General features: G+C 33.6%; 2 protein-coding genes, 2 long non-coding RNA genes and 1 pseudogene across 4 annotated transcripts; 3 read left to right on the top strand and 2 right to left on the bottom strand.

Moving 5' to 3' along the window:
- The first annotated feature begins 14,075 nt into the window (after nt 1–14,075).
- LOC146949132 (uncharacterized) lies at nt 14,076–16,689 on the top strand. Its single transcript, XM_085745220.1, has 5 exons — nt 14,076–14,291; nt 14,382–15,261; nt 15,306–15,733; nt 15,814–15,960; nt 16,281–16,689. The coding sequence occupies exons 2-5, from the start codon at nt 14,388–14,390 to the stop codon at nt 16,608–16,610; spliced, it is 1,779 nt and encodes a 592-aa protein (XP_085601346.1). The 5' UTR covers nt 14,076–14,291; nt 14,382–14,387; the 3' UTR covers nt 16,611–16,689.
- Nucleotides 16,690–18,967: 2,278 nt separating this feature from the next.
- Nucleotides 18,968–20,766, bottom strand: LOC146949133 (uncharacterized). Its single transcript, XR_015025382.1, has 2 exons — nt 19,950–20,766; nt 18,968–19,232 (listed from the first exon to the last, which is right to left on the bottom strand). It is a non-coding gene; the product is annotated as an uncharacterized LOC146949133 (long non-coding RNA).
- Nucleotides 20,767–32,761: 11,995 nt separating this feature from the next.
- LOC146949134 (uncharacterized) lies at nt 32,762–35,424 on the bottom strand. Its single transcript, XM_085741501.1, has 4 exons — nt 35,291–35,424; nt 33,817–35,175; nt 33,591–33,737; nt 32,762–33,316 (listed from the first exon to the last, which is right to left on the bottom strand). Exons 2-4 carry the CDS (start codon nt 35,149–35,151, stop codon nt 32,990–32,992), a joined length of 1,809 nt encoding a protein of 602 aa, XP_085597627.1. The 5' UTR covers nt 35,152–35,175; nt 35,291–35,424; the 3' UTR covers nt 32,762–32,989.
- Nucleotides 35,425–38,455: 3,031 nt separating this feature from the next.
- On the top strand, nt 38,456–39,298 carry LOC146949135 (uncharacterized). The gene is made up of 2 exons (XR_015025383.1): nt 38,456–38,622; nt 38,764–39,298. It is a non-coding gene; the product is annotated as an uncharacterized LOC146949135 (long non-coding RNA).
- A 23,366-nt stretch (nt 39,299–62,664) lies between these two features.
- Nucleotides 62,665–70,128, top strand: LOC146949136 (NAC domain-containing protein 21/22-like; annotated as a pseudogene).
- The last annotated feature ends 1,961 nt before the right edge of the window (nt 70,129–72,089 follow it).

A 72,089-nucleotide genomic window follows, 5' to 3' on the forward strand; every position in this document is an offset into this window, starting at 1 on the left:
TTGGGTTTCAAAGTTGTTTCCTTCATGCATCAAAACAAGTTGCTTCCTATTCACAAAAAAGTAAAAATAAAAACAAAGTTGTTTCCTTCGTCAGCTTTTAGTATCGTACCTCAGGATTATTAGCAAAAGTTTATCTAAAGATTAAAATAAAACTGTCTGTCACCTATATAAAAGTAATGTTTTCATTTTTCTTTTACAAAAAATTTCATTTGCTATATCATGCACCTATTATAATTTTAAGGAAATGTTAAAAGTGTCACATAGACATTTGTTAAAGAATTATTAAAAAAAGATTATTTTAAAAATTTTATATTCTACTTTTTAAAAGTTGAAAAAAAATTAAATGTCAATTTTGTTTTTTCTTTTTATTTATAATTTCTTAACTGGTGTTCAAATGACACTAGTTATCATGACTCTAATTTTAATTATAATAATATAATGATAAAATGTTAGAGTGTGCGTTGAAGTACACAATTTCTCGTTTCTAAAAAAATGACGTAGGCAAATTGGTGGTGTGTATCGAAGATGAAGTGGCGCGTAAGAAATGATCGCTTGGAATAGTGCAGATTTGGCATCCGATGTAGGATTGACTCGAATTTCACCTTTTTGAAAAGAAAAAAAAAACTCAAAGCTCACGAGCATAACTCATAGCTTTGCAATGAAGTAGGGGTGAATTTAGCTGTTAGAAGTCATCTGAAGGCCTAAAACCATATTTTTATTATTTCAGCAAATTTATTATTTTTTTCTGTTTTATTTTAGTTTGTTATTTTTCGTCTCATTAAGGTTTGTTATTTCCGTAGTATATAAACAAAAATTTCATAGCCTAAGAGACAGTTTTTCATTTAATAAAATTATCGAGAACTTTTTTCAATACTTGTGGATTTCATAAACCATTATTTGACTCTTGCAACTTTTCTATTTATCTCTTAGGTTTAGTGCTTGTTAATCTTTACTTCCGTTCTGCGTTAAAAAAACAAATCGGACGGGGGTAAACATCGAACAAGTTTGAGTGTAAGACAATGGCGGAAGAGTTGTTAGCAAAGAACAATATTGGAAGAAAGATGGTTTTGATTGACAATGGCTTCTAACTACAACAACAACAACAAGGTGGTGGATTTCTTGTCATTTGAAAAATGAGATGAGATAGAGTAGCTGAGTAGGACGGGTAGCTCATTAACTTGTAACCCACGATTAATTGAATTGTATCCTAATTTTAATTTATTTACGGCTTCAAAGAAACTCTTAAAAATTTCTGTTTATGAGATTAAACATGTTTGATGTTAAAATCGTGACCATGGTGAGCGAAATATATCTGAATTATATCATCCAAATCAAATTTGATTGAAGATAAGCATAACACAACCTGGCTCCAATATGCACAGACCGGACCATGTTGGAATATTTGATTTTTTTATTTTAATAAAACGCACTTTTGTAAAAAGAAACATACGCTCAAAAGTCCCCTTTTTAGGTTTGCAATTACAGTCTCAAACACCAAAAATCCATTGTGCTATTTTTGTTTTTTGTATTATTAATGAAAAGAAAAAGAATGTTTGTCTGCATGTGAAAGGTGGGCCAGCATCAAATCGTGGTAATAATGACATGCAGACGCAGCCGCATGCGCCGCGTAGCGAAACAGAAAAAAGCATTTGGTGGTGGAAGAGAAAATATTCGTGTCTCGGAACCATTAAATAGATGAGAGTGACTTACCATACCATTCACCATTCACCATTTACCGGTAGTTATGGGTAAACTTTCCACAATCTCTTGTCATATGTGTCTCCATGTCTTTCAATTTAAGCTATAATAGATACAGTTAAAACTCTATAAATTAATAATGTTAGGACCGGAGAAATTTATTAATTTAAAGAGTTATTAATTTATCGATAAATTAATAATTATTAATTTAAAGAGTTTTTAAGTAATTATATTGTACATACCAAACAAAAAGACAAATTAGTCTATGCCTCTTAGAATTACGTTGCAGCGAACCTTGGGACTAAACGTAAATTAGTAACTACTGTGTTCATATGCATTGGAAATCAATAATGACTTTTGAAGTACAGTAAATGTAAACAAGAGGAACAAATGTGTTCAATGTATTCTTAATATATTTTTTTTTTCAGTTTCCATGAATTATTAATTTATGATTTTCTTGGGACCGAAAATTATAAAAGGATATCCCGAAAAATTATTATCTTATTATTTTATCGAGTTTTTCAATTTTTTACATTGGTCCAAGTCGGGACCGGACAAATTTATTATTTTAGAGAGTTTATTAATTTACCGAGTATTAAATTAAAGAGTTTCTACTGTATATGGAAAATGTTAACTGGTGCCCCGGAGCACCGGTTAAGGAATCAAATGTAAAAGTTTTTGCATTGAAAATTGTGTAATCAAAACTTCAAAAGTCAAAAAAGTATTTTTTTTATTTAATATTTCCTTTTTTAGATGCCTTAACCAGTGCCCCGGGGGCACCGGTTAACACAACCCTAGATATATATAGTTGATAAATTAGTTTATAAATGATGACTTGTAAACAAGTTTATAGTGGACAAATTAACTTATTAAATTTGTAATATTTGATAAAATTTACTATTCAACTATCTTATAAATGTTATATGACATTAAAAAATGTGCATTTAAGTTTTAATTTATAAACTATTTGAATTATCTTATCATAAACTGTTATAAACTCGTGTGAAAATGACAATTGTCAAACAATTTTTTTTTAATCATATGACTATGAGTTGATTAACTATAAGCCACAGTCACGGATCCATGTATAGCATATTGGGGGCAACAACCCCAGTCCCCCACAACTGTTCCGGTTATATTTGTTAAGTTTTTGATATCATTATTATTATTGTGTCCTCTTAAAATAATATACTGACCCCATTAAATTGAAATTCATACCAAAAAAAAAAGTTCCGCTCATGAATTTTATAAAATCAAACGTGTATATGCATTTAAGATGAAATTTTGAATAATTTCTACCATATTTTTTAAATATAAAGACACGTAAAGAACAATTGTAATTTATAAATCTAAACAAGTCTTTAATTTTCTAATATATAATAAAATAGTGTTTATAATCTCAAGTCTTTTGCTCAATGTTAATGATGTTATTATTATATCGCTTTTTCATTGCTAAAAAAATTCTATAAATATTTATCATATAAAATATTGCCTCCGAAAGCTAACATTTCGGGAACCATCACTGATAAGCCATAAACTCAAATCTTTGTCGTGTCAAATGGACTCTTAGTAAGTTGTGTTTTTTAGCAAAAAAAAGTTAAGGTGGACCAATTTCACAAACAATTATTTCCAAAAAAAAAATAACTTTTTTTTAGTAAAGATCTTCTCCATTTATCAAAATAAATGGAAGATGCAATTTGAAAAGAGATAGAGACATAAAATAGGGAGTGAGTCCCACCATTAAGTGGGTTCCACCATCATTTATTACTTTTTACTTCTTTTTTGTGTTTTATCTCTGCAAATGATAGAAATGAAGAGAATGGTAAATGAAGAGGATTTTAACTCGTTTTTTATAAAATAAAATAAAAGTCACCCTTTCTAACTAGCACTTGTGAAAGCCTAAAAATCACCAATTGGAGATTTTTCATTTTTCATTTTTTTTTGACAAAAGTAAACGATATTCATTCATTCAAATTGATAGAGTATATCGATACAATACAAATCCAAATTCGCTAAAAACAAGAAGGATGAATCTGTGAACAAACTCACATCATCCATGTTAATAGCATAAAACGGCAAAATATCTATGCCTACAAATATGACTAATATGACTATATTCAAGTCTCCAGAATATTCATGTCTCCGGATCTGCAACGTTGACGACGCCAAAGTCATTGTCATTGATCGAATCAGCACTTTAACAAAGCTAATCTTTCAACCTGAATCAAATAAACACCGCACTAAGACGGGAAATCAAAAACACACCGCACAAAGACGGGAAATCAAAACAAACAGAGTCGTTTAGAGACGACGAAATCACAAAAACAAACGAAAAAAATCAGAAAATATGTGAAATCACTTATTCAATTAAGATAAAAGGAAAAACAACTCAGATGGGTGATTTTTGGGTCAAAATTGACCCTAAATCACCCCTCTGACAAGAAGGTTTTCATTTTTCATTTTAAAATTAAAATAAATAATAAAACGAACTTTTTGTGAAAAGAAACATACACTCAAGAGTCCGCTTTTTAGGCTTACAATTAGTCAAACATCAAAAATTTTGTTTTTTGTGTTATTAATGAAAAGAAAAAGAATACTCCATTTGTATATGGTTTGTCTGCATGTGAAGAGGTGGGGAAGCATCAAATTGTGATAACAATGACATGCAGACGCAGCAGCAGGCACTGCGTAGCAAGAAAATATTCGTGTCAGACGCACACAGCAGTTTGTCTGGAGTACCATTTACCGGTAGTACCGGGTAAAAATGACGATCCACAAGCTCATGTGTCTTTCAATTTAATCTATGTTTGGGAAAAATAGGAGATAACTAGTTGATAAATTAGTTTATTGTGGATAAGTTTATAAATGAAGACTTATAAACAAGTTTGTAATTGTTATCGGATAAACTAAATGATTGTTTTCGTAATATTTGAAAGACTTTGCGATTAAACTAGTTTGTAAATATGAAATGATATTAAAAATATGTGCATTTAATTTAATTATTTTAATTCCTTTGTCTTGGATGTGGACTTACTAGATGTTACCCCTTTTGGTCGAAAGTTTACATGGCACCACCCTAATGGCCTTGCTATGAGCCGTATTGATAGGGCCCTCATTTCGGAAGGGTGGAATAGATGTTGGGGGAGTACCTCTCTTTGGGTGCTTCCGAGAACAATATCGGATCATTGTCCCTTGGTGATTAAAAGTGGGAACACGGATTGGGGGCCAAACCCTTTCCACTTTAACAATTATTGGTTAGAGAACAAAAAATTCAAGAAGGTGGTGGAGGATGTATGGAGGAATCATAGGGCGGAGGGGTGGATGGGAGTGATCTTGAAAACAAAGTTAAAGGCGCTAAAAGAGGCAATTAGAGCTTGGAGTAAAATAGAGTATGGGGATTTGGACTCCAAGGTGAGTTTGTTGGTGGAGGATATTGCAAACCTTGATAAGGGGAGCTAGGGGTGTTGACCACGGACGAAGTGGAGGTGAGAAAGGTAAAGTTTGAGGAGATGTGGAGACTACTCAAATATAGAGAAGCTAGTGCTTTCCAAAGATCTAAGTCTAAATGGCTTAAAGAGGGAGATGAAAATTCAAAGTATTTTCATAGATGTGTGAAAGCAAAAGCCGCTAAAAACTCGTTAAAGGTCATCAAAGTGGATGGGGAGTGGGTTGAAACACCAACGGAGGTTAGAAAGGCGGTGGTAGATTTTTTCAAAAGTCATGTTGCGGATATTCAATGGGAGAGGCCTACGTTGGATGGTGTGAATTTCTCTAGGCTCTCCGAGGAAGAGAATGGGCAATTGATAACACCGTTTTCAACATTGGATATTGAGTTGGTGGTGAAGGAGAGTGACGGTAATAAGAGTCCGGGTCCCGACGGGTTCAATTTTGCCTTCTTCAAAGAGTTTTGGTATCTTTTGAAACATGAAGTCCGTATTATGTTTGATCAATTCTATGCCAACGAAAAGCTTCTGAAGAGTTTTCTTTCTTATTTTGTGACCTTGATCCCAAAGGTTAAAAATCCTACATCGTTGAAGGAATATCGCCCTATTTCCCTCCTTGGATGCCTCTATAAAATCCTCTCCAAGGTGTTGGCGGCTAGACTTTCAAAGGTAATGAACTCTATCATTTCCGTTTCTCAATCGACTTTCTTGAAAGGGAGACATTTGGTGGATGGTGTGTTAGTGGTCAATGAGGTGGTGGATTTGGCTAGGCGGTCGAAAAGGGAGTGTTTGATCCTCAAAGTGGACTTTGAAAAGGCATGTGACTCGGTGGATTGGTTTTTTTTTTTTAGAGTATATGATGAGAAGGGTGGGTTTGTCCGAAAAATGGGTTAGATGGATGAAGGCGTCTGTCTTTGGTGGAAATATGTCAATTCTAGTAAATGGGAGTCCGACGGAGGAGATTAATGTTCAAAGAGGTTTGAAACAAGGAGACCCACTAGCGCCTTTCTTGTTTCTTTTGGTGGCGGAAGGTTTTAGTGGTTTGATGTCTAATGCGGTGAACCAAAATTTATTTCAAGGTTTTGAAGTTAAAAGTGGTGGAACGGTTTTATCGCATCTACAATATGCCGATGATACTCTTTGAATCGGGGTTCCAACGGTGGAGAATCTTTGGACTTTGAAGGCTATATTGAGAGGGTTTGAAATGGCATCCGGGTTGAAGGTGAATTTCCATAAAAGCTCGTTGATAGGTGTGAATGTCCCTAGAGACTTTATGGAGGCGGCTTGTGGCTTCTTGCATTGTAGAGAAGGAAGTATTCCGTTTAAATACTTGGGATTGCCGGTTGGAGCAAATCCTAAAAAAGTGTCAACTTGGGAGCCAATGTTGGAGCAATTGAGAAATAGACTTAACTCTTAGGGAAGTAAATATGCGAGTCTTGGAGGTCGTATTACCCTTCTTAATTCCGTTTTGAATGCTATTCTAATCTTCTATTTGTCTTTTATGAAGATGCCGGTGAAAGTGATGAAAATGGTTATCCGTATCCAAAGAGAGTTCATTTGGGGAGGGGTTGGAGGGGGGTGGAAGATTTGTTGGGTTAGTTGGAGGAAAATTTGTCTTCCTAGAGCTAAAGGTGGTTTAGGGGTGAAGGATGTCAAGGTTGTGAATTTAAGTCTTTTGGCTAAGTGGAAATGGCGCATTCTTCAAGAGGATTTGCCCTTTGGAAAGTGGTGTTGAAAGAGAAGTATGGGGACAATATTAGTGGGGATCCGCCGGGTAGTGGGGCTAGATGGCCGCGGTTTACCTCGGTGTGGTGGAAAGATTTAATGTCTTTGGAAAGAGGGGTAGGTGTTAATTGGTTTACGGATAGGGTGGTCCGGGATGTGGTAAATGGGAGAAATTCTAGCTTTTGGAATGATAGATGGATAGGGGACCAATCCCTTGCGGCTATGTTTCCACGGATTTACTCTATTTCATCTCAAAAGGAGGCTAACATAAGGGATGTTTGGAGAGTGCAAGATGGAGAGACTCATTGGCACCTCGTTTGGCGAAGACAACCTTTCCAATGGGAAAGAATGTTAATTCTTGACCTATTAGCTCTCATTCAAGGAGTTATTTTAGGGGAGGAGGAGGATAGGTGGGTGTGGCTTGCGGAGGAAGGGGGTGTTCTCGGTTCGATCCGCATATAGAGTATTAGAAGAGATGTTAATTGATAGATGATGGATTGACCGATTTTCAAGAGGAGGTGTTTGTGAATCTTTGGAAGAGCCCGACGCCGTCAAAAGTTGTGGCCTTTTCTTGGTCGGCCCTTTTGGATCATCCCGACGCGTTCCAACCTTGCATTTCGCGGTGTCCTTGCAACCGGGGAGTCTCGGAGTTGTGTGTTTTGTGGTCAAGGGGAGGAGACAACGACTCACTTGTTCTTGCATTGTGAGGTTGTTTCTTTGATTTGGCGCAAGGTCTTGGATTGGTTAGGTATTAATTTTATCACTCCTCAAAATTTGTTTGTGCATTTTGCGTGTTGGAGTGGGGAGGTATACTCAAAACGTTTAAGGAAAGGATTTTGGTTAATTTGGCATGCTTCGATTTGGATGTTGTGGAAGGAAGGAAATGCTAGGATTTTTAATAACCAATTTAGGAGCTATGATGAGGTGTAGGGGTGTGCAAATGGGTTATCCAAACTGATCCATATTAGATTTATGGATACAGTTTGGATCAAAAATCTACTTTCACAAACAATTTGGATTTTTTTTAAACCGGTTCGATACAGTTCAGTCCGGTTCAGTACTGGTTCATGCTAATTGAACCGGATTTTGTCCTGAACCAGTATTCACTTTTTTTTTTGTTTTTTTTTTTAGAAAATCATTATCCCCAGATCCATAAATCCAATCTCCATTTTTGCAACTAATTTCACTGTTCGATCACTCACTTTCTTCTTCTTCTTCTTCTTCTTCTCAACAAAGACCCTTCCTTTATAATCATCAATTAATATATCAAAGCCATTAATGGATGATTATCATTCTTTTATGGAACCTGAAGAAACTGTGAACCAAAATTGGAATCATCGGAAGAGGAAGAAGGTGAGCGGGAGTGAGAAGGTGTGGGTATTGATTCAACGAAGCCGTTTTTGCAATCGCCGCAGATGAGGTCGTGGAGATTCGTGACGGAGACGCGTTTTTCGAAGTGGTAGCACCAGTATGGAGGTAGTGTTTCGGTGGTGGTGATGGTAAGTGGTGGCTGAGACGGTGTTTCTGAAATGGTGCGGCGGAGAGAGTGGTGGTTGATTTGTGGCTTCGATTGATTTTTTGTCATACAAGAAGCTGAAGCGCGTGCAATGTAATGAGATTCAGTTCAATTCGGTTTTTTATGGTTTTTTAAAACAGGTACAGATTGTCTGGACTTGATGAAATTGGGTTGGATCAGTTCTTATGTCAAATGGATTGGGTTTTTCAGTTCGGTCCACTGGATTTTACAAAGCAGTTCAGTAGATCCAGTTTTTTTGCACACCCCTAATGAGGTGGTCGATGACATTAAGGCGGTTTCTTGGTGTTGGTCATTGAGCCGGCTACGGTTTGCATCTTGCCTCTTTTATGAGTGGTGTTGGAACCCAAGAGATTGTTTAAGAAGGAAGTGAAGATGTCGGTAGCGGTTGGCCGGATTTCGACTTCTTTGGGGTATCGGTTTTTTGGTTTTAGGGAGCTGTTATTGTCTGTATAGTTTCTGTGCAGCTGAGTTTTTTCTGTTAATGCAGTTTTTTCGATGCTGTCAGTTATGGGGGGAGGCCTGCGTTTTGTGCTTGTCCCCTTTGTTTTGGCTTTCTGTAACATTTCCTTGTCTTTTGCACTACTTGTGCAAGACTTTTTAATGGAATATATGCTGTTATCAAAAAAAAAAAAATTAATATTTATGTTTTCAATTAAGATTGTAGCGGTAAAATTGATATAGAAAATGATAAATTATAAGTTTTAAGTTATTAACTATTTGAATTAGCTTATCATAAACCGCTATAAATTCGTGTGAAAATGACAATTGTCAATCGAATCTATTTTAATCATATGAGGTGATAAACTATAAGGCATAAACCCAAATCGTTGACATATCACAAACAATTATTTCCACAAAAAAAAAAAAAAAAACCCTTTGTAGTAAGCTCTAGTGAAAGACTAAAAATCACCCTTTTTAGTTTTTAAAAAAAACCTCCACAAACAATTATTTTTCTTTATTTTACAATATCTCATAAATAGAGTTAGTAATGATTGTTAAATTAACATAGTTTTTAATGATTTTTTTCCACAAATTTTGACGACGTTATAAAAAATTTCTTTACAAAAATAATAATAAAAAAAATTAAGTAGTCAAAAGAGATAACATATTAACGAACGATGATCCCTTAATCAACATAAGGTGTGCCACCAAAAAAATAATACAACAATGAAGAGTATCAAAACATGAACGGGATTACATCTATTTATGAAATAACACAAATAAACAGAAATATTAGACCATCAAGAAATAAATTTGAAAAAAGCATTAGGTTTAAAAGCTTTCAACCACCACCATGAGTGAAGCTTGATCGGAATCAAAACCATGAACGAGATTGCATCTAGTTATGAAATAACACAAACAAACAGACATATTAGACCATCAAGAAATAAAGTCGAAAAAATCATTTGGTTTATGTATCATTGTGGCCGATTAGCCAGCGAGACGTTTCATGGTTTTCCAAAGAGATGATTGGGATTTGATAGATAGAGCACACAAATTTTTTTATCTCATTCTCTCCTAAAAGACTAGGGGAAGAAGAAACGCCCTATTAATTTGTTTGTTTTTATATTATTCGGTCATACTTTTATCTCTTTTGACGCATTCAATACATTTGTGATCGTTAGATCTAAGATCAGACGATCTAAATTTTTATATAAGTTTACCATTCAATCTTGAACGATAAAAAATGTGTCCATTTTGTAAATACACGAAATTGTGATTGTGGGCAAATGTGGTTAATCTTTTTTTCCTTTCTTTATTTATCGGGTCAATATTAACTTTATTTAAGCCATTCAACGTTAACTTAGAACTCTGAATTCCAATTCTTTAAAGTTAAGGTATAATTTTAGTTTTTTAAGTTAAGGTATAATTTTAGTTTGCAATTGCAATGTGAAGCAAACAGGTGAGAGATTCCCACATGTTGTTGCTACCTAGAGATGGCAAAACGGTTTGGCCCATCCCGTTTAAGCCTGCAAAAACGGAACGAGACGGGTCGAGTCAATTTAGGTGACAGAGTCTAAAATTCTACCCTGTTTTGCTTAATGATGGGTTGACAAGTTGACGGGCCGGTCTGTCAAACGAAAAAATATATAATTTTTAATGCATTCTTTTAACAATTTTAATGTTATAAAAAAATATGTTGTTATACAAAAAATAAATGATGTCATAAAAAAATATGTTGTTATTTAAAAAATAAAATTGGAAGCAAATAAATTTGTGGTAAAACACAAACTTAATAGACAAATTTGACTTATAGCGAGTAATTTGGTCGCTTCACTTTAAATCATATCTACCCTATTGATAACAAAAATAAAATAAAAATAAAAAAAAAAGCAGGTTTTCACTACAATGCTTATGAATTTGCATTCCTTTTTCTGGACATGATCTGCAAGCACCATGACATTCTCAGGAGTCTCGTTATAGATAGAGACCATATATTTATTACCATTCTTCTATCGAGAATCATCCATTGGTCGAACCAATGGCCATTTTAGACACAAAGAAAATTCATCCATTGTCCCACGGACTAAGGCTTTGTTTGAGAGTTTGGAGGGAAGAGGAAGGAAATGCTTAGAAGGATGAAAAATATGTGAAAAAATTGAGAAATCTTTCAAACTTTTTAAAAGAGTAGTTTTTTTAGAGAATGATAAAATAATACATATGATTACTATATTTTTAATTTTAAAAATATAATAACAACATAGATTAAATTTGAAGAATTCATATAAACCCTCTAAAATTCCCTAAAACTCTCATCTAATACAATTTTTTAGTTTCCTCAAATGATGAAGGTTTTGTATTATGAAGAAAAGTTAACCTTCCAAAACCCCCCTCTCCCATTTTCCTCTCTTTCTTTTACTTGCTCATTCATTTTTTCCCAAACCTTCCCCTCCATTCCCCTTCAAACTTGCAAACAAAACCTAAGAGTGTGTTTGCATGGAGGGTTTATGAGGGGAAAGGAGGGGAGGGTTTAATTTTCTTTTTTAAATTACGGACATTATAGAATGGTTTTTAGAAAATTGAATTAACAACATGATAAATGATCATATAATACTTAAAAAACACTTAATTTATTTTAAAAAAACATTTTAAATTGTTCGTAATTTAAAAAATAAAAGTAAGCCCCCCTCCTTTCCTCTCCTAAACCCTCAATTCAAACACACCCTAAGAGTCTAAGATGATGCTTATGCAATGGTTGGATCTACCCCGAGAGGAGGCAAGTTGGTAAAATTAGGATAGTTTGAACTCTATTTATCACCTTGAGAACAAGGTGACTCTTCCTGGGAGAGGTATTGATAGCAACATGCACATAGACCATGAGCATATGGGTCTTGGCAAGAAGACCTCGTATAAGCCTATTTAAATGTCGTTTTAATAAATAAATCGCATCTTATTTTAATTTTTTCTCCCTACATTTTTTTTAAATGTCGTTTTAGCATAAATTTTTGGTTCTATTTGACTCTTGTTTTAATATTTTTTTTTAAACAAGGTTTTGGTTTGTTATGTGCAAATTTAAACTTCGATGAAAGTTAATTTCATTCCCTATAATATTGGTTCCATGATAAGATCAATTTAAGAGTTGAAATTCTATAGAGAGGACCAATAACATTGTTAAAAATTTCATGTACAAAATAGAAAAACAATGGTGATAGAAAAAACACAAGACTGGATAAATGTTAAGAAAATAATAATATGTAAAGACTCGTTGGAATAGAGTTCAATTTTGATTAATGTGAAATTGAAATATATTTTATTTTGTGCTGCGATTTGTATAGTGTCAATTGTTCGGAGATGGTCCATCAATTTTATTGAAGAGATAGCATTGGGCGTTTTTACCACCCGGCTAGCCCGGGCACACGCCCGAGCTCAACCCACACCTTCTTTGTATCGCCAAAAGAAATTTACAAGAAATTTAACTTATAGTGACAGCCATAATCCGTCACTATAGGGCAAATTTCCGTAGCTAAATCTATCTGTCAGTGCTAAATAGTTGTCCTTGCATGTTTTTCACTTTTACCTACGGACAAAACATTGTTAATTCTAAGGAGACCATTTTAAAAACATTATGGACTTCTACCTACGGTTTCTGCTGTCACTAAAACTTATCATTGTTTTATTTATTTTTATTATATTTTCTATTCTACTATAAATTCTAAAAATGAATAATTCATAAAATTACGACTAAAATTAGTTTAATCAATATAATAAAATATTATAATCAATATCATTGGAATTTGAAATTGATTACTATAATCAATTTTTAGAATAAATTATTGAAGTGACTTAACTAAAATAATTCTCCTTAACTATGAACTATAATACCATTCACCCAAGCCAATACTCGATACTCACAAAAATTCTTAATACTCACATAAATTAAAATCTATATATACTCCATTGCTCATTTAATTTATGGTAACAAAATTTATGGCAAAAGTGGGAAGTCCACCAGTTATCAACCCCTGTCAATGAGCTAGTAAAATAATCTCATAAGCCCGTGAGAAATAATTGTTTTCAACAAGATCAACGACGTGTGGTTCAATGACTTGATGATATGTTACACCGAGCGGGAGATATTCAAGTCACATGTTGATATTCTTCGAACATTCACCGCAAAGAGGTTTCGGAAAGGACATTTACCTCCTAATTTTATTTAGCACACTATTGATAGGAATTTATATATTATGTCACATGTGAATTTGCGGTCAAAATTTTGCCCAGGCTCGATAAAATTCCTGGCTTCGCCACTGAGAGATAGTGTGCATGAAAAAAAAATAGAAATTTATTTGAAGAGCGTTGCTATTTGGTACCGATGAGAAACAACGAAAAAAACGACATGAGGAAGAAATAAGTTGTTACAGTTTTTTACTTAATATTAAGGATAATTTAATTTTGGATTGTAGTAGCAATCATGGGTAGATTGTAGTGTTATTCGTCAATTTCTGTTGATTTCTTTAGTACTAAATAATATTTCCCTTATTTGAAAGAGAGTGTGTATCAACTGTTTGACAAGAGAGTCCTCGTGAGCATAGCTCAGTTGATAAGGACAATACATAAAATATGCAATGTCCGAGGTTCAAATCCCGGCCACCACAAAAAAAAAATTATTTGTCAAGAGAGAAAATATGACGCATCAAATTTATTTTAAAAAACTTAAAAAACTCTAAAAAAAAAAATAGACAAATTTATTTTAAAAAACTTAAAAAACTCTAAAAAAAAAAAATAGACACAATCGGGGAGTATAATTCTAAAAAGACATATAAATTTTAGTGTAGTAATCAGACCTGAATTTCAACATGAAAGTTCAATGCTTACTTCACAAAAAAAAATATTTTTTTTTGAAGGAAACAAATATTTTATTTTGTTTTGCAATATGTAATTGATATTGACAATTTTTTTTATATTTTTTTATTTTTTTGGATATTGACAATTGTTTGTTAGAGAGGAAGAACCCGTCAATTCTGTGGAGAGACCGTGTGTATGCAGAAAAAGAAAAAAATATATTGAAAAGATTGTGTTTCACAATTGTTTGTTATAGAAAAAAAATATTTAAACCGAACTATTACACGTAGTAACAAATATGTTATTCAGTTTGATTGTTCAAATAAAATCTTTGTCGATCTTATTGCTACACATGCTTTTTGACTAAATCTTGTAACATGAGTATAAGATAAGATTTTGTCGATATACGTTGTTATATATAAAAAATAAATATATTCTATGATCTAATATAAAAGTAGACCCTTCTCTTGTAACTAAGGTTGTTACTATTTCTCTGAAAAAACTAGGTTGTTCCTCTTGAATCTATCGTTGTCTACGAAGGGAGACTCAAAAGAATAATTTCTGATAAGGGTTCTCGAAGAGCTTAGCATCATCCACGAATTAAGGTATGTATTTTTTTTTTAGTTTAGATTAAACTTTGCCGTGTGATATTAAAATTTATTCATGAGAAGTAATTCATATGTTTTCATATTTAGGTGACAATGAATAGGAGTGAAAAGGTGAAGAGAGAGTGTTTTGAGCATACTAAGAAGGAGTTACCTGATTGTGTCATGTCTTATATATTTTCAAAGTTAAGTATGAAGGATTTGGTGAAAACAAGCATATTGTCTAAAACATGGATTCATGAATGGAGATCAACGAAGGACCTCAACTTCGATATACATAACATGTTTGGTCGTAGTAATCGTTATTATTTTGATTTAGAAAAAGAAAGCTCTCCGTGTTTTAGAGCAGTAATCAGACCTGTATTTGTTAAAAGAGTGAATAAGTTCATGTTGAATTATGAAGGTGCCAATATTCATTCCTTAAAAGTGAATTTTCCATTAGGTGATGATCATGGTTATGTAATTGACCGATTGATTTCCCAAGGAATTTCTAAAGGTGCACAAAGGATTGAACTTCTTTTAGCACACAAATCTAATGATTGGATGTTGGACCTAAAGCCATACAAATTTCCCTCCTTACCAGAGAATGATTGTTTGAAGTATCTACACCTACAAAACTGTCTTCTATCACCACCTATGGACTTTTCTAGACTAAGAAAATTGACAACTCTTGTGTTGTATCTAGTTGTTATAGAGAAACATATGCTTTTGGGTCTATTTTCTAACTCTATCAATCTTGTAGACCTCACACTTAACAACTGCGAATTTGATTCTGACTTAAACATAACTAGTCCAACACTCTGTCATTTGAACATAGTTGATCATAGCCACCGTCGTCTGTGTAGGCCTCCTCCACCTAGGCATTGGAAGATAGATATATTTGCATTAAAGCTCTTATGCTTTGAATATAGTAGTAGAGACGGTACATTTACATTTAATAGTATCAGGGCTCCGAAGTTATCAAAGTTACGTTTTACTGGAATGATTTACCAATGCAACCTGGTACAATATTAGGCATTCAGAAAAAAAAACTAATGCCACCTGATGTGTTTTGTGGAAAAGAAAACTTGACAAAAATTGCGTTGGTTGAAGTTCTTGTGCCAAAAGATTTTCTGCCTAGTTTGTTTTCTAATTGTCGTCAACTTGAGGAACTAACCTTATGGGGATGCACATTCGAGTCTTCCATCCATATTATCAGTCCAACGTTGCGTCGTTTGAATATAATTGACTTTGACAATGTTTCTTGGAACTTAGACATTGATGCATTGAATCTAACTTCCTTAGACTGTCGAGGTCAGATGAAGATATGTTCTATTAAAGCTCCTCAATTATTGAATCTTTTTTGGAACGTAACTAGGAATGAAGAAATCCCACATGCCTTTGATATCATTGCAAGTTTACACCAGCTTCAGAATTTATCTATCAATTTGAGTCATTCACAGGTGAGTTTTAGAATTTTTCTTTTAGAGGAGACATTCTTTGTATTGAGGTTAATTAATTGTTACTTCTTTTGGTGTGACAGATAACCATTCTTCCAAAGAGTTTGGGTCCATTTCAATATCTTAGAAAATTGGAGTTGTTTATCGGTGATGAAACGCCTAACCATGATTTCTTCAGGATTTTAGATATTGTTATGGCTTCACCGCGTCTCCAAGAACTCTGTGTCACAGTGAGTTATTCATTCTAGTCTTTTTATGTATTTCTTCTGATTTTATAAATTGAACTTGTTTACGAACTTTTTAGTCGGTTACAAGGGCATAAAATCAAATTTTACTTTCATTTTTGGAGCACCAAAGTGATTTGTATATGTACTATGTCATAAACAACTAATTGAAGTTTTACTTCTGTGTTTAAAAATAAGCTTTTACTTTTGAACAAAAAGTAAAACCAACATTTTATGATTTACAAAAAAACTTTATCTCAGTGAAAAAATCTCGAATAAATTATGTAGTGCAATATGTATTCTCATTGCTGTCCTTCCTTTTTCAGATTAAAGATTTACATTTGGTCTCGGATCATAAGCACATGAAAGAACCTGAAAGATTTTCTCATAACGAGTTGAAATATGTTGAGTTTCGTGGTTGTGAATGCAAGGCATTTCAAAATCTGTTAGATAAACACCTTTGGGGAAATATGAATTCTTCTCCTAAGAAAATTGCTTTCAAGCCTTGTGGTAAATTCTATGTTGGTGCTGGAATATGGATTAAGGGTTATAGAAATGACCATTGGCTTCGAAGATCAGGAGTTAATTTCAAATGTAATATAGATAGAGACAGATTAGTTAACAAAGTCTACTTATCTTTTTGTAGTATTAATTAATTTATTCTTTGACATAGACTAGTATTATTATTTTACTTTAGGTGTATGACATTGAATAAAAGATTAGATATCCTTCAAATTCGAGTTATTTTGATTTTTGTTTTCATCAGAAGATGAATTGTTAAACACCATTTGAAAACTCACACAGACATAGAAGAGAGATCCTAGGTTTGAACCCGGAAAAGTAGACCTTACGAACACTTATTTTGAATTTATCTCATGATATTAACAACACTTATTTTGAATTTATCTCATGATATTAACAATTCTATTAGTTTCTGTATATTACCTTGTATATTTCAGAGTGTTCTCAGCTTGTGGCCTTGTATAACTCACATAGTTTTTAGGCTGGCGCTGATTGAAGTATGCTACATCCCATTAATGTAACCTAAGTCAATAACTACTTTGTTTTTGCTAGAACTAATTAACTATTCTTAGGTATATCTCTAAAAAAAATAAAAAAACTATTCTTAAGTATTATCTCAAAATTAAATAGTTTTTAAACCTTTTTTATTTTATTTTTAATTTACCCATTTTAGATAAACAAAAAAAAAAAAACAATAACCACTTAAAAACTCACACGTAACTGGAGGAGTTGAAGTTTGAATTCGATTACGTTGTACGTCGTAGAAATTTCAACATTTAATCAGTTAAATTATCACTACCGAATTTTGTTGATTAAGTGGTCGAATGGTTTGACTAAACTAGGGTTCAAACATCTCATATCAATGTCTATGAAACCAACAACCGAGCTACACTTACGAAACACCGACTTTTGGACATTTTTTAATCGTAACTTAACAAGAAAGCATGTAATATTTTCTGATGGTAATGGTGCTAAAAGAAAATCCCATCGAAATAATAATATAGAGTAAATAAATAAATAAAATAGAAATATACTCCTTCTGTTTCTAGTTATAATCACATTTTACTTTTTAGGTTCGTTCAATTAATCAATAAATGTGTACCTCTTAGGCTAGATAAGTTCTGCTTATATAATGAAAGAAATAACAAACCCGTGGGCCAAAATAAAATAAAACAAAATAATAATAGAAAGTTCTAGAAAATTACTAAGATTTGGCTAAATAATAAATACTACTAAATTACTAATAAAACCCTCCTGCATCAGTCTCTTCCACCTCTGAAGAACTCGACCCAGAGTTCTCGTTCTAATAAAGAGCTCTACACATTTAGTAGTATTTGTAAATTTACACATTTTTTATTATGTTTTTCTGATTCATTCAGAGACCATCCTCTCTCTCTCTCTCTCTCTCTCTCTCTCTCTCTCTCTCTCTCTCTCAAACTTCACTCATCAGTCACCGCCTTTCATCTCAAATCATCCGCTGCAATTCCATCTCCGGCAATCCTGTTCGTTTTCCGGCGGTATCTTTGTTTTCTCCTATCCATAATCAAGAAGGAAAAGATCATTGCTTAAACATCCATAGCGAAGTATTAAAGGGTCGTCTTCCTTGATTGCTTTCTCAGCCACAACCTATGGCAAAGATTCAATCCCTTAGCAAAGAAAAATCGAAAGAATAGTTGTTCCTAAAAAGTAGAATTTGACGCGTGAATGTGTGTGTGTCTGGAAGAGGAGTCATGAAGGAAAGAGTATGAAATAACATGCCTTCACCCACATCTTTGTGCTACTGGTTTCTTGTTCCTGAACAATTCCAGCATCGGGTAATGAACCGTTGTGATAAGTCGTTTTCCACATCGGGCAGAAATCCACAGATTTGATATGTGATTATTAAATACTAAAGAAGAGTTTTTCACATTGGCTGTACTATTGTAACTGATGTCAAATAAGTATAATTCACATCAGCTGTAAGATTCACCGATGTGAATTTAAGTTCCATATATTATTCAAATTCATATTTCACATCAGCTAACATTCCCACCGATGTGAAAAATACTGATATAATATTATCAATATTGAGTAGCTTACTGCAGTAGCAAATCTGCAACAAGTCAGAACCCATAGCAGATAAATCATTAGGAAACATGTTTCATGCTTTGTAGACAAGTGGTTGTACAAATATTATTTCTCATCTACAAATGCTTCGTCAGCCTAAGGCTTCAGCAACTTCCCACACCAATGAAGAGAATATTAGAAGAACAAGACTGCATATACTAAGGTTACAAGATTGACATAACTATAATAGATTGTGTCCTATCAGAGAACTAATTGTCTAATTCAACAAGCAATATTCAACATTCACTTAAATGTTGGAAATAAATGAATCCGGGCATCCAGGTTGTCTGTGTGCGCAACAGGACATGTAAACTATACACATTATCCCAAACATGTGATTAATTAATTAACGTGATAATTGAATCATAAAATAAAACCAAAATCTAAAAATAAGATCTGCAACAGATTTATCATTTTCATAATAGGACCACTTTCACATATTGCAGTCTCTGCATAGTACATACCAGAATCTATCACATCTCTATTAAAATTCTACCCTTTTACATAGGCTGTTTAAGTCGATTGAATACTTACAATTTTATTCACAGTACTTAAAATTCTACCCTTTCACATAGATTTTTGCCATGCCAGCCTTATCCACTTCTCATGGCGTTTTGGTGGAGATTTGACAATATCTAGTTACAAGAATGCTATAAAAATGAAAACACAATCACTAACTAGCTTATTTATATCAAAATGAAAAAAAAATACTAATTAGCTTAATATAGCAACAACATGCAGCAAAAATAAAACAATTACTATCTAGCTTATTAAAAGCTTCTTAGCTTAATTCAAAATTTCTCCAATTTCGCCACCAAATAAATATAACAATTAGTAAGTATCTTATTAAAAACTTACTATAGCTTGTGAAGAGAGAAATTAGTGAGAGAGTGTTTAAGAAGAGAGAAATAGATGAGAAATATAGTAGATTTGATGATGTGTTTGATATAAGAGAAAGAAGGCGAAACACTTGGGTGACATAAAATTGGTGACATTGACCAATCACAATGTCACAATCCTTGTGAGAGAGAGAGAGAGAGAGAGAGAGAGAGAGAGAGAGAGAGAGAGAGAGAGAGAGAGAGAGAGAGAGAGACAAAAGCCACATGTGACATTGTGGTTGGCCAATGTCACCAATTCTATGTCACCTAAGTGTTACAAAGAAATTAGTTTGCTCAACAAAGAAAAAAAAAAGTGTGATTATTTTTGAATAGACAAAAGTTAACAAAAAAATTAGTTTGCCCAAAGATCTCAATTTAACATAAAATTTTGTGACTAAATCAGAACAAACAAGAACATAAAATAAAATAAAAACGCAAAAGGGTTTAAGAGAGAAATTATAATTTGAAAAGAGGAATTGAGAAACGTACATATCAGACGATTGAGACAAGATCGATGATTTGGGGATTTCGAGAGAGCCAGAGGAGGAGGAGGAATAGTCATGATAAGCTGAAATTACTGAAATCACTGAAGCGACTGTCTTTGTTGTTGATGATGGCTTCTTCTTAGAAGAACTGAACTGGTCGGCGATGAAGAATTACAGATCTTGGGTTTTTCGACGAAAGGAAGGAAACTGAATCGATTGAGGTTTAAAAAACCCCAATTGATGGATATTGTGGTGAAGAAGATAGAATAAAACTCTGTTGAAGGATATTGATGGTGGTGGGTGATGGAACAGATTTGGGAATTTAGGGTTTGGTGGGTGAAGAAGATCTATCGTCTAGAATGAAAGAAAAGAACGAAGAATGAAAAACGCGAGAGCCACTTTGGGATTTGTTTATTTTCGATTTGTTTATTTTTTTTTATAATTTTTTTTCACCCTCAGGTAAATGTATCCACCGATGTGAAAATCTTTAGATGGAAAGTTTGCTGATATTACGGAATTGCCACCACGTTTATCTTTCCCCTCACGCATTAGTTTCACTGATGGAAAAACTCTTCAACATCTATTTTTCCCCTCATTCATTTTTTCAGCTGATGTGAAAACCTTCTTCATGTATCTTTCCCCTCAGGTATTTCCTCTGCTGGTGTGAAAATTAAAAACCCCATGTTGTTAAATGTATATTTTCTAGTAGTGCCTGCTGACATAGCCCATCCAAGAGATGAAGCATCTACTTCTTGGCCACCAAAAGGAGAAACTTGCATAATTTTTTTTTATATGTCCTTTTTTTGTTGTTGTTGATGATATTGTTTTTTTTTTGGTGTGGAGAAGAGGTGCCACGGCTGGTGAAGGAAGGAGGCACCAATGTTGGTGGAGGTGACGGCAGGATATGACTTTTATTAGTTCCGGCACCGGCTTCGGTGCATTTAATGTTTTTCTATCTTGACTCATAATTTTTGTATTAACCAATCAAAATAGGTCATGACCCATTTCATAAGTGCATGTGGCATTTTCACATTCTACATCTCATTTAATGCTTTCTTATCATCCAATCAAATTGAGGGCACAAGTTAACATTTGCCTAAAAAAAATATAGCATGAAAGTGAATGACATCCAATAACTAAAGTTTAAGATAAAAAATAAATAAACAGTTGACAATTGAAAACTAACAAAATAAATTATGATGGTGTCGATAATACAGACAAACTATTTGGAGGTGTTTCTGTGGTTTTGGGTGGTGATTTCAGACAAAATCAAACCAACATATCAAAATTGATAAAAATATAATATAAAGTCTTGAGAGGAACAAAATCATACTCCAACGTCTCAAATCAACACCAACAAACAAACCCAAAAAGGTTCAAGTGATTTTCCATAAGGAATAAATTTTTAATTAGTTTTTTTATCCACATTCAACATGAATGTTTATATGTTTAGAAGGACAACAAATATATTAGAAATATATTGAATTATCCTTTTAATGATTGTCTGATTTATACATCATTATTTAATAAATTCCAAATTATTTGTTACGATATATAATTAATAACTAAGTCCACCTATCCTATCCGGACTAAAAAATATCCTATAATAAAGTCGAACGTCAAGATCTGAATTCAATCTTTGTCGGCTCCCACTATGTGTGAGTTTTCAAAAATAATTCTCCATTATATAAATCCCATTGATCCGATGAATGTGTAAAAAATATAAAACTAAACCACCGTTGCATACATATAGAATGTGTAAACCACGCATGCCCGCGCGCGCTCGCACGCGCGCGCCCACACACATATATTAACATCGGTTTACTTACCCGTGTTTGGCACGGGCTCCATACTAGTTAAAACTAATTTGACATTGTCAACGAAAGTACATAATTTTTTATTTCTTACATTTGAGATTGGAGGGAGTAATTACAATCATAAGTAAAAAAAGAGAAATGATATTTGTACATCTATTTTGTGACAACTTTTAGACAACTTTCTCTCTCATACTCACATTATATTCTTACTCTCTCTCTTCCTTTTTCCTCTCTCCATTGTTTTTGACCAATGAAAAGAGAGAAAAGGAAGGTTGTCAAATAGGTTGTACCAAATGGTTCTTCAAATATCATTGCTCTATTATTAATGTCAAAACTAAATTAATTGTAAATGGGGAGTGGGCCAGTCGGGAGTTGGGAGAGTAATTACAATTACAATTACAATCCACTAAGTCGTCTATATAAATAAGCTATCATAGTTGTTTAAAAAAACCATCATAACAATTCTGTCGAAAAACAATTAGTCAATTACTATGATGAAATCAGTTATAATCTGTGTCTTCCTAATTTTGATGGCCTTGCCCGGGGGGGGGGGGGGGGGGGGGGGGGGGGGGGGCACAGCCGAGGCTTTCCCCCAGCCTTTCCCCATCCTCAGATTATCCGTTGATTACCACTCCCGATTGCCCAGCAACCACAACCACTCCCGATTTCCCAGCAACCACAACCACTCCCTATTTCCCCAGCACAACCACCACAAAAATGGAAGATTTCCCAGCACTCTCTTCTTTTCGAGGATGTTATTATCCTGATCCTGCTCCCCCCGCAGCTCAATCTCTCTCCATCTCTCCCGCAACATCTTTATCTCTCAAAAAGAAGTGGGCAGTGCAGTGGTGCCTCCCTTGCACCTGGAACCTTCCTTTTTGTTGTGCGGCTGCTGCAACATTTGTCGAAGGTCCCACAAGCCTCGGAACTATTTAATAAAATAATATTATTATATTATATTATTATCTAAATATATGTGTTTGTGTGATAAATTAAAAGTTATAACTGTGATAAATCTCTATATACATGTATTCTAAGCTACACTTTGCTTACATGTCACCTCACTAATGCCCCTTTTCAAATTTAATTTCTATAAGCATTCACCATGGACTTTTTTTTTCTTTTTCCCTTTTTTCATCTATTTACTAAATATTACATATATTCATTCTTATATTTAACGGTTACAATATAGTGTATGAATAATGAATATATGATCAGTCAACATGAAAAGTTTGGGAAAAAAAAACCCAAAAAGTTAGTCCTAAACCTAAACGTTAAAAATGTTATGCTACCCTAATAAATTCTATTCACACTAATGAAAACTAAATTGAACGTTTTATTTTTTCCTAATAAAATTCTTGCCACTTAATGTAATAAAAAAAAATCTTGCCACTTAATATATATGCATGGTTCTCCTCCTTCTTCTTCCTTTTAGTTTATCATATGATGATGATGATTCTCTCTCTCTTTTTGCTAATTTGAGATGGTTCTCCTTCTTCCTTCCTTTCATTTTATTTTTTTGTTTATATTAGATTTGCATATACGGTTCATAATCTGGTTGATATATTTCCTAAAAATGGTTGATATATGCAGCTTATATAGTGTGGAAGATCATAATCTACGGAGTGCATTATTTTATTGATTATTGATGTTGTTTTTTATTTGTTTAATTTTTTTGTTCAAATTTTATACATTACAATTAGAAATAAAACTAAGCTTTTTCGAGGTTTGTTAAGTCAAAGTCACATTAAGGAGTCTAAGTATTTGGTTTGGTTGACAACAATATGGTGCATTTTTTGTCAAAAAAAAAATATGGTGCATTTGGAATAGGAAAATGATATATATAGCTACAAATATTATAACGAAGACATCACGATAGCAATGCCTCCCTGCGTGTGTTTTCAGGCAGAAAACTTTATGATTGGTTGCTTTGAATTCGTGAGAGTTTCGGGACACAATTTCTCGCTATATATAGCAGTTCTCTTTGGAATATTATAATATTAACTTTCACTTGGAGGTGGTTAATGTGGCAAAATTGATAGATCAAATTGAAAGTATTAAAAAAAAATATAAAAAAATCAAAAGTATTGTTTGGTTCTAGTTATTAGGAAAGGGGTAAAGACTCTTGGTATGCCTTTTCTAATTGGTGAAATAACCATTCATTTTGTTAGAGCATGTAAAACAAGGTTTCCAAGGGTTTGGATATCTCTTATGCTCCATGTAATTCATTTTGATAGATAGATATACGATAGATGGTATTTTTTTCATGAGAATGTTTTCACGAGAAACACAGGAATTGTATTTTTTTTAAGCCTCTCCATTGCATTAGGAAAAATGTTTGGGTAGTGATAATCATGGTTTACCGTGAAAAAACAAATAAAAAATAGTTTAAATGATTATGCATTTTTGTTTGTCTAAGAGAGAGTAAGTTTGGGGCTGGCAACTAAGTATGTTGCACGAGGGACAAAATAAAAGTGAATATGTGATAGAAGGTTACTTTTTGAATATGCACCGATTGATTTTCATTTTAATGGTATTTGAATGGTTAAAAACTATGGAATATATGTGATTCGTGGAGTATTTAATCGCAGTGCTGTTAATAGTTATTGTGATGGAAACACTCTGAGATTTAGTGTAATGTAAAATGTGTAGGAATGAGTAGAAAATTAGTGTGGGGTAAGTGACAAATATTTTATTTTGGTTAAAAGCTTCCCTTTCTTTTCATTATTGATGTTATAATGGAACGGTTTTTTTTTTTTGTTGAATAAGTAACAAAATTTTGAAGCTAATATCTCACTGAATCATCACCATCATCTTCTAAAAGGACTTGTTTGAAACGATTCAAAAATAAAAAGGACTTGTTTGGGACTTTTGAAACTTAAAGGACTTGTTTGGGACTTTTGAAACTTAAAGGACCACTTTGAGAAAAACGAAAAACTTAAAGACCTTTAGATGCATTTGATCTTGTTTTTTCAATGTGATTTTTCACTTGCTTTTTACCCTTCTCCTTGAAAACGTTTCAGATGCTTTTACTATTGTTTCTTTCAAAACACAAAGCATCGTAGGTTCAGGGAGAGGATCCTCTCCAGTGCAGTTTTTGTCCTGTGAGATCTCAACCCCATATTTTCCTTGTAATCAATGCAGTTTTAATAATTAAAAATAAATTAATGGTGTGGATGTACACTGGACATACTCCAGTGAAAACTTCACAGGAGAGAATCCATGCCCGTAGGTTCATTGTATTCTTCCTACAAGAGCGCACCTTATTTCCACACACAAAATTAACGCAGGCACAACTTCGATCCTTTTTTACTTCAATCTACCTATTCAAGCCACCAATTCATATCTTTTATTCAACAGTTTTTATTTCTCTTTTTTTCTTTCTTTTTTTTCTTTCTATTATGATGCATGCAGAAATCGCCACATTCTCCTCCTCCCTCCTATATGCAGAAATCACCACAAGATCCATCACATGTATGCAGGTTTTACAATCGACTTCATTTCACTTCCGTTTTGCATCACCCTTGCCTAATGCTTCGTCTAATCAAATGTTAGCATGAGATTCTTAATGTGTGTGTGTTTTATCTTCTTTCTTGATTTTATTTAGTCAGATTAAATTAAACGTTTTTTTCTTACTCAGGTGATTAAGGATTTGACAATGCAGGAGCATATTATGATGAAAGTTTTAATTTTTAGCCATAGATCACTAGATACAAATTATAACATATCATCAATAACAAAGAAAGAACAAGAGATTGTGTACCTTTAAATTAGGTTGATGAAAGATAACCGTAGACAACGCCGACAACCATGAGAGGGGTAACTACCCTCATTCCGTCTAGCTCTAGGTTTTCTCACCAATCTTCAGAATAATTAACCGTCTAATGGGATGACGTTTAAATAACTAAATGGCTGAGGGCAGGGACCTCTCATTGGGCTTATCTAAATGGTCCAATCCATCACGGTCCATTTAGTAACAAAAGCCCAATCACTCAAATTCAGCATATAATTAGTGTTTATCACAATAGACCATAATTTATATTATGACATCAACTTATAATAATTGATTATTGTCAATCCATAATTGATTAATTAAATAATTAATCCAACAATCTCCCACTTGGATGACAATACTCAATTACTGAAAAAATAAAAAAATTCACTTGTCATAAAGAATTTAAAAATTTAAAATTACATGTATGGTCAAAGCACTAATCATTCAAAAGAGAAGTAAGCTTTAATGCTGCAGAAATTGAATCCGATAGGGAAAACAAATCATACAGATCAAAGACTCACTTTTCTAACAAATGATGAATCTATAGTGACACATTTGAATTAAAAAGAATATGTCACTAAAGAATAGCCCAAGCATTTTAAAAAAATGCGATAACAAAACTCCCACTAACCCAAAATAACATAGACTTAATCAAATCATCATGAGTTACAATACTCATATATATAAGTCTGTGGTTAGTGGTTCTGCCAATGAGTTTTCAATATTACAGAAGTCATATATCCACATAGGTACACGAATAGTAATTACTTATAGGGATAGTCTATTAAGAGAGTGTAATTACATATAGTCAAAAACAATAAATGTTCTACGACATTCAATTAATCCAAGTTTTATAAAAAAAACGTGACTATGAAAATCCATAAAAGCAAAATAGGAAATTCAATAATCCCCAAATTGGATTAACATAGACACTTAGTTTAAAGGAAAAATGTGGATTAATGTGGCCACTAGAATGTCAATAACAAAAGAACATGTATGATTATCTCAAATTATAAGTACCACAAGAACACAATATCATACTCGATAGGAGTATTAATATTATACATTGTACTTACTATTTATGACCTCAAAAATGTGGAATGTTGGTAAAACAGAAGCACAATGTATATTTGCATGCCAAGAAATTATTGTGCATATTCCAACAAAATTGACTTAAGCATCCAATTATGATGCTCATTGAGATCAATAGAATTTTAACATATATCTCAATATAATAGAATGAGACTAAAGTTTAAAGTCTCTTAAGCTATGCCATATTTTATAGTGTGCACAAGAGTATATGGCGATAACGACAATAATATTGTGTACACATTTCTCTTGATCTCACATATATATAAACAAGAGTGAGATTTCTCATTTAAGCTCATAATATATAATATTGTGTACACACTCCCACTGATCCCACATATATATAAACAAGAGTAAGTGGAATTCTCATTAGTGATCACTGATACAAAATATTATAATAATGTAATATTCAACAGTGTGATACTTAGTTGCTAGTGCAAAATTATTAACATAAGTGGTTATATAACTTTAACTAACAGAGTTTCATGAACTCAACCACATATTTTGCACATAAGCATAGCAGAATTATTAACACAAGTGGTAACTCAAGGATAATATGAAACCCCCATAAATACATATTTTATCAATGGCAGATATTATCAAAAATTGGGTTTCGTAGTTAACCACATATTCTGCATTTAGAATTAAGGAGAGCGTAAATTTTCATTTAAGAATTTTATAACACAAGATCTCCTTTTCACAATTAAAATTCCAAAGAATTTTATAAACATAGTAACCGTTATATGACAGAGTATGATGATTATATAAAACGTTTATCATCATATGAGTGAGATGAGTCTCTAATTATTATAAAAATAGGATATAAGACTCTGTTCACAATTTTAATAACTCACTCAAAACTCAAATGCTACAATTATACTTCCACACATTTGAGAGAAAACATTAGGTTACAAGCAGCGGAAATACACAAGACTTATATTTTATTATTATTGAGGATATAAGAGAAAATAGTCATAAGCTTCCATAAGTATTAAAGAATAGCAATAGCATAATTAATATCCTCAATATAAGTCTCTACAATAATTTCATATCTAAAAATATGAAACAAATAAATATATTTGTTTATGAGATATAGTTAGTTGACATGTAGAATTTTTCTCACTTGTTGAAGAATGATATTTTCTCCACTTGGTGGAGAATGATAGTTAAACTATCTTACCCACAAAAGGATGATTATGTTAAGTAATGTCATACCGATAGGGTATGTCCATCACGTTACACAATACATAGCAATGATTCTCCCACTTGATAGAGAATAGACAATGATAGTTGAATTAAAAAGTTTTGAAAGATATTTTAAATAAAATATTCAACTATTTCTCTATCACAAAATGATATGTTAAGTAACGTCACACCGATAGGGTATGTCCGTCACTCACATAACAAAGGGATAGTAGCAATCCGATATATTTATATATATATATAAAAACACATTTAGGTAGAAATTTAATTCAAAATATAATAATATTGGATTGCAAAATTTATACAATTTTCTACATGTCTTTTAACAAAGTAACTTACTTATATTAATCTCATTCAAGGATCTTAACGATAATAAGTAAGAACTATATCATCACAATGTACCATTCTTATGTTATACAAAATTTAAACATTGATAGAGTATTCTAATTATAATTGACATAAGTATAAACATTTTAGGTACATTGAATAATAACAATTATATTAATAACAACACACCGATAGGGTATGACTGTTACCAATATAATGCTAATCTATTTAACAAAATTCGCATAATTGTACCCACGATAGGTGAGATTACAATTATACAAATAAATAATTTTTATGCTTAAGAGAATATGATATAATAATATCATGCATAAACAATTGTACTTAATTTACTCAACTTCGGTCATATTCAAACGATAGAAAAATGTGCTTAACAAAATTTTAAATTAGCACATCATAAATATGACTTTATAATTTTCTTTTATATGAAGTAGTATAATGACAAAAATTGTTATTTGGAATATAAGTGTATCAAATAGTTTTCTAATTTATCCAGAAAAGAACTCTTAGAATAAAATTTTTCAATGCTCCCACTATAAATTAGGAAAAAAAACACAAATACAAAATGGAGCATTATAGTAAGAAAATAGTATATAACAACAGAGTTTTGTTTAGAATATTCTGAAAAAGGATTTCACTTCTATATAGGATATCATAATTGCACAACAAAAGAGAAGAAGAACTAAATTTCTTCATATGTGCAATAATAAGCAATAAGTCACAAGAGGATAAAATAATTAAATAACAACTTACCTTGCAGAGTGTGACGTTCATCCTTATACTTAGAGCCACTGAATTTTGATGACTTAACGAGAATATCTTATAATATAGTCATCTCAAAAATATTCATCAATAGAGAATAAGCAATTATAAATAAGCATATGTGAGACTCTAATTATAAATCAATATGATTTATATAAGAAATATAAGAATTCAGATGTAAGGATGATACATATTTCAAAAATTGCCTCAATTCTTAATAAGTTGTTTTGATAATAGTTAACAGATAAACAACAAGGAGGCTTACAAATTTTAATTCATCATTATAATTTTAGCATAAAAAAATGCAACAATGCATTATTTACTATATACAAAAATACATAGTTTAACATAATTGTGATCCAAATATTTAATTGCAACAAGACACACTAATAGTATTTATCACAAAATTTTAGAGTAATAAATTACGGGTCTAGATTAGAGAGTATAGCAGAAAGCATAATGTATATTAAAGAGAAATATGTCAATATTATATTAATATAAATGACATATATATACAACTCACTATACTCATTTTGAAAACAAAATATTATGACCCTTTAAAACAATTTGTGACAAAAAACAAAACAAGTGTCTAAGTTTAAAATGTCACCAAAAGAATGATCAATTAGTAAATTTTGGATCTTCATGCTAAGACAATATGAATTCAAGAATATAATGCCAAGAATGTTTAAAATCGTAAAATTTAAATTAATTATATTTGGCATTAAAATAAATAAAATTGAACCTTCTAGAAATTCACAATAGTAACATTTCAATTGATTAAATAGTTAGTGTTACTAATATAAGAGTGAATTTTGAAAAAAAGTTTAGGTTCAAATATTGAGAATATATGATTTGAAGAGAAATTATTCTCAACGATCCTTTTAAGATTTGACAAAATTTTGAAACCCACAAATCAAGAATATATATCCTATAATAGTCAAATTACTCTTGACTTAATAAATAATTGAGGTATCAACAAATCCCAAAATATAGTAATTTATATAGAATATTTGATGCAAGAATATACAAAATTGAGTCTAAGAATTTTCACAATCATAACACTTTAAAATAATATTTTTCCACAAGTGTTATTTCTATAAAAAATATTTTCACATAAGATATTTTAGACTCAATTGTGGAGAATATATAAATAAGAAATCATTACACAAAATTTAGAATATATAATATCTTAAAAATACAATTTATCCCCAAATAATAGTGTATAAAATATCAACATGCATCAAACTATTCCAAATTTATACCAAAATAATCAGAAAATATAATAATAATAATAATTATTATTATTATTATTATTTGGCATAAAATATAAAATAAAATGAAATTGGAATTTTTTTAGAATAAGGCACGCTCTACCACGCGCCTGGTATCCAGATAATTTCTTCGCGCGTGTGTGACACGCGCCAAACGCGCAAGTAGGAAAAGGATTTTTGTGAGCGCGTGGTATTCACGCGCAGGGCATCTTCTTTGCCCAGATTTCAGAAAACGGGTCATGACTGACTCGCGGCAGACCCAATTGGTTTTGGCGATTTGCACCGTGAAATGCCTCGATTTTGGTACGGATTTGATCGAAATTGAGAGAAGGAAAGAACCCATACATCAATTTTGAGGAATATCAACACAATCACAGAACGAAAAATTAGGGTTCATCGAAAAATTCAGATTCAAATTCGATTTGAATTGGGTGTAGTTCGGAAACGATCGATTAAGAAAAGTTCTCATTCAAATTGAAGAATCATCGATCCATTAACTAAGAACATAGATCGAAAATGGGCTGTTAACCGAAAACGGCAAAACAAAAAAAAACATTTTAAAGAAAAAATGTGATCGCAATGCATCATCTAAAAATAGACCCTAAACAATTTCGAGAATGGCAATCGTGAAAAACAAATACACGTTCGGGAAAAGTAGTTGCCAGAATTCAAGATTAACACAATATTTGGATTATTTAAACATGATTAAACAACACAATTTTAATGAATGAAACCCCATGCATCAATTCTGACATCATCAACATCATACGAATAAAAGAAAAATATCATATTTTAGGGTTCATGCCATTCAAGCAAACAATAGCCATAGATTGTATCTATTTGGCTCTGATACCAATTGATGAAAGTTTTAATTTTTAGCCATAGATCACTAGATACAAATTATAGCATATCATCAATAACAAAGAAAGAACAAGAGATTGTGTACCTTTGAATTAGGTTGATGAAAGATAACCGTAGACAACGCCGACAACCATGAGAGGGGTAACTACCCTCATTCCGTCTAGCTCTAGGTTTTCTCACCAATCTTCAGAATAATTAACCGTCTAATGGGATGACGTTTAAATAACTAAACGGCTGAGGGCAGGGACCTCTCATTGGGCTTATCTAAATGGTCCAACCCATCACGGTCCATTTAGTAACAAAAGCCTAATCACTCAAATTCATCATATAATTAGTGCTTATCACAATAGACCATAATTTATATTATGACATCAACTTATAATAATTGATTATTGTCAATCCATAATTGATTAATTAAATAATTAATCCAACATATTACTGTTTGTTCTTTAGAACATAGTGCAGTTGCAAGTCTATCTCATTTTGGATCTTAGTATTTTTTGGTATATAGGTTCTTCCCCACAGTGAAACCAAGAAAAACTTATTCAACGAGTTACTTATTTTATTTTATATGACTATTTACATGTACACAATTTTCTCTTGGTGTTTTAAAATTTGTCATTGTTGTTTTGTACTTAAATGCAAACATAGATGATCAAACCATCGATGATCTTTAACTTAAATGCAACAATAGTCTGTCTTTTAGGGAAGGCTTGAATTATTGAGATGCGCGTAGAAGCATGTACAAAATCATTAAAAAATACAATAGAATGACCAGAAAAGTTGCCCATGATGTTTGAACATACGGAAGATGGACCTCATTCCAAATATTCAATGTTTTGGTTTTGACATGTACTCTAATTTGTTAGTGTCATATTTTTGGCTTCCCAAGTTTCTTCAATTGTACTACTGGCTACATAATTTGGCTAGGTAGCGTTTTTGCTTCAGTACTACTATAAGGTTAATACCACGTTTGGCAATGTTACTTGCGACACACCCCTTCCCCGCGAGGGGGTGCACGGAGCAAGCAAGACCGCTTCAAACGAACCCCAACGTCTCTTTGCACGTTCCCACAATAATCTCTCTGGCGTTTACACTTCCCATGATTTCGTAACCGCCAGAGCCTAGTGTGCCATCACAACGGCTCTGCAGCCCTCCACCTCTATATATAGAGGACTTCTAGCAGTCCCCAAGGTAGAATCTTCTTCCTCTCTTAACCCTCCCTCTCTGATCTCTACTGACTTGAGCGTCAGAGTGTCTGTAGGTACACACCCCCCGCCGTTTCAAGAAGCATTCTTGACGCATTCTATCACCACTCAAACTATTTAAAGCACCGACAGTCACCTTCTGATCAGATACGATCACTTTCAAATATCACACACTTTTTCCATATTATTTTTTATATCAATATCTTTTAGAATTTTTTAAACAAATATCTACCTGTGTTTCGTGTTAATAGCATTACTCTAGATATTTTTTTTTTTGAATATGACCTTACATCAAATTCATACAAAGTATTCTTATACTCTTAATACTCTCATTTAAAATAAGTTTTTCCGGTGCGTTGCATGGGTATACATGCTACTAGTTAATTAGTTCTAGCAAAAACAAAGTAGTTATCGACTTAGCTTACATTAATGGGATGTAGCATACCTCAATCACCGCCGGCCTAAAAACTATGCGAGATATACAGAAACTAATAGAATTGTTAATATCATGAGATAAATTCAAAATAAGTGTTCGTAAGGTCTACTTTTCCGGGTTCAAAACCCTAAACCCTAAATAAGCGTTGTTAACATCATGAGTTTTCAAGTGGTGTTGGACAATCCATCTTCATATAAATACCCAGATAACTCCAATTTGAAGGATATCTAATCTTCTAGTAAAGTAATAATACTAGTCTATGTCAAAGAATAAATTAATTAATACTACAAAATGATAAGTAGACTTTGTTAATTAATCTGTCTCTAAGTATATCACACATGTAATTAACTCCTCTTCCAAGCCAATGGTCCTTGCTATAACCATTAATCCATATTCCAGCACCAACATAGAATTTACCACAAGGCTTGAAAGCAATTTTCTTGGGAGAAGAATTCATATTTCCCCAAAGGTGTTTATCTAACAGATTTTGAAATGCCTTGCATTCACAACCACGAAACTCAACATATTTCAACTCGTTATGAGAAAATCTTTCAGGTTCTTTCATGTGCTTATGATCCGAGACCAAATGTAAATCTTTAATCTGAAAAAAGAAGGACGGCAATGAGAATACAAAATTTATTCGAGATTTTTTCACCGAGACAAAGTTTTTTGTAAATCATAAAATGTTGGTTTTACTTTTTGTTCAAAAGTAAAAGCTTTATTTTTTAACATAGTACATAAACAAATCACCTTGGTGCTCCTAAAATGAAAGTAAAATTTGAATTTATGCCCTTGTAAACCAACTACAAGTAAATACACAACTTCAATTTATAAAATCAGAAGAAATACATCAGAAGACTAAATGAATAACTCACCGTGACAAAGAGTTCTTGGAGACGCGGTGAAGCCATAACAATATCTAAAATCCTGAAGAAATCAAGGTTAGGCGTTTCATCACTGATAAACAACTCCAATTTTCTAAGATATTGAAATGGCCCCAAACTCTTTGGAAGAATGGTTATCTGTCACACCAAAAGAAGTAACAATTAATTAACCTCAATACAAGAATGTCTCCTCTAAAAGAAAAATTCTAAAACTCACCTGTGAATGACTCAAGTTGATAGATAAATTCTGAAGCTGGTGTAAACTTGCAATGATATCAAAGGCATGTGAGATTTCTTCATTCCTAGTTACGTTCCAAAAAAGATTCAATAATTGAGGAGCTTTAATAGAACATATCCTCATCTGACCTCGACAGTCTAAGGAAGTTAGATTCAATGCATCAATGTCTAAGTTCCAAGAACCGCTGTAAAAGTCAACTATATTCAAACGACGCAATGTTGGATTGATAATATGGATGGAAGACTCGAATGTGCATCCCCATAAGGTTAGTTCCTCAAGTTGATGACAATTAGAAAACAAACTAGGCAGAAAATATTTTGGCACAAGAACTTGAACCAACACAATTTTTGTCAAGTTTTCTATTCCACAAAACACATCAGGTGGCATTAGTTTTTTTTTCTGAATGCCTAATAATGTATCAGGTCGCATTGGTAAATCATTCCAGTAAAACTTTGATAACTTCGGAGCCCTGATACTATTAAATGTAAATGTACCATCTCTACTACTATATTCAAAGCATAAGAGCTTTAATGCAAATATATCTATCTTCCAATACCTAGGTGGAGGAGCCCGACGCAGATGGCGTCTATGATCGACTATGTTCAAATAGCAGAGTGTTGGACTAGTTATGTTTAAGTCGGAATCAAATTCACAGTTGTTAAGTGTGAGGTCTACAAGATTGATGCAGTTAGGAAAAAGACCCAAAAGCATATGTTTCTCTATAACAACTAGATGCAACACAAGAGTTGTCAATTTTCTTAGTCTAGAAAAGTCCATAGGTGGTGATAGAAGACAGTTTTGTAGGTGTAGATACTTCAAACAATCATTCTCTGGTAAGGAGGAAAATTTGTATGGCTCAATCCAATAATTATCTGAAGATTTGTATGATAAAAGAAGTTCAATCCTTTGTGCACCTTTAGAAATTCCTTGGGAAATCAATCGGTCAATTACATAACCATAATCATCAGCTAATGGAAAATTCAGTTTTAGGGAATGAATATTGGCACCTTGATAATTCAACATGAATTTATTCACTCTTTTCACAAATTGAGGTCTGATTACTACTCTAAAATGTGGAGAATCTTCTTCTTTTTCTAAATCAAAATAATAACGATTACTACGACCAAACATGTTATGTATATCAAAATTGAGGTCCTTGGTTGATCTCCATTCATGAATCCATGTTTTAGACAATGTGCTTGTTCTCACCAAATCCTTCATACTTAACTTCGAAAATATATAAGACATGACACAATCAGGTAACTCCCTAGTATTCTCAAAACACACATTCCTGACCTTTTCACTTATATTCATTGTCAAAAAGATGGTGACTGTCACCTAAATAAGAAAATATATATATGAATTAATTCTCATGAATAATTTTAATATCACACGGCAAAGTTTAATCTAAACTAAAAAAAAAAAAAACATGAAACGGAACATAAGTACATACCTTAGTTCGTGGATGATGCCAAGTTCTTCGAGAACCCTTATTAGAATATTATTCTTTTGAGTCTTCCCTCGTAGCCAACGAGAGATTCAGGAGGAACAACCTAAACCTAGTTTTTTCAGAGAAATAGTAACAACCCTTAGTTAAAAGAAACGGGGTAGATACTTTTATATTAGATCATAGTATATATTTATTTTTTATATATAACATATATCGACAAAATCTTATCTTATACTCATGCTACAAGATTTCGTCAAAAAAGCATATGAAGCATTAAGATCGACAAAATCTAATAAAGATTTGATTTGAACAAACAAATTGAATAAAATATTTGTTTGTTACTTCCTATAAAAGAAAAGAGAAGATCGTATATGTTTTGTTACTTCCTATAGAAGAAAAGAGAAGAACATATTTGTTACTTCATCGTTTCCTTTTTAAATGTAGGTTTAGAATAAAGGTTTTTGTTAACAAGTGCTGCAAAACATTTATTTCAACTTTAGAAATGATTTCTTCAAAAAGTTGGGTGCTACAAATTCTAATCCATTGAATCCAAGATTTTTTTTCTTCTTAAAAACTTCTTATTTAAAGTTCTTATAGGGTCCCCGTGAGCTTAGCTCAGTTGGTAGGAACATTGCATAATTTAGGCAGGGACCGGAGTTCGAACCCCGAACATTAATTATGTGAGCTCTAGCAACTAGACTACTAGACCAAAAAAAAAGTCCTTATAGGGTATCTAGAGCACTCAATTAGCATTTTTTTTAGAATAATTCCTCCGTGGTCTTATTCATAAGAAAATTTTCAAACAATATTTTCTTTGAAAAATGCAAAATGAAATATATTACCAATCAAGAATAAGTTCGTCCGGTGCAAAATATACCAGAAAGAACTTATTAAAGCGGTCTAGATGTTTGAAGTTTTGTTTTTACTTGCAATAAATTTGATGCATTATGTTTTTACCCCATAACAAACAATTGCACACACCTTCTCTTCAATACATTTTTTTCATACCCACTATATCTCCATAAAACTGATGGGCTCGGCCTCTCTCCTAACAAACAATTGTCAATTTTATATAATGCAAAATAAGATATTTGTTAATTCCTAGTTACTTTTTTAAATGTCTTTTTAGAATAATACTCCCCGATTGTGTCTATTTTTGGTGATTTTTCTTTCAAATAAATTTGATGTGTCATCTTTTCTCTCCTAACAAACAATTGTTACACACTCTATTTCAAATATTTTTTTTTGCATACACATTATCTCTTCACTAAAATTGAAGGACCATCTCCCGTAACGAACAATTGACACTTTACAAATTCCAACAAAAAATAAAATCTATTTCAATTTCACATTGATCAAAATTTTACTATATTTCAACGAGTCTTCCATATTTTCATCTTTTTGAACATTCTTCAAGTCTTTTGTTTATTCAATCACAATTGTCCTTCTAGTTGCTGATGGAATTTTTAACAATGTTAACGTTCTTATTTATATAGAATTCCAACTCTTCAATTGATCGTACCATGTAACCATTATTATAGAAAATATATTTAGTTTCGTCGAAGTTTAAATTACGTAACAAAAAATCTTTTCTAAAAAAAATATTTACACGAAAGTTAAATAGGAATAAAAAATTTAGGCTAAAACAACATTTAAAAATAAACGCAGGGATTAAAATTTAGAAGGCTAAAATATGGTTTTGATCCCTGCAAATATGCCTCGTTTTGGTTTTAGTTCCTGTAAAAAAAATTGTTGTTTTTGGTCCCTGCAAAATATTTTGTTTTTGAAAATAGTCCCTCCAGGGACTATTTTAAAAAAAAAAATATATATTTGGCAGGGACCTTTCTAAAAATTAAAAGATTTTGCAGGGACTATTTTTCAAATTAATGGGTTCAGTCATCATGTGTCACGTGTGCAAATCATCACAAAAGTGGGGCCAGAGACCAAAACCAAAATGAGACATATTTGCAGGGACCAAAAACAACAAAAAAAATTACAGGGACTAAAATCAAAACGAGACATATTTTGCAGGGACTAAAACCATATTTTAGCCAATTTAGAATAAGATAAGATTTATGATAACGACATAATAGATGTAGAATAAAATAAGATTTATGAAAACGACATTTAAATATGCATATGTGACATATCCTCTTGCCAAGACTCATATATGTTCATGGTCTATGTGCATGTTGCTATCAATACCTCTCTCAGGAAGAATCACCTTGTGTCTAAAATGGCTATTGGTTCGACCAATGGATGATTCTCAATAGAAGAATGAGGGGGAGTGGGAGTGGTAACATGCAGGAGGACCTTTGTGAAGTTTCACCAATGAACAATGGGAGACATTCAGGAGGAGGGCAACTCTAGATTTGTTAGCTAGATGGCCGATTTTCTCAAGGACTCTATGGATTAAAAAGTCTTTTGGATATATACCTTATGGTATGCAGAGCTTGTGAGGGATTGTTTTTATTTTTTTTGAAGGAAGCTTGTGAGGGATTGTTGCAGTAAGGTTGAATGGAAAGGGGGACGCCAAGAAGACGAATGTTAAGTGGGAACTTAACAACAAGGAGGATTTGTGATGGAAAAATGCTCGTAAGGTATTGTTCAAGAGTTCTATTGGTAACTTCGGTCGGCATACATTCTCTCAAAAATCGTGGTTGTGATGGAAAAATTAACAACAATGAGGGTTTGTGATGGAAACATACTCGTAAGGTATTTTTTCAAGAATTCTATTGGTAACTTTGGAAGACATATATTCTCTTAGATATCGTGGCTGGGCCTAACACAATCCCACAAAACTGACTTGTGAGATGATGATTACCCTCACTTATAAACATATATTCAAGTCATCTTTTGCCCGACGTGAGACTCTTTAACAATTTCAAGGTGGTAGGAGTTGCTCATCCTCATCTTAGGGCTTGATAATGTGAATAAATCACACCAAATTTTGATAATAATATATGGTATCTATCTAAACGAGACTCTTGGGAATGCCATGGTGTAATATCTTCACAACTTCGCATCATAATTAGACTTCCTCTAAATCAGAGGCGGAGCTACACGAGGACTGGGGTAGGCCATGGCCTACCCATTTATTTCGTGAAAAGACTATAATACCCCTAAGGTAATCTCAATATTATTATCATGCCATGGCCAATCATAACCATCCATGTATTTTCCTCTTCTACTTCAGTTTGAGCCGTGTTACTTATTTTCCTCTTCTACTTCAAACTTTCCTCCTTCTTTGGTTGCTGCTTCATTTTCTCTCAGGCTTCATCATAACCACCTGAAACTCCATCATAAGAATGAGTAGTGGCTTTTGGGTTGCATAGGTTTGAACCTGTTTTACATCTGATACCGATTCTGATTACCTAAAGTAGTGGCCAATTATTAGTAAATATTTTTACACCAACAAATCTGACTGTGATTATGTGAAGGCAAAAATGAGTTTTTATTTTATTTTGTATTAACAGGTTTATGAGCTAGTAGGAGAATGATGGATCTTGCGGACATTGATATGGTCAGTGGACATTGTGGACAGATACAAGTAAGTTCAAGCCCTTTACATAGTTCATTATATGGTAACTGTAGTTTGATAATTGAAAAGTTATAGAATGAAACAATATCAAACAAGAAATCCTTGATATGATTAGCATAACTGTATAAGATATGTTGATTTGGGGCCTATGTTATGTCAAGTGAAACAGGGAGGGTACCATGGGCAAGTTAAGGTACCTTGTAAACTTACTTATATTTGGTTTATCCATCCATGTATTTGATGATGGACAATAAATGAGAATTTTTTTGCCTTGTGGTTCAGATTGGGGAGGGTACTCCAAGAAAGGTCAAAAATGTTTGTAGTAGTTTTGCTAAGATTAGTTCCTTATTTTGCAGCTTTACTTTCTCAAAACTGTTTTCCCTCAGATTCTCATTCATGTACTTTAAATTTTGGCTACAATGTATAAATTTCTAATTTCCATTATTGCTACAGATTTTGTTTTTCTTTGATTTTGTTTTCCCAGTTTGCAATTCTTATTGATATTTTAAAAGGTTTAAAGTTCCTAATTGATATTACTAATCCTTATAAACTTGTCCAGTAATTACTAATCACTTGAGTTTTTGTTCCGGAGCTCATAATCGCACTCCTTCTTTGGTTAATTCAACACCACCTTGTTTTTGAAGACCATCTTCTAAATCAACTTCATCTTTCCTAGCTGCTTTTTTTAGATCAACATAGTTGGTGAATTTTTGTCATTAGGTAATTCATTTGTTAATGAATTTGATTTGTGATTTGGTTAATTAGATTTGCATATAATCACATGATTGTTTCTTTTGTAAGAATTCTCCATAAAAAAATTTCAATTTTTTCTCTGATGGCGGAATGCGGCCACCCCAAAATTTTTTGGCTGGCTCCGCCACTGCTCTAAATTAGTAATTTAGTTGATATAATATCTTCCCAACAACCACAGGTTCCATATTTATCTCCATGAACGCTATATTTCCCGACGGAACTGACCTATCAAGTGGTTCCATTGAAAAATGGCTTATGTAATAATTTAAATGGATTCAAGGAGGATGTAATTTCATTTGTGAGACGCTCAAAGACGAAGACATTGAACAAAGTTGACTTATTTGCTTTTATGAGAGTTACATTACTTTGTTTTTGTTTTGGGTGCATGTTGCTTAGTTGACTGAATCTTTGTAGTGTTATACATGTTTTATTATTAAAATTGGTATAGAAGCAGCAAGGAACATCCTATGCTGGAATCTGTATTAGCTAAAGGGAACATTGTTGAACTGTTAGTGTTGCTGAACTGATATCAAACGACGGACATTGTGATTTCTAGCCTACTTAAATTATGCCAAGGTGTCTTTTGCAACAACTAGACTTTTGACCCGCGCTATCGCGCGGGTTAGTTACAGATGAATATCATTATATTTTATTACAACGAAAAAAGAAATCGTGATCAACATATGAATCTAAAGATAATAAACAAAATAAAGGTTGATCATTTCATGAAATAACAAAAGAACATTTTGAAATATTTCTTTATAAGTCAACTCAAAACTCAAGATATTAATTATTTTGAAATAACAAAGGTTAATTATTTCGGGTCTGTTACAGATAAATATCATTATATTTTATTACAACGAAAAAAGAAATCGTGATCAACATATGAATCTAAAGATAATAAACAAAATTTTGGGAGCTCGATTTATAAAAATAAGGGTTGATCATTTCATGAAATAACAAAAGTACATTTTGAAATATTTCTTTATAAGTCAACTCGAAACTCAAGATATTAATCATTTTGAAATAACAAAGGTTAATTATTTCGGGTCTGTTACAGATGAATATAATTATATTTTATTACAACGAAAAAAGAAATTGTGATCAACATATGAGTCTAAAGATAATAAACAAAATTTTGGGAGCTCGATTTATAAAAATAAAGGTTGATCATTTCATGAAATAACAAAAGTACATTTTGAAATATTTCTTTATAAGTCAACTCAAAACTCAAGATATTAATCATTTTGAAATAACAAAGGTTACTTATTTCATGAAATATTTGATTATAGACTGGATTTTGATATCTAAACTGAACTTTTGATATTTTATTGTAGACTGTCAGTAAACAAAGGGCAAACAAATGGAGGGAAATGGCTTGATACTCAGGGATAATTTTGTCATTTTGGGTGCTTGGGAAATGGCTTGATACTCAGGGATAATTTTGTCATTTTGGGTGCTTGGGCTGCATTAGGATTAGGGTTTTGTTCCCATCAAACTACCTTGGATTTATATAGCTTGATACTCAGGGATAATTTTGTCATTTTGGGTGCTTGGGCTGCATTAGGGTTAGGGTTTTGTTCCCATCAAACTACCTTGGATTTATATATAGTATGATTACAACTTGTGAGGGAGTCATTAATGTGAAACAATAAAGTGGGACCCACTGCATGTGGGTAAAGCCACTTTTGTGTTGAAATTGTGCACCGAAATAATTTCAAAGCATGTGCACCGAAAGTTTGTTTGTTGAAATTGTGCACAATTGTTAAACAAATTGGTTGGAACAGTAACTCAGAAACCACTATAAATACAGGCATTGATGACAGTCAGTCATTCACTATTTTTAGAGTCTTTTTATGATATTTTTGAGTTCACAAACAAGTTTAAGCAGCAAGAAAAACAAGAAAAAACTGAAGAAACTGAAAAGAGGGCATCGTGTCACGATTACTGAAAAACGTGTCACGATTTGGAGCACAGGATGAAGTTCATTCGACATTGGTTAAAATGTGTCACAATGGCTATTTCGTGACACGATTTTAGGAACATATGGCACAAGGAAAGAAATGAAAGTATGAGAAAATATGATCAAAAAAGAGCAAAATAGGAGGTGTCAAGAAGTAATATTAATTAATGGGCTATGTTGGTCCAAAGAGCAAAATCACGTGAGTTGACTTGGAAAGAAAGAAAGGAACTAGGTTACATATGCTATAAAAGGAGGCATCACGTTTTGGAAAAGAAGAAGCCGCACAGTGGGATTCACTCTTTGTGATATCATCACGTTTTCGAACCAAGAAGGGACACGGATCACGAAGCAAGGAGAAGTAGCAGGAGGTTCTAACACATGCACAGAGAGCCAAAGCATATCAAATTGAAGAACTTCTCATGATTAAAACCTTGTAATTTCTTCTATTAATATCGCTTGATCCTTTTACTATGAGTTGCTAAGTTTTCCAGAGATTAGGTCTGAGATGATTCTGTGTAACTATAATTGAACCATGTTGTTGTGAAACTCTATTTCTTGTGAATGATTATTTAGTCTTTATTCAATTCAATTGTTCTTAATGCTTTTTATATTATGATCAAATATAAACATGATTTAGTGAGAATGAATGACTACTGACCATAGCTTTCTACTTAGACCTAATTGAATTGTTCTAATAAACAGGGTTAGTCTAGGAATGAATAATCGTTTGTTAGTGATATTAGGTTAACGTGCTTAAACCTTCAAAGATTATTAGACCACCTAAGGAATTAGGGGCTGTAGTTTGAGAAGAGGGTCCTAACTCAAGAGATTGATTAAGACTATTTTGTTAACTATCGTGGAACTAGAAAATCATTCATATGAATAGGTGCATTATACCAATTAGGGGAACATGGATGATTCGAAAGACCTGATCTCATCTCTATCTTATTTTCTAACCGAATCTTTATTTTATGTTATTTAATTTTATGCAATCAAATCAAATCTGCTGCCTAGTGGCAAACAAAATATTTTACACATCCTAAATATTAACCTTATTGCTGAATTGAGATTAACACAGTCCTCGTGGATACGAACTTATTTTATTACTTCGATGCATTTTTAGTACACTTGCTAAAAGTCTATCAGGCATATAGAACAAGCAGATTCATCCCAAATCAGTAACACAATAACAAGTAAAGCTTGTTTAGAGTAGTGAGAGAAAAAATATAGAGAGGAAAAATAGTTTCTCCTGTGAGGTTTCTCCTACGTTGTGTTAGTTAATGTTCTCCTATTTATAAGAGAGAATGGTAATTGTACTCTCCTTGTATTTAGAGAGAGGTCATGTAATTTCTTCACTTAGTGAAAGTTCTCTATTCTTGCCCCATGGTTTTTCCCATTATTTGTTGACGGGTTTCCACGAAAAATATTGCATGTTCAGTTCCTCTTTTCTCGTCTCTTATTTTAGTTGCGTGATAATATTTTGTTACTCTGGTACCCAACAATGGTATCATAGCAACTAGTTCGTAGTTGTTATTCCGCTGTGATAAACTAGTGGTGTGATAAGAAAAATCTTAGTATGCTATGTGTTTGCGGTTTAAACTGATCTTCCACATCAGAAAAGAATTCTTATTATTCCAGTCTAGTTTGAAGAAAAAAAATATTTGGTGTAAAACCATGGCAACAAAATTTTAGATAGAGAAGTTCAACGGGTATGAAAATTGAAGATAAAGGCAATTTTAAGAAAAGATAATTGCCTAGACGCAATAGGTGGTAGACATGTAAATATCACTGACGAAAAGTGGAAAGAGAAGGATGATACTGCCGTTTCCAATTTGCACCTAGCAATGGCAGACTCGGTATTGTCAGGTATTGCTGAAAAGAAGACAACAAAGGAGATTTGGGATACTATAATAAAACTGTAAGAGGTCAAATCACTCCACAACAGAATATTCTTAAAGAGAAGGCTCTACACTCTTCGAATGGGTGAATCCACATTCTTAACGAATCACATCAACATCCTGAATACGCTATTTTCTCAACTCAAGGCTTCTGATTTCAGAATAGCTAAAAATGAGCATGCTGAACTTCTACTTCAGAGTTTACCAGATTCGTATGATCAACTCATCATCAATATTACAAATAATAACATAGTTAACACTCTTCACTTTGACGATGTCGCCGGTGCAATCCTTGAAGAAGAATCCAGGCGCAAGAATAAAGAAGAAAGGTCAGAGAGTTCAAAGCAAGCAGAGGCTTTGACGATGACGAGAGGCATATCAACGGAACATGGCCCTAGTGGGAGTCAAAATCATGGTAGGTCAAAATGTCGAAGAAAGAAGAATATCAAATGCTACGGTTGTGGCATGAAAGGGCAAGTAAAGAAGGAGTGTTGGAACAACAAGAAGAATGGAGAGAAGAATTCTAAAGCTTCAACATCTCAGGGATGTGTTGCAAGTACCTCAGATGACAGGGAAATTGTAACACCCCGTTTTTCCAACGTAAAAATTTCTTAATAAAATCAGAGTTTATCAACGTAAACAGAATGTCACATTCTTTTCTTAAAATCATAAACTGAATAAATAACTATTTATCCTTAAAAATCCAACAACGTAATATTTAAAACTTCGCAGCGGAATAGTTCAACATCAATTCTTGAAAGATTCATAAAGTAATACGTAAGGAACAGAAAGTAAAGACATAATCCCATCCCGTTACGTATCAGAGCACCTAAGACACACACTTGTGAGGAGTCCACTCACGACCACAACTAATCTTGGTTACCTGCAAGTTACCCATACGAAGAGCAACATTTTCAAGCAGAAGGGGTGAGATTTCACAAAACAATAATATTAGGCATATAATTCAACAATTATATCTAACATCTTAAACTTCATTAGCTAGCATCATTAATCTTCCTACATTAGTCATAAACTTCGTCATACATCATCAAAAATACAATCATAAACATCATCATATATCTTAATAAATATAATCATAAAACATCATCTTATAGCATCATAAGTACAAACATAAACGTCATCATATATCATCATAAATATATTCATAAAAGCATCATCATATATCATCAATTAATAATCGCAAACAATCATAACATATCATCCAATACTAATCACAAGCATCGTATATCATCTTAATCATAACATCATATATCATCTTCACATATCATCAATAATAATCATATACATCATATCATAAATCATATAGCATCATATCATCAACTTATCATAATAATTATCATTATAGCATCAACATAACATCATCATCATAAACCACTTCATAATCAATCATCATAAACAACTTCATAATCATTCATCATCTTAAACATCATAATCATTCATCATCTTAAACATCATAACTTAACGACTTGACTCGACTATGCAACTCTTCATCTTAAATCATCTTGACTCAACTATGCAACTCTTTCGTCCTAAATCATCTTGACAATGCAAATGCATGTGGTACCATTCTAGGGCATAAGCCCTCGTCGCTTATGAGCATAAATATACTCCTAGGGCATGAGCCCTCGTCGCTATTGAGCAAAAGCTCCTAGGGCATGAGACCTTGTCTCTGTTGAGCAAAAGCTCCTAGGGCATGAGCCCTCGTCTTTAAATGAGTATGCATGGACTCAACATCTTACGTCTTTAGAAACACCATGAACATCTATGACATCTTAACATCTTAACATCTTAACAACATAACCTCTTAACAACTTGATGACTTCATAACAACTTGACGACTTAACAACTCTTATCATCTTAATATCTTAACATCTTAGCATCTTAATAAAGATTCAACAACAACATATGGATCACATAAATAATTCATATCATATCATAATATAACAATATCAAATGATAATAAACATCATCTTAAAACATCGTATACATTTCACATAAAGCTCATATAACAATATCACATTGATAAAATTAGCAACAGCAGCGTTAACAATCTTTAACAAGCAGTAAATCATTATACAACTAGATATAATCAACATATATAGCATAACTCATCATCATTCTTCATCCTATAATAGTATTCACATTAATAATCACATTAATCATCTCAACTCAATAATAACAGCAACATATGTAGCATATAAACAATTCTTATATATCATATCAACATTTAAGAATGAATCACATCATCATCAGCATCGTAAACAATACATAAAGTGCATATATAACAATATCTCATTACTAATAATCTCATTTTCAAAAATTCACCTAATCTCATGGTTCTAACCTCAAAACTGATTCTAATTATCATCCTAATGATTATCTAAGGTCTGTACACAATTTCTACATCAATTCAACAAGTTTTCATCATCTAATCCTCAAATCTCTCTCAAAACCCTAATTCTCAAAACCTCACAAACTCAACCTACAACATGTTAAATCTAATTATCAGAATTACAGACTTAATATTACTGAGAGCTAGTCTCACCCTTACCTTAGATTAATTGACAGCAAGGTTCTACAATCTTCTCCTTCTCTGACTCTTCTCTTCTCTAGGTTTCTCCTCTTTCTCCAAAACAGTTTGCACGTAATCCTTATTTTCTAACTCTGACTCTCCTCTTTATATATAAATCCCAACCTACTTATTTTCTCTTAATTCCAATTCTGCCCCAAAGCCTCTTTATTCTAAATAATTATATTTCTCCACTAAATATATTCTCTCACTAAATATATTATTCCACTAAATATATTCTCCCACTAAATAATATTAATACACCAAATAACACATAATAGAATATTTCATCAAAATATATATGTATATAATATTTTAACACCAAATAACAAATATATCTCTTCATTGAATAACAAATATATTTTTACACCAGATAACATATATATTTCCACACAAAATAACAAATATATTTCTACACCAAATAACATATATATTTCTACACAAAATAACAAATATATCTCTACATCAAATAACAAATATATTTCTACACAAAATAACAAATATATTTCTACACCAAAAAACATATATATTTCTTCACAAAATAACAAATATATCTCTACATCAAATAACAAATATATTTCTACACAAAATAACAAATATATCTCTACATCAAATAACAAATATATTTCTACACAAAATAACCCCACAACTTAATATTTATTTTATTTTCGAACCTTATTTTATTAAACAATAAAATAAGTCACAACGTCTCATAAATTTCTCTAAAATCATATAAATCACATAAATCTTATAAATCACACTAATCAAATAAATATATTCTAAAACTCATTAAAATAATTAAATAATCAAAACGGGCGTTACAGAAATCCTGTATAGCAAAGCAACAACCAGTTCTAAAGGCGGAAGACGACTCAACGATGTCTGGATAATTGATTCAGGTGCAACATGGCACATGAATCCACACCGAGATTGGTTTTACTCTTATGAGCCTATCTTGGAAGGATCAGTGTACATGGGAGATGACCATGTCTTAGAAAATGCTAGAGTCGGTACTATCAGATTAAAGATGCATGATGGTACTGTTCGAAAAATACAAGGAATGCATCATGTAGTGGGGTTGAAGAAAAATTTATTGTCTGTTGGACAATTGGATGATCTCTGGTGTAAGATCCACACTGAAAGTGGAATCTTGAAAGTAGTGAAAGGCAATTTTGTGGTGATGAAAGCAGAAAAGATCACAAGTAATCTATACATGCTTCTGGGAGATACATTGCAAGAGGCAGATGCATCAGTTGCAGTAGCAAGCCAAGAAGAAACAACGATGATGTGGCATCAAAGACTAGGCCATATGTCAGAACGTGGCTTGAAAGTCCTTGCAGAACGCAATCTCCTTCACAGGCTCAAGACAGTAAATTTACCATTATGTGAGCACTGTGTGATAAGCAAGCAGCATAGATTGAAGTTTGTTAGAGTAACTACTAGAAGCAAACACATACTATACTTGATACATTCTGATGTGTGGGAGTCACCAGAATTATCTCTAGGAGGAGCAAGATACTTCGTGTCATTCATTGATGACTATTCCAAAAGATTATAGGTGTACCAATCAAGAAGAAGTCAGACGTGTTTCCAGTGTTCAAGGCATTCAAAGCACAAATAGTGCTTGAAACTGGGAAGAAGATTAAGTGCTTGAGGACAGATAATGGAGGAGAATATGTAGATGGCGAGTTTCTAACATTTTGTAAACAAGAGGGTATTGTAAGGCAATACATTGTTGCACATACACCTTAGCAGAATGGTGTGGTAGGGTGGATGAATAGAACTCTCATAGAAAGAACAAGAGCTATGCTGAAAACAACGGGAATGGCCAAGTCATTCTGGGCAGAAGCAGTGAAAACCGCTTGTTATGTAATAAATCGATCACCATCAACATCGATTGATTTAAAGACACCGATGGAGATGTGGAAAGGAAAGCCAACAGATTATTCTTCTATACATGTGTTTGGTTGTCCTATGTACGTAATGTACAACTCCCAAGAAAGAACGAAGTTGGACCCAAAGTCCAGGAAATGTATCTTCTTGGGTTATGCTGACAATGTTAAGGGGTATCGCCTGTGGGATCCCACTACCCACAAGGTTGTTGTTAGCAGAGATGTAGACTTTGCAGAAAATGAAATGCAAAGTGAGCAGAAAAATGACAGCTCTTCTAAAGAGACTGTTATAATGTAGTTGGAAGAAAAATCCAAAGAAAGTGATTCTTCTGAAGCAGAACCAGTGCACGAAGAACAAAAACCAGATGAGGTCAATAATGGTGTTCGTCAATCAACGCGTCATACACAGAAACCATACTGGCAATCAGACTATGTTATGACGAGCCACAATGCATATTGTCTTATAACTGAAGAAGGCGAACCTTCAACTTTTCAAGAGGCGTTGAAGAGTTTAGATGCTTCTCAATGGATGACAGCAATGCATGAAGAAATGGATGACTTACATAGGAACAAGACATGTGAACTTGTTGAACTTCCAAAGGTTCGGAAAGCCATTGGAAACAAATGGGTATACAAGATTAAACGTGATGGCAATGATCAAGTGGAACGGTATCGTGCAAGACTGGTGGTAAAATGATATGCTCAGAAAGAAAGTATTGACTTCAATGAGATATTTTCTCCTGTTGTCAGACTTACTACTATCAGAGTAGTGTTGGCAATGTGTGCTGCATTGGATTTACATCTTGAACAGCTAGATGTAAAGACTGCTTTTCTTCATGGAGAACTTGAAGAAGAAATTTATATGCTCCAACCGGAAGGATTTAAGGAACCAGTAAAAGAAAACTGGGTTTGCATGTTGACCAAATCTCTGTACGGTCTAAAGCAGGCGCCCAGATGATGGTACAAGAGATTTGATTCTTTCATAATTAGCCTCAATTACAATAGGCTGAGTTTAGACCATTGTACGTACTACAAAAGGTTTGATGATAATGATTATATCATTTTGCTGTTATATGTGGATGATATGTTGGTGGAAGGCCCCAACAAAGATCGAGTCCAGGAATTGAAGGCACAATTGGCTAGGGAGTTCGATATGAAAGATTTGGGACCAGCAAACAAGATTTTAGGGATGCAAATTCACCGAGACAGAAAAGACAGGAAAAATCGGCTTTCTCAAAAGAATTATCTAAGGAAATTCTTGCGCCGCTTCAACATGCAAGACTGTAAGCCAATCTCTACCCCATTAATTGTGAATTTTAAATTATCCTCATGTATGAGTCCTAGCAATGAAGCGGAGAGGATGGAAATGTCTCGAGTACCATATGGATCGGCGGTGGGAAGCCTTATGTATGCCATGATATGTATAAGACTAGACATTGCACAAGCAGTGGGAGTGGTTAGTCGATTTATGACGGATCCGGGTAAAGAGCATTGAAATGATGTTAAGAGAATCATGAGGTACATTAAGGGAACCTCAGGTGTTGCGATATGTTTCAGAGGATCAGAATTAACTGTCAGGGGTTATGTTGATTCAGTTTTTGTAGGCGGTCTTGATAAAAGAAAATCTACTATTGGTTATGTGTTCATGCTTGCTGGAGGAGCAGTAAGTTGGCTGTTCAAGTTACAAACTGTTGTAGCTCTGTCCACAACAGAAGCTGAGTACATCAAGGCATGAACACATAAGTGACTTTAAGTGGGAGATTGTGAAACAAGAAAGTGGGACCCACTGCATGGGGGTAAAGCCACTTTTGTGTTGAAATTGTGCACCGAAATAATTTCAAAGCATGTGCACCGAAAGTTTGTTTGTTGAAATTGTGCATAATTGTTAAACAAATTGGTTGGCATAGTAACTCAGAAACCACTATAAATACAGGCATAGAGAACAAGCAGATTCATCCCAAATCAGTAACAACACAATAACAAGTAAATCTTGTTTAGAGTAGTTAGAGAAAAAATATAGAGAGAAAAAATAGTTTCTCCTGTGAGGTTTCTCCTAGGTTGTGTTAGTTAATATTCTCATATTTATAAGAGAGAGTGTGGTAATTGTACTCTCCTTGTATTTAGAGAGAGGTCCTGTAATTTCTTCCACTTAGTGAAAGTTCTCTATTTTTGCCCCGTGGTTTTTTCCCCTTATTTGTTGAGGGGTTTCCACGTATAATATTGTGTGTTCAAATCCTCTTTTCTCGTCTCTTATTTTAGCTGCGTGATAATATTTTGTTACTCTGGTACCCAACAATTAACAAACCATCCCGGAGACATTTGTTCCGGCATCTCCAAAGACTCCACAAGACCATGACAAAGATTTTGTAAAATACACAACTATTAATTTTTTTAAAAGTGATCAGAGAGAAAAGCGAATATCCAGAAAATGAGAAGGTAAAAGATACACATAATTGGACTTCATTAGTAGGGATAATATTTTTTTCTTCAGAATAATTATTCAGTATTTTGTACTATTTGAACAAATAAATATTATTTTGTTCATTGAGTCTAGAATAGAACTGTAAATCTAAAATTTTATTTGACTTAGGTTACAAGGAATTAGAAGTGTAAATCCATCCAAATTATAATGCAAATTATCGTTGTGAATGAATGGCCTACGAGACATAATTCAGTTCAACCTAACCTGTTCCCACCCCTAGTGATCGAATATCTGAATTATATCATCCAAATTATCGATGTGATTGAATGGCCTATGAGACATTCTGCATTGTTGAACTGTCAGTGTAGCTGAACTGATATGAGAAATTGTGATTTCTAAGCTTATTTTGACTTTGGCTCCAAGGAATTAGAACTTTAAATCTGAAATTTTGTAATTGAATCATAACTTATTAACAGTAGCTTCAATACTCTGAATTATGTATCATGTTTGTGAGAGTTAACTTAAAATCAAGTTCTGGAGAAATCGTGGCACGTTTGCATGGCAACGTGGCACGATTGGATGTTTTAGTTCTGAAGCAAGTCACTGGAAAAAAAACATGGCACGATGGGATCGCAACATGGCACAATGGTGCTTTGGAGGCAAAAAATAGAAACGTATTTTTCAGTGCAGATTTTTTCCAAATTTTAACTGATACTTTTACTATAAATATAGACCTTGTATCATAGTAAACTTTGATATAGAGGGGGATGAAAACAAGGGTTTAGAAACAAACAACAAACTAAGGTTTGTATAGAGTTTGTTCTTGGAAACAAACACTTGGGTTGGGGTTGATTCTCCTTGGGAAACACTATTAGGATTGAGTCTCTTGGTCACGGGAAGAGATTGAGACCTTGGGTAGAATTAGGCGGGAGACTTATTCTTGTAACCCATTGATATCTCTTTTGTAAAATTACTCGTCATTATAGTGGAACGAAGGGTTGTTTTCTCCCCCAGACTAGGTCAGTTTTGGACCAAACTAGGTAAACAAATTTCGTGTGTTCTATCCTCTTTCTTTTCTCTCGCTGTTTTTTCTACTTTGACTTGTGTTTATAACTTCCATACACTTTGTTTTGGTTGCTTGATTATTGGTGTGATTTTCATGGAATTCACAACAATTAGCACCCTCCGTTGGGCATGGATCAAAGGATAATCAAGTACCATAGGTTCAAAGTTTACTGGAGATAATGATTTTGGGTTATGGAAGGTAAAGATGGAAGGAGTTTTAATACAACAGAAGTGTGATAAAACTTTGAAGGGTGAAGGTGCGTTACCGGTCACCATGTCACGAGCGGAGAAGACTAAGATGGTGGACAAGGCCAGGAGTGCCATTGTCTTGTGCCTCGGGGATAAATTTTTGAGAGAAGTAGCGAAGGAACCAACCGTGGTATCGATGTGGTTAAAGTTGGAGTCTATGTATATGACAAAGTCTTTGGCTCATCGGCAATTCCTAAAGCAACAACTCTACTCATTCATGATGGTGGAATCAAAGGCCATCATGGAGAAACTTACGAAGTTCAACAAAATCCTTGATGACTTAGAGAATATTGAGGTGCATCTTGTGGATGAAGATAAAGCTATGCTCTTGTTGTGTGCTGATAGACGTTTGGCAAGTGCACCAATTACTATCGAAGTAGTAAAAATATCGATCCCACGAGGACTGTTTTTAACTTCAATAATTTAATCGCGTTATAAAAAATAGGATGTATAAAAGTTTATTTTGTTTTGCCACTAGGCAGTAGATTTGGTTTGATTTTATGAAATCAAATAAAAGAAAATAGATTTGATTAAGAAAATATGGAGAGAGATGAGATCAGATCCTTCGAATCCTCTAAGTTCCCCTAATTGGTATACCGCACCTATTTGTTATGAATCTTCTTCTAATTTACGATGATTAACAAAATAGCTCTAATCAATCCCTTGAATTAGAACCCTCTTCTCAAACTACAGCCCACAATCCCTTGGGTGGTCTAATAATTCTTGAAGGTTTTACCGAACGTTAACCTATTATCACTAACAAACGATTATCTATTCCTAGACTAACCCTGTTTATTAGAACAATTCAATTAGGTCTAAGTCGAAAGCCATGGTCAGTGGTCATTCGTTCTCACAAAATCAGGTTATATGTGATCAAGATATAAAAAGCATTAAGAACAATTGAATTGAATAAACTAGAATTGAATTCATAAACGAAATAGAGTTTCACAGCAACATGTGTCAATTAGGGTTACAAAGATTCATCTCGGATCTAATCTCTAAGAGATTTAGCTACTCATAATCGAGTTTACAAATAGCATAATCAATGATTGAAATAAAACATACATGAATTGGTAAAAGGTTGAAGAAATCGCCCTTCTAGCCGTCTCCGATGTCTCAAAATCGCACTTTGCTCTCCAAAATCGTAACCCTTGTTCTTCAGCTTGAGTGCAGTATTTATAGAAGTTTTGGGCCTGACCCATCAAAATCGCGCCGCGCCTTGTTAATTGGCGTGCCGCGATTCCCTTCAAACAGAGATGTTGTAATTTTGCTTCTTAAATCGCGGCGCGAAATTGGCAAGGCTTGAAATTGGCGTGGCGCGATTTGCTTCAGACAGACTTCAATATTTCAGCTTTTTGCACTCCAAAACAGTATAAGTTGCATGAGAACTCTATCAAAATGTTACAATAAGTCCTAAAAATTACGTAATGACGGCATGTCATCACAACCCCAAACTTAAACCATTCCTTGTCCTCAAGGAATTTGCTTGCAACAGTGACAAACGACAGTAAAATAACAGTTACCTGACAAAACGATAGTACCCAAAAGTTCATTCTCCTTCTAGCTAAAGATGAGCTAGTTTGACTTGTTCGCATACACCAATTCACAACTCCACGCATCAAATTGACATAGGGTTCTACCAGTCGACATGCAGGTTTACATATTACCATACGCTTGAAAAGTTTCTAAACATCAATCAAAGTCAATATCATTACACACTTTTGAGGTCTTTAGGGTTATAACGGGGCTTAGGTGAAAGGTGGGATATATTTGGATAAGTAGGCTACACAAAATTTGAGTTAGGCATTCCTACAGGTGTAGAACAAGATTCAATCCCCCAATCCCTATTTGAAACAAAACTTAGGTACCTAGAGAACATTTCAATAACTTTATCAAAAGCTTGGGACATATCGAGTTTGAAGTTACTCGGATATGACATTGTGTGCCCCTTTTTCAATTTCTTTCATCTTTTTTTTTTTGATACACCTATTTTTGTGTGTATGTTTTTCATTCTTTTTCATTTTTCATCACTTGTTCTCTAGTACCCCCACCCCAAACTTAGTAGGTTGCAAATTCCAAAGGCAACCCCAAACTTATTATCAAGCAACATCCTACATAGCCTAACTCAAATTAAAATTTCAAGGTAATCATCCTAAAAAGGCTCTAGGCTTCATTTGTAGTTTGTCACCGAACAAAAATTTCTAATCCTACCGGCTCACAATTGGTTAAGAAAGGATAAATTCAACAAATGAAAACAGTGTAGGTTTCAAAAAGGCTCGCAGGACCAAGCACTTTTGCCTCAGTGTGTAATTAACAAAAACCAATCAATAATAGAGAAACAATGCAAGTTCTAGAAATGTAGTTGCATGGAAAACTAATAAATATAAGTAAATTGAAAAACAAAATTTGGCAATGAACCTTATGGCTGAGATTTCTGGGAGTATGTGACTACCTAGCAACGTCATACACTTCGCCTATGAATCAAGTCACCCCTCCTTTAGAATTTTTGGAATACTGTTTCATCAAACAACTATTACTAAACTGGAATAGGTCACATGAGACAAAACAAATTCATTAATAATAAACAAGTGCAGGAGCAATTACAATAGGGAAATAAGTTCAAGGGACTTCGACATAAAAAGAAAATAAAGAAAATACATCAAAAGAAAAATAACCGAAATTAAAATACAAAGCAAGAAATGCTAATCCATCAGTAGATCAGCCCATGTTCACATCATCATCCGGGTGTCCAGCCCCTGGTGTCCTCAATCCCTCAAAGATGCCATCCCCTTGATCTTGCTCGGTGGCATTGAAATCATTAGTGATTTCCCTCCTCATGCGCATACCATACTCCTCCTGATGTGTAAAATACTGCTCCATGCGCTCACGGGAGCCCCCAAACCTCTCATAGGACCCGCTAATCGGACCCATATTCAATTGAGCCTCCGCAGCAAACGCAGCTGAGAACCTAGGACGGTTCACCCACAGCTGGTCCGAAGTCTCCGTCATCCAATTATCTTGAACATGCATGAACTCCTCAAGCTTTGGGTGAAGATGAGCATAACCCCCTTGGCTACTACTCCCTCCTTGCTCCATTTGTTGTTGCCTTGCTGCCTCCTGTTTTATCTTGGTTTTCGGGTGTCAAACATTGATTACGTTTGAACCTTTTAAACCGGTGATATCTTATTTTTTCTTGGGAAGGGAAAAAGTAAGCAAAACCCTTGAGAATCGAGGTCCGGGAGTTGTTTTCGCTACGGGAAGGTGTTAGGCACCCATAACGACTATAGTATCCTATAGGAACCGTCTTTAATTTCTACGCGCGCGCTTCATTTTTAAATGCTATTTTGAAAGATGATATTAAGCCTAAGAGTTTTCTAAATGAAGAATTGGAGGGAGAAGAATGTGTTTGAATTTTTATTTTAGTTGAATTGAAGGAATTTTGTTCCTTGCCTACGTACCCGTTTAAGGGATCAAATCCACCGTAGTTCTCTTCCAAAAATGTTTTTGTTTTTGTTGGTTGATTTTAAATTTGAAAATTGGAATTTTGAAGAATGAGAGAAAGAGGCCTCAAGGGCATGAGACTTATGAAATTGTGAGGTTGGATTAGTGAATTGCAAAATATGGTCAAAGTATGATTAATTTTCATTGAATTTTTGATTAAGAAAATAAAAAAGGAAAATACAATGGGATTTTGATCCCAAGGTTTATTAAGAAAAGTATTTGAGTGATGTTGTTCATATTTTTTTGGAAAATTGATTTTTCTAAGTGTGAGTCCTAGGCATTCATCTAAGCATACAATCCTAAACATACATCTAAACATGCATATTCTAGCTATTTACCTAAAGTGGTGTGTGTGCATGTGTCAGTGCTTGTGTCGGTGTACATCATTAGAGTCCATTGTCCTTATTACATCATACCCTAGATACATTCTATGGCCTCTTTGCCAAGAAATTAAAATTGCATGAAAGTAAAATACAAGAATTTCCTAAGTATTACATTCTAATTTTTGCATGGAATTTAAAGTGTGAGAAAAACCAAAACCAAGGATATAAGATGGAGAATGAGATGAAGATGATGAAAGATGCTCATGAAACATGGAACAAGGTGGTTAGTAATATAAGGCATAGGAGAAATGAAAATAAAAGCAAGTAGAAAATGCATGAGATTATACTAGAAATGAAGCAATGTAGCAAGATAATAAGAAGCTCAAAAGCATCACATCAAGACATAAAGTGGAAATCGAAATATTAAAGCAAAATTAAACGCAAGATATTGTGGAGTGAAAAAGTTTGAAATGCATGGAACTAGAGTTAAATCTTTAAGCTAGGTTGTAAGAATGTTTGATGAGACCATAACCAAAAGATGCATACAATGATTTTAAAACCCAAATTAACACTAATGCATGCCGTAAAAAAAATGATTCTTGAATTAAGATGCAAGAAAATGTAATCAAAACATATGATGGAGATGCATGATATAAAAAAAATGTTTTGAACCAAAATGTATGAACAAGTTTAAAACAACTAAACAAACTAAAAATGATGCATGATGTTAGACACAATTTAAATGCTAGAAAGGTGCATATGAAATTAAAACGAAACTAAAAAAACGTGCAAGAAATTCAAAAGAAATGAGATATGGGGGGTGTATGAGCAGCGCAGGAGGGTACAGGAAGCAAAGCTGCAAGCATGCACAGAAAAATAGCGGGCCAAGAAGGACCCAGGCCCAAGGGAAGGAGCTTGGGTTCGGGTTATGAAGCAAAACGGGTCAAAGGACCCTACTTCCTCATCTTCTCTGTAAATCGCTCCTTCCTTTCTCTTCTCAATTGTACCATTTCTTCTCTCAATTCGCACAAATACAACAACAGATCAAAGATGCAAACACCATACCAATCATACCAATCATTCCAAAGTCGATTTTATTCTTCCTCCTACCCTCCTTCAACTTTCTAAACGGCAAAGATTCAATACAACAAAAGGATGTACCTGTACTTAAACGAACTTGAAATGCAGGACGATTTGCAGGATCTTCTGCCAACTCGAGCAATCTCTTATGAGCAAGAACATCTTCAGCTCTCTCCACATTCACATCCAATGCATACCTAGCGGGAAGGCGATTGAAGTGAAGCCAGAGTTGATCATCGAAACCAGGAACAAGAGCGTCTTCGCAATCGGAATCTTGAATTCGACGAAGAACTTCATTGTATACTTCAAGCTTCTAAGGATTCGCGTGTGATCGTCGTAGGAGTGAACATAACAGATTACGGTGATGAAAAGATGAGGAGCGGCATCGCCGTCGTTGAGGAGAAGCATGATCGCATTTTTGCAGTGCTTCGATCTTTAATGTGACGTCGTTTGATTCGAGAGATTGTTTGATCTCGGAAAATAGCGCCGGTGTTCCTTTGACCGAAGTGAACAATGAAACTGCATGATTCCTCCATTGTTGAAGGTTTGAAGGTTGCGGTTCTTGTTGTGGTGATGGATTCGTGAAACGACGGAGTTACGGCGTGGGAAGTGAAGAAAACGAATTTGTGTTGGATTTGAATGATAGAATCAGTTTTGATTGTTGTGAAATCATGATGAATTTTGGAATTTGGATGAGAATTTGAGGATTGGTGAAGGTTGAAGATGAAATTGTAATGGTTTTGGTGGTGAATTGAAGTGGATTGTGGTGGTTAGAGGTGGTTGAGTGGTGGAGGAAGTGGTGGTTTAGGTTGGTTAGGGAGGAGGAAGTGGTGGTTTAGGTTGGTTAGGGTGGAGGAAAAGTTAGTTAGAGGTTGTTGAAGATGAGAGAAAAATGGGAGAGAAAATAATTAAAAAATGATTTTTTTGGAATTTTTGGTGTAAAAATGATTGAATCATGAATTTTGACTAAGGGTTTGACTTATATAGGTGATGAAAGGGATGCTTGGACCAATGAGGAAATGCCACATGGACTAAGTAGTAACAAACTCTTAAGGACCAATGGCATTTGGACACATGGCACTTGGACTCTAACAAACTTAAAAGGGATTAAAATGTAAATAACAAAAGTGCGAGGACTAAAATGAAAATTAAAACTAAAATTGAATTGAAAAAGTAAATTGAAAATTAACGTAAAACGAGACGATTAAAAACAACGAAGCAGATAAGAGATTTTATGTGAAATGACCAAAATGCCCCTGGGGGCTAAAACGACTAAAAATGACTCAGATGCAATTTTAAAATGGATTTTTAACAGGAAATTAAAGCAAGAACTTATACAAGACTCAGAGACAATTTTTAGAATTTAAACAGGGCTTTAACACATGAAAAGACTAAAATGCCCCTAGGGGCAAAACTGACTCAAAATGACTCCAAATGCAATTTTAAAATGGATTTTGACATAGAATTGAAATGAAGACTTATTCAAACTACTTGAAAGGACTCAAACAAATTTTTAAAAGACCGAAAGAAATTTTAACATAGGAAATGACTAAAATGCCCCTAGGGGCTAAACTGACTAAAAAAAATGACTCAACTGATATTTTTGAAATGAATTTTGTCATGAGATTGAAACAAGGACCTATACAAACCAATTTAAAAGACTCGAACAATTTTCAAGGATTAAAATGAGTTGAAAGCAGGAAATGACTAAAATACCCTTCTATGTGAATTTTGCAAATAATATTGAAATAAAATGCAGAGAAAGATGCAATTGATCAGAGACATATCAAATGACTTGAAATGCAAGAAAGGAAGAATTGAGCAAGTATTTTTAGGTCCAAAATTAGGGTATAACACCTCCCTCTCTCTCTCTTTCATGTAGCTCTCATACTTCTTCATGAATCCATTCATAACAGTGTCGGTGATCGGCTTCATATTGCTGGTGTTGAGATCACTATCATACCCCGGTACCAACTCTTGCTCACACAACCAATTAATCAAGCTTCCATGCCCCAATTGTGTGGTGTTCCCGGTTGCAAGATCATGAAGACTATTGGCCAAGAGGCGGCCAATATCTATAGGGTACTCCTTGATGATAGCATAGGCAGCAAGCACCCTTTTGAGAGGAATTTCAGAAGTGCAAGAGGCACTCTCAAGAGTCTGGACCAAATAAGACACCCACGCCTTGGGTATCGGTAACATCTCTGCATAAGTAAGCATTCGGGACTTTTTCCAAGTCGACCCAGGCCTACACATTGTGGTGATGATCTCATCAAATGTATCCTCCGTAATACCTAATCTCTCCCTCCTCAATTTCTCAACCCAACACTCCTCCGGTGGTTGAACATTCAGCCATGCATTAAGAGCTTCAGGGCTGAAATCAATGTTCTTGCCTCGAACAAAAGATTGAAAGGGTGTATCGAAAACCCGTGCATTTGCAAAGAATTCAACGATCACGGTTTTGTTGTTCGCTTCACCGATCATCTCATTCAACATTGTCCACCCTCTTCTTCGTAATTCAGCCTCAAAGAAAGGATACTTCACAAGCCTTGTGAAGTCAAACTTTCTCTCCCCAACAACTTCAAAACTTTTCATGGCTTGGTGGAACTCTTGGGCTTGGTCATTGATGAAATGAATGGAATTTTCGGGTGGTTCGAATGCGGCACGAGGGCGTTTGGCTTTGCTTGTGGATGGCTTGGGGTTGGTGGCTTTCTTTGAGCGGGTGTTTCGTGAATTGGAGGCCATTTGTGGTTAAGGAAGATGGTGAAAGGGAAGTTTTGTGAAGTTTGGGAAAGTTGTGAATGAATGTGAATGATGATGGTTTGGATTGATGAATTTGTGATAGGATTGTGGTTTGATGATGTTTAGGAAGTGATAAAGTAGATGAAGAAGGGAAAAATTCGTGAATGGGAAGTTTAGGGAAGTTTTGGTAGAGAAAAGTAGGAAGAATGGAATGAAAATGATGATGAACAGTGAGGTATTTATAGGCTGTTTGGGCAAAATCGCGGCACTCCATATATAAGGCGCGGTGCGATTTTAAGTGGTAACGGGCAATAACGGGCAAAAATTGTAACGGCTAGTAACAGATAGTTCCAACGGCTATTTTTTTTTCAAATACCAGCCAAAATCGCGCCGCGGTTAAGGCTAGGCGTGCCGCGATTTTGGCAAAACAGGGAGTCTTGCTTGGCATCTTGTGAAAATCGCGCTGCGGCCATATATATGCGCGGCGCAATTTTGATCAAACAGTGAGCTTCCTCAGGCCAAAAATTTGGTTTTCTTGAAAAGTGCCTGAGGTCAATGAATTTTTGAAAAACTTTTGAGGAGAGAATCATGCAAGACATCAGTACCTTGCATGATTTTATTGGCAAGAGGTACACTTGAACAAATTTTTAAACTTTCCTGCCTCGTATAGAAAAGAAAAGAAAAATATTTTTGTGTTTTTGTTTTTGAAAGCAATAAAATCATACCTGAAAAATAAATAGTGGGTTGCCTCCCACCAAGCGCTTCCTTTTACGTCATTGAGCTTGACGCTTCAACCACTGTTAGGGTGGCAAATATGTCAGAAAGAACACATCATCCTTCTTCTTCCTCTTGTTTGGTAGGAATTCCATGAAATTGTAACAAAGAAGTAGATGCTCCCATGCACTCACAGTTAAACCTTTGGAATTTAAGCTCTCCCACCTTAGAGAAGGACAAGCAACCATCTGCACACGAGTGATTTCCTTAACCCCTGTTTGTTCAGACTTCGGGAAAATGTCAGCACTCCTCACTTTTGGATTTTCTTCCACCACAACCTTGTGACACTCAATCTCCATCTGAACCAGCTTCCTCTGAGACTCATGTGCTTTCTCAACAAGATCACCACACTGAACATCAAACTTTTCAAATAAAACTTGATTTGACACCAAGAAATCATCTAAAATATTCTGAAGTTGAGTATTGTAATCGATGTTGATCACCTCTTTCTTCCCTTCACCATCACTACCTGGTTGATTCGCATCATAATGACCACAACTCGAGATTTTGTTGTCCAAAATTTTGATCTTAAAAGATAGCATATATTTTTCATACTGCAACTTAGCAATCTCTTCTGTGTCATAGAGGACTACCCTGTCTATCATAGCTGCAAAACTTGGATAAACTTTTCAGTAGCACAGTACAATGAGAAGAAAACAAAGAGCATAATATTTATATATATATATATATATATATATATATATATATATACAAAAATATAAAAGACAGAAATCCTAAATAATAAGGTAATTGCCAAATTGAAATGACTCAACAGTCCCCGGCAACGGCGCCAAAAACTTGATAGACGTTTGGCAAGTGCACCAATTACTATCGAAGTAGTAAAAATATCGATCCCACGAGGACTGTTTTTAACTTCAATAATTCAATCGCGTTATAAAAAGTAGGATGTATAAAAGTTTATTTTGTTTTGCCACTAGGCAGTAGATTTGGTTTGATTTTATGAAATCAAATAAAAGAAAATAGATTTGATTAAGAAAATATGGAGAGAGATGAGATCAGATCCTTCGAATCCTCTAAGTTCCCCTAATTGGTATACCACACCTATTTGTTATGAATCTTCTTCTAATTTACAATGATTAACAAAATAGCTCTAATCAATCCCCTGAATTAGAACCCTATTCTCAAACTACAGCCCCCCAATCCCTTGGGTGGTCTAATAATTCTTGAAGGTTTTACCGAACGTTAACCTATTATCACTAACAAACGATTATCTATTCCTAGACTAACCCTGTTTATTAGAACAATTCAATTAGGTCTAAGTCAAAAGCCATGGTCAGTGGTCATTCGTTCTCACAAAATCAGGTTATATGTGATCAAGATATAAAAAGCATTAAGAACAATTGAATTGAATAAACTAGAATTGAATTCATAAACGAAATAGAGTTTCACAGCAACATGTGTCAATTAGGGTTACAAAGATTCATCTCGGATCTAATCTCTAAGAGATTTAGCTACTCATAATCGAGTTTACAAATAGCATAATCAATGATTGAAATAAAACATACATGAATTGGTAAAAGGTTGAAGAAATCGCCCTTCTAGCCGTCTCCGATGTCTCAAAATCGCACTTTGCTCTCCAAAATCGTAACCCTTGTTCTTCAGTTTGAGTGCAGTATTTATAGAAGTTTTGGGCCTGACCCATCAAAATCGCGCCGCGCCTTGTTAATTGGCGTGCCGCGATTCCCTTCAAACAGAGATGTTGTAATTTTGCTTCTTAAATCGCGGCAAGGCTTGAAATTAGCGTGGCGCGATTTGCTTCAGACAGACTTCAATATTTCAGCTTTTTGCACTCCAGAACAGTATAAGTTGCATGAGAACTCTATCAAAATGTCACAATAAGTCCTAAAAATTACGTAATGACGGCATGTCATCATGTGCTCTGCCTAGATCTTTTGAACCTTTCAAAGATACCATGCTCTGTGGCAAAGAAGGCACTGTTACCTTGCAAGAAGTTCAAGTGGCTTTGAGAACCAAGGAGTTGACCAAGTCCAAGAAATTGAGAACTGAAGAAAACAGTGAAGGCCTAAGTGTTTCAAGAGGGAATGGTGGAGGTAGAGGTAACCGAGGAAAGAGTGGTAACAAGTCAAAGTTTAAGTGCTTTAATTATAACAAGATGGGTCACTTCAAGAAGGATTGTCCGGAGATTAATGGTAACTCTGCACAAATTTTCTTTGAGGGTTATAAGGATGAAGTTGCTTTGGTGGTGAGTCGTTTGGAGGATGAATAAGGTGATGTTTCTCACCTTGGGAGTGATGCCTGGTAGAGCGGTGGTCGTCTGGAGAGATGTTAAACACTCAACATCAGCCTAGAGAGGCGGTGGTAAGAATACTTATGGCCAACCCGTAGAGGCGGTGATAAGAATACTTGTGATCTACCTGTTGACGTGGATTTTCAAGGTGGAAGACATAGCACGATGTACACATTTGCTAGCACGGTGAGCAATGGATTTCTTTATGAAGACGGAAGGCACTCTGGAGGTTGAACAATGTATAGCACGACTTGCAGGATTACCCTAAAAAGCTAAGGGTGATTGGATGCAAGAAGATCTTCAAGGAAGCGGGAGATGTCTCGTGTTGAAGAGGTTATGGTGGATACTTGTGGATTGTGGAAACTACCTAAAATTCCAAGTGTAATTGGGCTGCAAGGCTTTTCGAGAAGGCAAAAGACGTTCTGATGGATGAAGAGACTAAGGTGGATACTTGTGGAACTACCTAAATTAATATTCCTAGCGTAGTTGGACTGCAAGGACCTTCGAGAAGGCAAAAGACATTTCGATGGCTGAAGGGGTTAAGGTGTGTAATTGTGAAGCTACCTAAAATTCTAGCGTAATTGGATGTAAGAATCTTCAAAAGGGCGGAAGGCATTCCAATGGTTGAAGAGGTAAGGTGTAAACTTGTGGAGCTACATGGTGTAGTGGGAAGCAAGGGAAAGAGAAGCAATGGTGGTTGATGTTGAATTGACATCATCACTGATTTGAAGTCAAGGAGGAAAATTGTGAGAGTTAACTTAAAATCAGGTTCTGGAGAAATCGTGGCACCTTTGCAGGGCAACGTGGCACGATTCGATGTTTCAGTTCTGAAGCAAGTCACTGGAAAAAATGAGGCACGATGGGATCGCAACGTGGCACGATGGTGAACTGGAGGCGAAAAACATAAACATATTTTCCAGTGCAGATTTGTTCCAAATTTTAAGTGATACTTTTACTATAAATTTAGATCTTGTATCATAGTAAACCTTGAGATATAGGGGTCTGAAAACAAGTGTTTAGAAACAAACACAAACTAGGGTTTGTATAGAGTTTGCTCTTGGCAACAAACACTAGGGTTGAGGTTGATTCACCTTTGGAAACACTATTAGGATTGAGTCTCTTGGTCACGGGAAGAGATTGAGACTTTGGGTAGAATTAGGCGGGAGACTTATTCTTGTAACCCATTGATATCTCTTTTGTAAAGTTACTCATTATTATAGTGGAACGGAAGACTACTCTCTCCCCCAGACTAGGTCAGTTTTGGACCGAACTAGGTAAACAAATTTCGTGTGTTCTCTGCTCTTTCTTTTCTCTCATTGTTTTTTCCAAGGTAGTCAAAATCGGACCGGACCGGCCGGTTCGACCTGTTGAACCGGGAACCGGACCAGTGACAGGTTCGACTCACGCACAAAACCGCATAGCAATCGAACTGGATAGGAAACCGAAAAACTGGGTGAAAACCGGTAAAACCGGGAACTCGACGGTTCGCCCGGTTCAAAAGAACTAGAGGTTTTAGCACATATCATCTTCCTTCTGCTCTCTCGGTTCTTGTTTAGCAAATGAATGGAATGGGATGGGTTCAAAAGGTTGAATGTTCGTTTGTTCTGGTTGAATGGATGGGAGGAATTTTAAAGTTGCAGGTGGAATATTGGATTGAGGAATAAGAAGTGGTGGTTCATTTAGAGAAGGGGGAGAGAGAGAGAGAGAGAGAGAGAGAGAGAGAGAGAGAGAGAGAGAGAGAGAGAGAGAGAGAGAGAGAGAGAGAGAGAGAGAGAGAGAGAGAGAGAGAGAGAGAGAGAGAGAGAGAGAGAGAGAGAGAGAGAGAGGTGAGTGACATCGTAAAGTGACAGAGAATGGAATGGTCATGTGTAGTTGTACTATCTTTTTTTTTTTTTGTTACAAAAAGTTTAGGTGGGTTCAGCTCTGGTCACCACCAGGGTCAGGGCACGCCTCCGGGCTCAAAGGGCACTTATAGAGGTACTTACAGATCACCCACCAACACTGCCCTCACAGCGGCAGAGGGAATCGAACACACAACCTTCTGCAAGGAAGTTGCCCGTTCCTTACTAACTGAGCCAACGTGTGTTGGTATGTGTAGTTGTACTATCTGCAATGCACTAATTGACTCCATAATTATCATTTGTTTTGGTACCTACAAATTACATTAATTAATTGCAAGTTCCAATATTATATAGCCTGTACATTTACTCGATTAACTTTTTATTGGTAATTTACTTGTCAATTTAAATAATATCATAATAGTAGTAGTATAATTTATGTACTTTTCAAAAAAAAAAAGTAGTATAATTTATAGTAATATTAAAAACATGATTCCAAGTTCCAAGTACCCAAAATATTTTATCTTTTATATAATGTAATTTATAATATTTAATTAGATTAAATTTTATTGGTATAATCGTATAAAATATATTTGGAAAATTATGGATGTAATTTTAGTTTTTTTTTGCATTATTAAAATATATAAAAACAAAAAATATTAAGTTAATTATTACCGGTCCGACCCCGGTTGAACCCCGGTCCGACCTTAAAACCCTGAACCCGTCGCTACACCGGTTTAATGTCCGGTCCAGTTCTGATTACCTTGGTTTTTTCTACTTTAGTTTGTGTTTATAACTTCCATACACTTTGTTTTAATTGCTTGATTATTAATTGCTCCATACATCAAGTATTTTATTGGTGTGATTTTCATGGAATTCACAACAATGTTTAAAACCATTACGAGAGTGATCGGATATATCTGACTGAATTATATCATTCAAATAATCAATGTGATCAAATGTCCTATGAAAGTAAAAAGCAGAGGATAAATGTATGTTGTCTTGCAAGAGTACGCTGTCATTCTATCATGTTAAACCAATGACAACATTTTTTATTTGATATTGGAAGAATAAAAGTGAATTCCGAAAGCAAGTACTAAATTATGTGGCTATATATATATATATCTAAGTGTTGTATGCAAGTGCTAAAATTCATAGGTGTGACTTAATGAAACAATGTCTCATTTTATTGTAAAGATAAACAAATTCAATTTTAATCTGAAGCACTCTTGGAAGAATAAACAAAACTACTTGATTCTCTAAGGCACTCTTTATCTGATGCAATTTATGACTCAATTTCTTTAGTAAAGATAAACAAATTCAGCTAAAAGATATTTAACAATTTCATATTCTCCTAGTTACCTGTCATACAAACATGGGTGAAGATGCAACTTTTGGTCATCTATAAGCAAAAAGATATGACAATAATTTCAGACTTCTAGTCTTCTTCCAATGCACACACCATTTCCATCTAGCTATAGCATAAACCCTTTTACTTCAATTCCATGAGTCTTTGAATCTGGGAAGCATCTTGTTTAGTTGCAAGAATCTTGTAAGAACTGATCTGTAAATGAACTCAGACTAATTAAGAGTCTTGTTCATTTAACAAGCTTCTTATCTTTCACTTAACAAAATACTTTTCTAACAAATTGAATCATGTAAGTTGTATTCAATAGGAAACTTACGCTTAAAGCATATTCAAGAAAATACTTTATGAATGAACTGGTTCTTAAGATTAGTGCAGCAGTTTTTTTTTTTTTTTTTTTATCAAGATGAATACAATATGAACAAATGCTTCACAGCAAAATCAAAACTATACATAAAATAAATAAACTATACCCCCAACAAAACATTGGACCAAGTCCAGTCTAACATAAATTTTTCAAACACATTAATGTAAATACTCTTTACACGGCCTTTTCAAGTGGCGTCAATATTATTCACTTGGTCTGTTCACCACAAAGTGTACACCCAGAACAGAGACTTTCTTTAACCAGAATTAACCCAACCTAGTTAGATTGTAATTTGTCAGGACTACAACATACATAATTATTCAGTATGAAAAATAATTAAAGTAAACCAAACATATCTTAAAGAAAAAAAACATTTTTGAACATTGTACTCATAGCTTAAACTAAACAGCAAATATCGAATGGAAAAAGAATTACAGCTAGCTCAAAGCACTTTTAATATAATAATGTGTAAAATAAACACTAAAATTATATAATAATAAGCATATATAAAGACATAATAAAAAAATTATGTCTTAACTACGTAATGTAGCATTTAAAAATTCTCCAGCATTTAAAATTAAAAAAATTAACATTTTGGTAGCAAGTGTTCTTAACTACGTAATGTAGCAAATAAAATACCAGATCATTAAAAATACACATGTCATTTTGCCAAAATTTCTGATGGAAATTATAATTTTTTTTTTTTTGAAGAAAACGGAAAATTTTGGAGAGTCGATTATTTGTTGAAAAATTGAAGAAAGATTTAAAACAAAAAACAAAATATTTAAGGGGATTAAAAACTTTTTTTCTATAATTTTATTTATTTTTACAATAAGGGAGCAAAAAATGAAAAATGACCACAAATGGGATGGGGCGAAATTAAAAAAAAATATAATGTTAACAGAGAAAAATATTTAAAATGGAATTTAAAAGATTCATATTTTTGGTCCCTTAAAATAAAGGGGTTAACCAAAAATCTGCAATTAAGCCAAATAAACTTTTAACAACTACTATGAATAGTTCTTTATCACTTTTTATAATTTTATTTATTTTTACAATAAGAGAGCAGAAAATGAAAAATGACCACAAATGGGATGGGGCGAAATTAAAAAAAAATATAATGTTAACAGAGAAAAATATTTAAAATGGAATTTAAAAGATTCATATTTTTGGTCCCTTAAAATAAAGGGGTTAACCAAAAATCTGCAATTAAGCCAAATAAACTTTTAACAACTACTATGAATAGTTCTTTATCACTTTTAATAGATAGATACACCATTCAGTATAACATTGCATGCATTATAAAATCAAATCAAATGCAATACAATATACTTGTGAATGGGGAGACTATGCTATGAAAAGTGGAACCTTTTGTTTGCATATTAACCCTCTTATCTACACCACTAATTTATAGCACTTCAGCACTAGTTTGTTGTCCAAAGTTTCCCATGTGGGACTTTAACAACTTGTTTTACAATACAAGATTCTAAATTCTTCCCCTTAAAATTGACCAGTTACAAGAACTCAGTTTGAGATTTATTATGCATTGCTTCGCATCATAATTAGACATCCTCTAATTAGTAACTTAGTTGATGTAATATCTTCACAACAACCACTGGTCCATGTATTGTAAACGTATTGTAAACGGATGACTGAAGGATCACAGCCTGCAAAACAATAAAATGAAACGTAAAACCTGAGGTGTGACTATGTCACTGGACTAAGGAATTATCCGCAGAATTGTGCAACTTCCCCGGAATACAACGTGTTCTTCTCGACGGTAAACGTACCGAGGCTATCAAGACAAGAGAAAAATACACAGACTCAATGACTCAGACACTTAGCAACTTTTTTAACACTAAAAAAGTAGTTTTGAAGAATGGTTTGTAACTCTCTGCTCATTCACGTATTGAAGCTTCAGTTCTTATAAGATATACTATACTGAGAGATATTAAAACACGTTTCTTTTTCCTCTAAAATGTGAGTGGATGCTACCAAACATAACATTTTTGGTAGCAAGTGCTCTTAACTACGTAGCAAATAAAATACCAGATCATTAAAAATACACATGTCATTTTGCCAAAATTTCTGATGGAAATTATTTTATTTTTTTTGAAAGAAGATGGAAAATTTTGGAGTCGATTATTTGATGAAAAATTGAAGAAAGATTTAAAACAAAATATGAAATATTTAAGGGGACTAAAAACATTTTTTTTTCTATAATTTTATTTATTTTTATAATAAGGGACCAAAATCTAAAAAATGACCACAAATGGGATAGGGCAAAAAAATTTTAAAAAAATTATTGCAAAAGTCCGTTTTTAAAATGGAATTTAAAAGATTCATATTTTTGGTACCTTAAAATAAAGTTAACCAAAAAAATTTGCATTTAAGCCAAATAAACTTTTAACAACTAAATTGAAAAGTTCTTTATCACTTTTAATTGCTAGACACCCCCTTCAATAAATCATTGCATGCATTATTATAAAATCAAAATGCAATACATTATACTCATGAATGGGGTGATTACACAATGAAAAGTGGAACCTTTTGTTTGCATATTTACCCTCTTATCTACACCACGAATTTATAGCCACTTTACCTCTGGTTTGTTGGCCAAGTTTCCTATGTGGAACTTTAACAACTTGTTTTACAATACAACATTCTAAATTCTTCCCCTAAAAAAAGAAGAAGAAATAAAATACAACATTCTAAAAAACAGTATCGAGTAAAATAATCACTAATCATGCAAGGAATCTTTCTAAAATAATCACCAACAACCACATGTTCCATATTTATCATTCGGAAGAAGAAAACTCTCCCGTTTGTTGAATTGGCCAGATATGAATTTGTGGAAAGAGTGAATCAATTCATGTTGAATTATCAAGGTGCCAATATTCATTTCCTAAAGGTGAATTTTCCATTAGGTGATGATTATGGTTATGTAATTGACCGATTGACTTCTTTTTTTGATCAAAGCACTAAAACATTAAAATAGGTGATGCCTGAACCAATACAAGAAAGTCACATAGTAGAAAACATGTGAAAAGAAAATCCAGATCTATCCCTAACAAGGAAAGGTCCTAAGGAAAGAGGTGGCTTAGTCCATCATTGTACAGAAAAGCTAGGCAGATTATGACCATTCGTGACCATAACAACTACTACAATACTACCCTCTCTATGAATGATTGTACAAAAGCATTAATATTCCTTGCTATTCTAATGCAATTGAACCAACTATTCCTTATCTTCCAAGACAACTTTGGAGGAACCCTTTTGGGCACGGGTCCTCATTCCGGTTGAGTTAAATCTAGCAGGTTTCACTTTGTTTACATGCTTTTTCTTTTTCTCTGCCTTAGTGCTCTCAGAAAGGTTTGGATAGTGCTGCTCAAAGTCTTACATGGTTTAAATTCGAATTTTCCAACCAATTTAACCTTAAGTTCAAACCAGTGGAACAATTGTCCCTCCTCTAGATCCCTCCGAATGGTTAATAGTTAACAAGATAATATTATAATATTGTAAAACTTATTCATTTATTTATTGTGTCTCTTAATCTATGTCAAAAAATCCTATATCATGACACTTGTTTTGAAACGAATAGAGTAATAATAATTTGCATAATCTTGTGTATATCCAGGAAGATTAGGTTTTGTGTAGGGTGTTCTACGAAAACAGAGAAGTTGCTACAAAACCTCCAAGCATGGGTAGTTGCTATGATGACACAAGCTCTTCATCACTTCCAGCATTAATGGATTCTTACATCAGTTTTGACCAAGCTCAATTCCATACAGATGAATAATGAGCAAGTGTCCTGCTTCTCCATGTTTTCTCAAAACCAAACCAACCCAATCTACAACCATATAACAACCAATATGGAACCAAAATTACCTCTACCTAACAACAACAACGCAAGTACATTTGGAGGAGCACCTTATAGCTTAGACCCTTTATCATGTGATAGAAAAGTGTTGAAAGCTGTTTTGAGTCAACTATCAAAGATGGAAAGAAACCCTATTAATGATCAAAACCTAAAAGGGTCATCACCAAGCTTAGGTGAAGGAAGTTCTGAGAGTTACTTATCTGAAGTGGGTATGCCCCACATGTGGAACAATTTCTAATGTGGTATACTCCACTCCTATTTAAATTTTCTTGTTGTGGCTTTCCCTAAGTTAAAGAAATTGGATCATCTGCATCTAAAATGAGGTGTTGCGACGATCATCTACCGTTGTAATATGGTGCTGAAGTTGTAGAAGATTCAATTTCGATGAAAAGGCGAACACAGTAAAAAATAGGAGTACAAGGAGAAGAGAAAATCCATTGTTTTAAGTCATGTTAGTATCTATATATTTTTGTCATGGTGTTAGTTATTGATATATGAATATCTATCCACATGATATGTCCCGGTATATTAGAAAGATGGAGCTTTGTAATTGGAACTTATGAATTTGTAGTTCATTTTAGTTGGTGGATGGAGATTTTTTCATCTTTCTTTCGTTAAAATAGATCATTGTGGGCCAATTTAAAAGTGAAACAACTAGATATTTAGTTTTAGAGTACAAAATATAATTTGCTATTAGTTTTAAGGGCTAATTTTTTTTGTCCTTTTAATTCTATGTTTTCAATTTTAGTATCATTATGTATTCAATAATTTAACTATTTAATCTTTATTAAGTCATCTATAACATTAAATTAAAGAATAAATTGTTAAGTTTAAGATTTAATAGTTAAATTATTAAGCTAATGATATTTTATGGTTTTATCAATGATACGTTATCAGGAAAAAAAAAATTGTTTAGAATACGAAACATGAACTTTAAAGAGAGACTAAAATTGAAAACAAAAAATTTAGAGGTCCAACAACCAAAAAAAAATCGTTTAGAATACAAAACATGAACTTTCTAAAAAACGAGAGACTAAACTTGAAAACTGAGTGAAATTTTCAAAGTGACTAAAACTGAAAGTTGATATATAGAAGGATTAAAAACAGATTTAACGATAATTTTAATAAAGTAAAAAATGTTACATATATCACCAAAAACATCAAATTCCATCTCTTATTTTTTATAATTTGATTTCTTATTTTCTCTTTCATGTTTAAACTTTAAAATGCCACAACCAAAAACAATTGAGAGGATTTCAATTGAGAGATTTCATTCCCCTTAAATACATATATTCATGACTATATTTATCAAGCAAAAATTCATACACACGGATAAAGAAAAATACTCTACACCTCTCAAAAGAAAAAGTTGAGTCTCATTCATATGGTGGACTATTCTAAAGTTAAAAATAATCAAGAGTTATTATTTGAATAAACCGATAATTTGTTATTATGTACACGCAATATTTATTAAATGAGTTGTGATCTCAATTTTAAAGCTAACTCAACTAATGTGAATGTCAAAACACATATATTCAACAACCCAAAACTTTCGTAATATGAAACTCTAATACAATCTAATAATTTTCACATTTGATTTATTAATCTATAATTGATAATAGTCACTTTATACTCTAAACTGAGATTCTAACTTTAGAGCAACTAGTTATGTATTGTATTGCACCTAAACATTAAAATTCAGGAGGTTTGAGACAACACCGTTCGAAGTTATCTCACACTTGAATTAATTTATATCATGTGCTGAAATATTAAGTACACAAATTTATTCTGCTATCTCAAGAAAAAGAAAAATATAATTGCAAATTTTCTGAAGGAGTAATTTTTTGTTTTTGACAACTTTTGAAGGAGTGGCTATCATGTCATGTATGCCTGCACATATCAAAGTAGCAGAGCATTCTCTTCTATTTTGGTGAAAAAAGTTTGCATTAAGTGCAAAGTCAACACATTTTAGAAAAATAAACATGAAATCAGTTTACTATTAAAACTGTGTAGGGCTATTAGCAGTAAGAGACAAATGCAATGAGAGAATACTAAATCTGTGTGACCTCAGCCTAAGGATTCGTTGACTTGTTTGGTTTATTTTGAATTTTCTTTCTGAGTTTTGTATATACATATAAGTCTTTCTCCTTCTCTCCACTGTTATTTTTTTTCCTTTCTTTGTGTTGTACACACAAGGTACAACAAGTATTAATTAGTTTCAAGTGAAATGCAAAATCATTTCTACTCTAGAGAAACCAAACAAAATCAAAGTCAATTCTGTACATATAA

The sequence above is a fragment of the Medicago sativa genome, chromosome 2 (genome assembly GCF_051527215.1).
Source record: "Medicago sativa cultivar Bolivia chromosome 2, Bolivia_mono, whole genome shotgun sequence".
Lineage (NCBI taxonomy): Eukaryota > Viridiplantae > Streptophyta > Magnoliopsida > Fabales > Fabaceae > Medicago > Medicago sativa.

What these genes read in the sequence shown, in the direction of transcription:
- LOC146949132 (XM_085745220.1), top strand. Translation starts at nt 14,388, where the DNA reads ATGAATAGGAGTGAAAAGGTGAAGAGAGAGTGTTTTGAGCATACTAAG. An exon ending in TCCGAAGTTATCAAAGTTAC is followed by an intron (nt 15,262 to 15,305) that starts GTTTTACTGGAA and finishes GTACAATATTAG; the next exon opens with GCATTCAGAAAAAAAAACTA. An exon ending in TCAATTTGAGTCATTCACAG is followed by an intron (nt 15,734 to 15,813) that starts GTGAGTTTTAGA and finishes TTGGTGTGACAG; the next exon opens with ATAACCATTCTTCCAAAGAG.
- LOC146949134 (XM_085741501.1), bottom strand. Translation starts at nt 35,151, where the DNA reads ATGAATATAAGTGAAAAGGTCAGGAATGTGTGTTTTGAGAATACTAGG. An exon ending in TCAACTTGAGTCATTCACAG is followed by an intron (nt 33,738 to 33,816) that starts GTGAGTTTTAGA and finishes TTGGTGTGACAG; the next exon opens with ATAACCATTCTTCCAAAGAG. An exon ending in TCCAAGAACTCTTTGTCACG is followed by an intron (nt 33,317 to 33,590) that starts GTGAGTTATTCA and finishes TTCTTTTTTCAG; the next exon opens with ATTAAAGATTTACATTTGGT.